We start from the raw sequence: 72,089 nt of genomic DNA, 5'->3' as shown, positions 1-72,089 counted from the left end.
CTGCCTGTCCATCCATTTCTATAGGTTCAGTGGTTCTCAATGGTCAAATAAATTTGTAAAAGGTCACCAAATAACCTCCTTTAAAAGAGTCATCTTTCACATCAGCCAAGAAATTGAGGAAAAACTACTGAAATTTGTCTAACCCAGCTATTTCAAAGTTATATGAGTTCAGATTCTTATTTCAAGAAATAAACTATTCATTACTCATTTCTTAGAACACAGTTTGGGAAATACTCTTCTAGGTAATTCTAAATGTTATGAATAGATCAAGTTAAGCCTTCAGAAAACTTATCTTTAGAGTTCTATTACTGCCCTACATTGAAGAACACTGTCTAAAATTCATTATTTTCTGTAGGGATTTTTTTAAAAGATTTTATTTATTTATTTGATACAGAGAGAGCTCAAGAGAGGCAGCACAAGCAGGGGGAGTAGGAGAGAGAAGCAGGCTTCCCGCTGAGCAGGGACCCTGGGATCATGACCTGAGGTGAAGGCAGACACTTAACTGACTGAGCCATCCAGGCGCCCCTTAGGGATTTTTTTAAAGATGTTGCCAACTTCATCATACAATCTAATCTCCCCTTTTATTAGTGCCCATGAGAGAATGCTCTTCTCAGGCCTCATCACCAGAAAATGCCCTCCTTAGGCAGAACTGGTTTTTATCTTATAAGTAGAAACACACTGAAACTTACTTTATCACCCCCCCCCTTTTTTTTCTGGCTGCTGTGAAGCCCAGAGCCAAAACTGTGACTCACTTTTAGTACAGGATCTTATACTATGTATGCACTTGTTGTTATCTTTTCCCTTGACTTTGTTTCCTTTTTTCCTGCTCTGCCTCAATTTTCTCATTTAGTTTTGTTTTATCCTTTGTACTATATGGACACAAACTGGCTTCAAATCATTTTTCGAACTCTATGTTATATACATTAAGTCCCATCTTCTTACTAGTTTCATATTGATTTTTCCCTACCTGCCCCATTACCCAAAAATATCACTGTATTCACCTTAGTGTAAAAGTATTCATAGTTATGACACCAAGAGAACATACACATTCACAATACAGTCAAATCCGCAAATGCTTAAAACCAGAAAAAAAGTCATTATTGTTCTTTTAGCGGTCTGATAACCAAAACGACTTATTAAACTGTGTTCTCAATGGAAGAATTACCATTTATTGGGTACCAGTAACTGCCAGGCACTTAATATACACCAGTTTCACTTTTTAAAGAATGAAGCGAGGGCATTTGCATATGCACTATCTCTGAAAGGATCAATTAGAAACTGGTAATATTGAAAAAAAAAAGAAACTGGTAATATTGGTCGGCTGGGCGGGGAGAAACTTTGTATATCCCTTTTGTACCTTTATGAATTTTGTGAATGTATCAACTATTCCAAAATATTTGTAAAAATCAAACGGGATAGTAAAGATGGCAGTAATGCTTTACTCTGCTATCACAAACTTTTTTCATCAGCTTTGGATCCCTGAGTATGCACTGAAATGCCCACAGGAGTTTCAAGCAGGCACGCCAGTTTTTAGTGATATAAAGTCCCTTTCTGATTTTCCACTCTTCGGGATGAGGCAATTACTTAACCTAAAAACTGAGATTGTGATAGCCTGAGGACAACAATGAAAAAAAAAAAATCCGAAATAGTTTCCAGTTGGTTTTATTAGTGAAAGAGTGCGGGGAGGAAGCAACGCAGTCCACGCCTCAGCCGGCCGGCCGCACACCGCGTGCACAACTTTGCCCAAGTCGGAGCGCGGCCCACACGCCGCTCCGGGCCCCCGGTGCGCGGCCGGGAGGCCGGACCGGGGTTCGAGCCCCGGCCGCGGCTGGGGCAGGTCCCCGCCCGACCCACCCTCGGCTCGGAGGTGCCCCGGAGGGCCCCGCGGGACCCCGGCCGCCGAGGCCCCGCGGGAGGGTCGCGTGGGGGCGGGGAGCGGGCCTCGTCGCGCGGCCGGCCCGCCGCGGCCCCCTCCCCGACGCCGAGCAGGAAGGTACACTTACCGCGTCGGGCTCCGGAGGCCGCCGGGGGTCAAGGCGGGGCGGGGCGGCCAGGCGTGAGGTGGGGGACAGGCGGGGGGCGGGGGCCAGCGGGCCGGGGGTAGGGATGCTCGGCCCCACGGGCGCCCCCAACCCCTCCCCGGCAGCCTCACCCCGGACGCCGGCCGGCTGGGAGCCGGCCACTCCCCCTCCGTAAGGCTGCACCAGGCCGAGGCGGTACGAACTCGTCGGGCAGCCCTGGAGGGGGCGGGCGAGCTGGCGGGGGTCGGGCCGGCTTGCCAGTCAGTCCCAGTGCGGCCCGAGCGGCTGCCCGCCCCGCCCCCTCCCGCCAGGCCCCGCCCCCTCCGCGCGGGGCCTCGTGCCCCGGGAGACCGCCGCCACCGCGGCAGCAGCCGCCGGGTTGGCGCTTTCTCTCCCCCCCCACAGCGCGGCGCACGCGGACGGCCTGGGCCCGGGAGGGAGTAGGTCGGGGGAGATGGAAGAAGAGGGAGGGGAGGGGAGGGGAGGGGAGGGGAGGGAAGGGGAGGGAACGGCGAGGCGCGGGCTGCAGCTGGGGGAGCTCCTGGGGGAGGGGAGCTCCTTGGGAGAGGGGGTGGTGGACGCCAGCCTGGGCGGGGCTGTGGAGCAGGGGCGGGGCGCGGCGGACCTGACAAAAATTCCGGTTGTTCCCGCCCCCTGAAGCTGGGATGAGGGGAATTCCTGGGGCTGGAAGTTTAGGAAGAGGCCCCTCTTCAGGGCAGGAAGAGAGCGGGCCTGTGGATTTGATTCCTTAGAGAACTGGACTGTAGTGTCCTAGGGCTTTGAGGGAACTCAGCAAGAGTTGCCTCTCTTCTCCATCCCCCACAACCCTTCCCCTTCAACAGTCTGATAATTATTGTGTACCAGGTAGTGGGTTTGTGCCACAGAAATTGTGATCCTCAGCTCTGTGACCATAATCCTTGTTTTCCAATGGCGGGATAATAGGAACGTAACAGAAGTAGGTTCTTTATTCATTCCTATAGCCAACGTACATTAAGCAACAACTGTATGCTAGGTGCTGAGAATAACGAGAACTAATTTATTCAGAGCCTATATGCCAAACACAAATTTTAAGGGCTTTACATATGTTAGCTCATAATCAGTCTTGGGCGAAACAGCTAAGGTCTCTGCCCCCCTTCCCCCCATGGAGCTCATGGTGGAAAAAGGAGGGAAGGAGTTTCCTTAGTTTGTCTCAGTGATACGTAAAAAAAATGTTCACCTGCTTTTGGTTCTCAAAGTAACTGATATGTTCATTATTTGCAGATTCCGTGTTTGCTACTTTGAGCTAGCCGTGTGATGTCCTTGAGGATGAAATGTGGTCATTCTCCCCCACAAAATGACATTTGCTGGGGAGCCTGGGTGGCTCAGTCGTTAAGCGTCTGCCTTCGGCTCAGGTCATGATCCCGGGGTCCTGGGATCGAGCCCCGCATCGGGCTCCCTGCTCGGCCAGGAGCCTGCTTCTCCCTCTCCCACTCCCCCTGCTTGTGTTCCCTCTCTTGCTATCTCTCTCTATGTCAAATAAATAAATAAAATCTTTAAAAAAAAAAATGACATTTGCTTAGGAGATCTTCAGTATGTCTCCACAATAAAAATCCAGTGCTAGCAAGTGGTCCAGAAAACTGATGGATCAAATCATTAACAGAACAACTTAGGCCAATTACCGTAGCTGCCTGCGATGGCTGGGAGATCTCTTTAGGGATCTATTTTGTACCCTCCCGCTTGAGGAAGTGGTTAAGAAAAAGCAACATAATATACAACAATGAAGCATTGACATGGACTGCTAGCTCAAAGGGAAGCGGATGGGCCTACTTACAACTATTAAAATCAGGAAAGACACATCATAGAATCTACCAATCACAAAGCACAGGATATATTTTTTTTATCAGAGCCATGTGGTTGTGACTTCCACCCCACCCAACCCCATCCCCTTTGCAACCACACCTACACGCACAAACAAAAATTACTTCAGTGGCATTGTTTTTAAGTACAGAAGACAGTTGTGTAAACCCTTGGCCTGAATTTTTGGGATTTGGTACTATTTTTCAGCCCTTACTTGATTTTTTTCAGTGTTAATTGTGCACAGTACCAGCAAATGACATTCTTCTCATAGTTATTTTGTCCCCCCTCTCATTTGTTGTTTTGGAATTTTAATTCAGCCTTTCTCTTTTGGGTTTATGGTGAGAAAGATTAGAAAAACATTGCAATCAAATCAGATTACAGTTGCAGTAAAAAAATGAATCCTAATTTAAGACAGGAATTCCTATAAACCCTTTCCTTTTTTTTTCATGTGAAATATATTGTTTGTTTGTCTCAAAATCTGTTCTCTTTGATTTACTCATCTGTATTTTCAGCTTATTTGCTCTACCACCCCGATAAACACAAATTAAAGAAAACATTCCTCATGATCTGGCACCCTGCTGCTGGCCTCAGCACCCACCTTGCTTCTTCTCAGGCTGTTCCCCACACTGGACTCCTGCCAACATACCAAGCACTTACCAGTGAAGCCTTTGCTTGTCCCTCTGTCTGGAAGGCTTTCAGCTAACCACATGCTGCCTCCCTTTTCCTTCATGTCACCTTTCCTGACTATCCTATGTCAACCTGCAAACCGTGCCTCCCCCCCACTCTCCAGCTACTCATTTCTCAGCACATAGCACCACCTGACATATATATCTGTCTCTATTCCCACTAGAATGTGAACTCCATAAGAACAGAATCTTGGGGTGCCTGGGTGGCTCAGTCGCTGGGGGTCTGCCTTCGGCTCGGGTCATGATCCGGGGGTCCTGGGATGGAGCCCCACATTGGGCTCCCTGCTCAGCGGGAAGCCTGCTTCTCCCTCTCCCACTCCCCCTGCTGGGGTTCCCTCTCTCTCTCTGTCAAATAAATAAGTAAAATCTTTAAAAAGAAAAAAAAAAGGAAAAAAGAACAGAATCTTGTCTGTTTGGTTGAATGGTACATCTCTAGTGTCTATTACTTATCAAGTCTGTCACATAGTAGATACTCAACAAATATTTATGAATGAATGAATGGCTTCACATAGGAAAGATAGTGTGCATTCCTTTTTGTAATGGCCAAAGGGTTTTCATGAAATTCACCTTATAACTGAGTCTTAGGACTTAGATGTATTAATAAGGTCGAAAATAAAGCCATTTCACCCTACTTAAAATTAGTATTTGAAATAGCTGTTTTTTAATCTCCTATTCTGGCAATATACCAAGGAACAGAATTTGAAAAAGCATTCACAGCTAAGAATTCATGTTGAGATTTTACAAGTTGGCCCATAAATGGATCCATGGAATCAGAGGGTAATGATGGATCAGTAAAACCTGTCAAAGGCTTAATATGTTTCCCTGAGATGAAACAATATAGCAGTGATCAGAAGTGGAATAATTGAACCTAAATTTGATTACTGATAATTTGATAGATGGTATTAATGCTCCTTTGTCAGTACTCTAATAATTTTAATTGACAATCATGTTGGTGAAGTTAACAATGTTTTAATCTGGTTAAAGTGCGGTTCTGAAAGATAGCAAACAGAACTTAATCGTATTGTGTAGACACCTTTAACAAAGAAATAGTGTGACTTCTGCCCTGATTACCAGTTTGTGCAAGTGTGGAAGGGGGATTAGAGGCTTAAATATCATTAAATACAGTGTCTATGTTCAAAATCTGGATCCCAGGGATGGGATATCTTTTAGAGGATTTAGGATTTCTTTTAAAACTACTGCTGCTGTCCATGTTTTGGCATGAAACAGCCTCCTATTAAAATATGGAGCTTTAATAGTCAGGAGCAGATCATACCTCTGGAAGAAGAACTTCCATGTTGACAGAGGCAGGTGGCCAAGTAAACCCAACTCAAACTTTGTCCCCTTGAAGGTCACCTCAGATTTTCACTCTGGTTTCTCTTGGTTCCCCAGGGTAATTCATTCCCCTTTTAACGTAGATTATACAAAAAAGTGAGGGGTGGGGAGAGAAAGACAGAAAAAGGGAAAAAAAAAAAAAGCTTCCTGGACTTCCTTTACCGGAGCCAAGCCAGTCTAGAATTTTCACCATGAGCTTTACTAGAATCTAAAGGGGAAGGAAAATGAAATTGTTATGGAAAATGTAAGCAACATACATAATTCCATTCATTTGTTAAGTGGCTCTTTTGCAGTTTCCATTCTTCTAGGAACAAGTATCTGTCCTCAAAGGGCAGGTATAAATTTGCAGGCATTCTCCCTAGTTTCCTCCCATCTTGGCTCCCTTTCTTTCTCCACATGTTAGGTCCCTTTTCTGTCTTTCCCGTGGGAGCCATCAAGCCTGTCCCAATCACAGCCAAGGCTAAAAGCCTCACTTGTACTGTTCAAGTCCTACCTGTGGTTCACAGGGATACAGCATGGTCCCGGTCCAATCACAAGACTTGGGGGCTGCCACTGTATATGAGCTCCTTCCTCAGGTGGGAAGGGTCCTGCCAGCCCACTGTCAGGCCACGCCCATCATTCCCCGGAACAGCCCTGGTGCCGGGGACAAGGGGAAGGAATGTGCATTCTCTCATGCACATTTCCATCCACCCATACGTAAATAGCCCTCCTACAATCAATCAGGCCACATTGTCCGACGGAAAAAAAAAGTTTTTGTAAAACAACTTTAAACACTTCCCGTCAGTCCCCTCAACCTTTGTACAAATCACAAACCCGATTCTGTTCATTTGCCAGGACCCCGCTTAACACACTTCAGTGACTCTTCATCGTCTTCAAGGTAAAAGTCAAACATCTTAGCATGGTTATAAGATCCTTCAGAATCTAACTCTTCTCTATCTCCTCAGGCCTGTGCCCATTGCAGTGTCCAGTGTGTGTTATTTCTCCCACAATTATATCTTTAAATATGTTTCCTCCATCTGGACTGCCCTGCCTTTCCAATCCCTGCTTGTTTAGGTCCTTCAAGACTCAACTTAAGGATCACCTCCTCTGGCAGTCTTTATCCTGATCTCTCCAGGCTGAGTGTGTTCCTCCTCTGTATTCACGTAAGACTGCAGGGGAGGAAAAATAATTTTCCCTCTACCCTCCTAAGGTTCTTGGCTGAGACACTCCCTGTAATAAAAGATTAATAATATGTATACCTCCTGTATACATGGGAAATACCCAGGAAAACTGAGTAACTCCCCCACATAGCCCAAGCCACTACCTTAAATACCATCTCCAGCTGAAGACAAGAGATGTTAGGGCCGCATGGGGGGGGGGGGGGCAGTTATGGGAGATTACCAGGCAAAGCACAGTCAACAAAGGTATGGTTGTTTTGCAGGTCTAAGTCCGTTGACTTATCCAGATATAAGAGTCTCTACAGATTTGGCCATCCTCCTCTTCCAGGTACAGAGGAAACACCCTCAAAAATGGAGATTAAGTATCCAACTCTTGGTTTCGGCTCAGGTCCTAATCTCAGGGCCCTGATCTCAGGCTCCTGAGATGGAGCCCTGTATCGGGCTCCACCACTGAGCACAGAGTCTGCTTAAGACTTTCTCCCTCCTCCTCTGTTCTCCCCTCTGTGCTCTCTCTCTCTCTCTTTAAAATAAGGAAGAAAGAAGGAAGAAAGAAAGAAAGAAAGAAAGAAAGAAAGAAAGAAAGAAAGAAAGAAAGAAAGAAAGAAAGAAAGAAAGAAAAGAAAGAAAGAAAGAGAAAGAAAGAAAGAAAGAAAGAAAAATATTTTTTAAAAATAGTATGTAAACGCCTCTTACAAAATGGTATCTTCTACTTGGTTTTCAGTGTGTCTGTTGTTTCTTAAAAATAATCAGCCTAGGGGCGCCTGGGTGGCTCAGTCGGTTAAGTGTCTGCCTTCGGCTCAGGTCATGATCCCAGGGTCCTGCGATTGAGCCCTTTGTCATCAGGTTCCCTGCTCCTCGGGGAGCCTGCTTCTCCCTCTCCTCCCCTCTCTCGCTATCTCTGTCTCTCTTCAAATAATAAATAAAAATCTTAAAAAAATAATCAGCCTAAATTAATCCTTATGTCAAAGGGGCATATTTTTGGGTGATATATTTTGCTCTTCTTCAAAACCCTGTGTACCCCTCTACTGTAGCAGTTACCTGATGGGCTGTGAATACTGGCTCACTTGTTTGTCTCCCTGACTAGTGAATGGTCTATGACTGCAGGTACTCATAAAAATTTGTTGAATGAATGAATGAATGAATGAAAGACAGAAAGACAGAAAGACAGACAGACAGAAAGAAAGAAAAAGAAAGAAAGAAAGAAAGAAAGAAAGAAAGAAAGAAAGAAAGAAAGAAAGAAAGAAAGAAAGAAAGAAAAACGTCCCTTGCCTATGAAGGCTTGAAAAATAACAATTTCTTAGAGATGGCCATTTTTTCCTCTGAGCACTATAACATGTACAAGCAGGACCTTTCCTCTAATTTATTGCATTAGACAGTTTCATGAAACTTTAGAAGGTCCTTAATTTAGGATTCCATAAACTTCAAAGGCAAGGGAATGAACACAAAGTACTTATATTTATTTTTATACATTAAAAAATTCTTTCAGCATTTCAATATACTTTACTTTTAGAAAATAACAGTTTTACTGCTTTTACTTTTCAAAAATAACACTTGCAAGGCTACAAATTGATGTCGCTTTCTTAGGAGTTAAAAAAAAATGTTCCAGGGTGTATCTTCATATTTGATATATGACTTCCTGATTCACCAACAGACAGGAAGCACTCAATCTGGCTTCCATTGTAATGTTCTCAGAGCACAAGTTCATAACCACTAGACAAGGTTTGTCACTGTGCTGAGGGCTTACTTATGGAACATTTATTCAGCAGCACTCACCAGCTGTGATGAAGAGGCCCACAGTGTAGGAGATGCTGTGTTGCTTGTTACGGGGGAGAGAACGAACCAAGATGAATCAGACAGATAAGTAAACTGAAAAGTCCTTATCAATCATTATGCTCCCCCTTCCTCCTCCATTTTGTTCATCTTTTTAAAAGCACACATGCCTCTGTGTTCACACTTATATTCTATATTCAGTGACTATACTTAGCACAGAATTCTTGGGGAAAGATTCTGGCTGAGTAACAAGCAGCGGACCTGAGACCGGAAAATAGTGGGTGAAAAGAAGGTGGCACTCACTATACACATTCGAAGACACTAGGAGTCAATGGTCTAAGCAATACAAAGACGGGAGAAAATAAGCATTTCATTTTCCTCTCCTAAGAAAATCAAGAAATAGTATTACATGAAGAGTCCCCATAAAAAAAGAGACAGAAGAGCACAATTGAAATGTTCTTCATGATGTTAGAATAAAACAACCTTGACTCTTTACAAAATAGAGTCATAGTAATTGCTCTATTAGTATTAGGTCTCATCAGTGCAGCCTGAGATAAAAAGAACTGGCTGCAACAAGAGGGCTCTTCTGAATCTAAGTAATACTATTTCTTGATTTTCTTGGTGGTTGGAGGGGAAGAGAATGACATGCATTCATAATTTGACATTGAAATGCCCTCTTGTTACAGTCAGTTCTTTTTCCCTCCGACTGGACCTATTGGACCTGATACTTTCAGACTCTGAACAATTGATTTTACTCTATTTCCTGGAGAATCAGATTGTTATATTCTAGCATCATGAAGAATGTTTTGATTTGTGCTTTTCTGTCCCTTTATACATGTAATTAACAAGAGAGTGCATTTCAATGTCAAACTGAGCCACCCAGGTGCCCCTGGTTTTCCCTTCCTGCTTCCTTCCCCTCTCTGAGTGTACTGGCTGGGCAGACAAGCCTGCCTCATATTCCTTTTAAGGAGAGTGGCCCCACCAGGTTCTGTCCTGCATAGGCTGATATCTCGGTGCAGTGGGTTTTGTTAGTGAACATACTCTGTTTTCCCTGCCACAGGTGATTGGCAGCGGGGACCGTGTAGGCAAAGCAGCTATGTATGGGCCGGGCACGAGAAGGCCAGACGCCTCTGAGGAGGCCTGCGTGTGGAGGCCCCAGGTAAACTCGGCCCTATCTCCGGAGTTCTAAACACAGCGGTGGCAGATCAAACCAGATACTCCCCAGAGGGGAGGGGAACAAGGAGAAGGCAGCGCAGTAATCCGCAGTCTGTAGTCTGAGCAACGCTGAGCACCTTCTCCGCCTCTCTGAGGGGCAGGCCCTACTTCCCAGGGGGGGGCCTGGCCGCCCTGGCCACTGAAGGGGTGACCTCCTGCGTGCCCTCATGCCCTAGGGTTCTTTGCAACAACAGCCCCACCACAGCCACCGAAAGCAAGCAGGGACGGGACTGGGGTCTCTTCCGAGGCTCTGTGCGAATTTCCAGCTCTGGCCCTGGCTCCCAGCCCCTTTCTCAGTAATCTTCGTTTCTAAAACAGCAAAAAGACCGTGTGGAGTGGAGGGGAGGAAAACGTCACCTTTCTTCCCTTTTGGATGCTTTGGCTGGCCTAATAATTAAATTGACATAAGACAGATTAACAGGAGACAAACAAATTGAGTTTCATACATACCAGAGCTCATAGAAATATGAGGCTCAATGAAGGAACCAGAGCCGGTAGCTTTTGTATCTTTTAGACAAAAAAACAACTATTTGTGAAGACTGGACAAGGGGTTTGGGTTTGGGGTAGCAAATTAATAAATAACAAGGTTTGTTAATATAGCCTTCTTGGCCCTGCATTCCCCATCTCTGGCAATAAGGATGCCTTCTACCCCTTTAGGTGCAAAGAACCTACTTTTCACATGGGGAATTTATTTCGTGTTTTCAGCAGGGCAAAGGAGGGTCCGAGTGTCCTTCTTGCAGTGACGGTTTCTTAAGTAATTTTATTTTATTTTTTTAAAGATTTTATTTATTTATTTGAGAGAGACAGATAGTGACAGAGCTAGCGAGAGAGAGCACAAGCCAGGAGGAGAGGGAGAAGCAGGCTTCCGCTGAGCAGGGAGCCCAAAGACGTGGGGCTTGATCCCAGGACCCTAGGATCATGACCTGAGCCGAAGGCAGACGCCTAACCGACTGAGCTACCCAGGCGCCCCTCTTAAGTAATTTTAACTGAAAATAATTAATATGCCAAAGTGGCATATTTTGGGGTGGCCCGCCTTGACCCCCATCAGGAGAGAAAGAGAGAGAAAATATGTATTGGGTTATAATTTACATATAGTAAAATCCACCCCTGTGAACGTACAGTTCTAGAGTTTTGACTAATGCAAACAGTTGTAAACCACCACATCATCGAGATATAATCCATATATAGAACATTTCCATCACCCTAAAAATTCCCTCAGGCACCTTTGTAGTCAACCCTCCCTCTACCTCCAGCCTCTTGTGGCAACCACTGATGTATTTTCTGTCCCTGTAGTTTCGCCTTTTCCCTAGTGTCATATAAATGGATCGTACAAGACCTTCTTTAACATTCTTATTGAGAGCATCATGTGTCCTGCCCAACTCTCTGTTCGCATATCATATTTTGCCTTTTTTTTTTTTCAGAACAGTTAACATTATCTGAAGATAAACTGTTGTCATTATTTGATTATTGTCTGTCACTGGAATGTGGGTGTGAAGACTTTGCTTCATTTGCTACTTCATCTCCAGGGCTCGGAAGGCTGCCTGACGTTGTGTAGGCGTTCAGTAAATATTTGTAGAATGAACCGCAAAATGAATGAGGACGTTGGAACTTCCCAAATCCCTCTCCAGACTCAGGCCAACTTCCTTAATAAAAGATTATCTCCTCCCACAAAATGTGTTAATCCAGGCATTGCTGTGTTGCCAAAGTAGTTTGTCTGCAAGCAACACAATTAGAAGTCATCTGGCTGACCCAGATTATGAATTGTTTTTTAAATTAACTTTCTGGATGATTAGATTACCTGGAATACAACTCGTCTGAAGTGAGTACAATGGAAATCATGACAGTAACGATTTCACAGGGTGGTCAGGAGGATGAAATGACTCCATGTAAGTGAAGTGTGAGGCGCGATGGTTCTCAAGTGGAAGCTATTTCGCCCCCTGCAGAAACAGCTGGTAATGTCTGGAGATATTTTGTTGTTGTCAAAACTGGGCTAGGGAGTCTCTACTGGCAATTGCTGCGAAACATCCTACAAAGAACAGGACAGCCCCCTACAAACAGAATTATCCAGCCCCAAATGTCAGTAGTGCTCCCCGTGAGAAATCCTGGGTTAGAGCCGTGTCTGACAGAGTAGGGGCTATATTTGTGTTTGTTATTATCCTTATTGTTTTATAAGTGCCCCTTCTTGACAAATGTTCTCACACAGTCTGAGGGTGGGGGGATAGCACAGTGGTTGAAGGCATTAAGTCTGCAGTGAGACTCTCTGGGTTTGAAGCCAGAACTTTTACTTTGTGTTAACAATGTGATTTTGAGCACTTTCCTGACTTTTCAATACCTAATAGCCTTTGCTTGTAAAATCAGAATAACATAGTGGTAACTCCCTCGGAGATTTGCTGGGGGATTGAATAAAAGAATCCATATAAAACATTCAATACTGTGCATGAGCCCACGATAAATGTCCAATAAACATCATTGATCATTGCTATTGTTTTTGTTGACCCCAAAAGATCTCTCTATACAATGTAGTGAAGGGATTAAGGATAGTTTCAATGAGAAAAGAAATAGAGAATGTATTGCTCACATAAAGTATATACAAGTGTATATTTCACATAATAATAGATGACTACATAGAACTTAATCCAAACCATCCTTTTTAAGGCTGTTATTTATTATTGTTTAAAAGTATGTTGCTCTTGCTTCCTTGGGTAGAGCAGCTCCTGGAAATAAAGAATTCTGTCATTTTAAAAATTTGTGTCTAGGGGCGTCCTGGTGGCGCAGTTGGTTAAGTGTCTGAGTCTTGGTTTCAGCTCAGGTTGTGATCTCAGGATCGTGAGATTGAGTTCCTCCCTCCCCTGCTCTCTCTCTCTCTCCCCCCTTTTTTTTAGATTTTATTTATTTGACAGAGAGAGACACAGCGAGAGAGGGAACACAAGCAGGGGGAGTCGGAGAGGGAGAAGCAGGCTCCCACCGAGCAGGGAGCCCGACGACGTGGGGCTCGATCCCAGGACCCTGGGATCATGACCTGAGCCGAAGGCAGACGCTTAACGACTGAGCCACACAGGCGCCCTCTCTCTCTCTCTCTCAAATAAATAAATCTTTAAAAAATTGTATCTAGCACACAATGAACAATTATTAATTAGGGCTTTAGTCTTGATTAGAAGCGTGAATACTTTAGAGTACTTGGAGAACCTGAGTCTATGATATGAAGTATAAGACTTAGGAAAGTTAAACACTAATGTAGCAGCACTCTCTTGTGTTTTAGATGTATTAATTTCTTCCTCCTTCATTGAGGTAGGAGAGAGAAGCCCACAACGGATGGATAATAGCAGATTTGTACTCATGTTCTTAGATTCTCCCTTTAATATCTGTGAAGGTGCTTTGGAAATTATAAAATGAAACTACGGAACTGTGGTCCATTACCATTATTATTAAGAGGGTCGGATGTTTCCATTGTTAAAAAAAAATGACCAGGCTTCTTAGTTTGTTATTATGCATTCCAGGAAGCCAAAATCAGGCTGCAAGTAAATTTTGTATTTAAGAGTAAACTACTTGATAAGCTATAAATTATTAGGTTTAATATTATAAATACAATGAGGAAGAATTGTGTTTCTTAGCATAAAACTTTTAAGTCCATAATCTACCATATTTTATATTCTATCTCAAAGAGGGGAGAAAAAACCCACCCTATACAAAAAGAAATGGAACATGACAACTTGAGGAAAATGTTTGCAACATATATGGCAAGGGATACATATTCCCAGTAGAGAAAAAGGCCTATAAAGCAACAACAAGGATACAAATGCTCCAGTAAGAGACATGAACAGGCAATTCATAAGAAATTCAAATTGCCAGCAAATATGTAAAATGCTTAGACTTACTAGCAATCAAAGAAATGAATATTAAAACAAGTGTTTTTCCTTCCTTTTCAAATTGACAAAAGTTAAGAGAATAAAATGGCCAATGTTAAAGTTTGGTGACATGAGCACTCTCGAGAATACACTCTTGGTTGAGTATATATTGACTCACTTTTTTGGGAGATAGTTGTCTATATGAATGAAGAACTTCAAAAATCTTTACACTGTTTGTCTTAGTAATTCCACTCAATAATCAGACTCACACAAAGATTTATATATATGAATATTCACATTGTAGTGCTACATAAACAAATATTTTTAAATGACGTAATTGGAGTACCATTAAATGAATTACCTAAGGACCATTAAAAATCTAATGAAGTCTTTAGAAATAAGTTATTCTGCAGAGTTTTCATGTTTGGTTGATTGAAAGGTGATGGTACAATTAAAAGAAGAATGAAAGGAAGGAGAACACTGATGTAAGGGGGGGATATTCCTGAAATATCTCAGGGCATATAATATTTCTCATAATTTGCTAAATCAGAGATGACACACTGGTGTCCAGCAAGTGGATTATAGACCAGGTGTGAGATACCGACTCCCCCATATCCTCAGAGCAGTGAGGCAGTGGCCTGGGATTTAAGAACCCTGGTTGGTCTCTTGACATCCACCATTTGTACAGTTCCAGAGAAGCCAGCTGCAGAGAACATGGGTCAGCACATTATGGACAAACAGCCCATAGAGTTCACTAGGGAAGTTGGTCTTCCAGGTGCTCAAGAATAAAACAACCAATCTGAGGCCATATTAGGGAGAGGGGTGGGGAAGGAAGAAGGAGATCTCCAAGAATACTACCACACAGAATACTCACAAATCAATAAAATTTGATATGGACGAGAGAATTAATCCATCAACCAAAGAATTGTTAAAAAAAAAAAAAAAGCATAGATACCAACAAAACTAATTTCAGTAAAATCAAATTAAAATGGAAAAATAAAGAAGTGGTTTAGCTGCCCTTTTAAAGAAAATTGATCAAGGAATTAAACTACCTGAATGGTGTAACATCAAGTTAATATTTTCTTGATCAATTTATTCCCCATTAGTAAAATTATGGTTGGAATATTTGTATTCATAAATAAAAATTAAGGAGTCAAAACAGGGTCACACGGGGAGTAGAAAGTCCACTGTCACTTAGTGACACCTGTAAGATGGGAAAGAATTAAAGGACAGGGTCTCTTACCCCTTTCCACCAGAATCTTTACTGAAGACGCTGCTGGACATATAACCTAACACGTCTCAGTCAAATACGCCGTGCAGGCAATGACTCTCATCAATCCCTCTCTTCCTTAGAATGATCCTTGATGCTGTTCATAAAATAAGTCTAATGTTCGAAGTTCTAGTCCCATTATGACTCTTCTCAGATTCAGTTTCTAAGGTCTCTTAACCCACGATTCCCATCGGTCCATCAAATCCCCACACCTAATCAGAAGACGAGACAGTTAATATGTACTCACAACATATTCACAGCACGACCTCTGTTCCCTGCCTCCTACTCCCCACTCACCCCTTGTTCCCTACAGCCCAGGGTTGGGTGGGATGAATGGAAACAGATGCAGTGATGGAGGTACCATAGGGAATGAGCAGGCAGAAAATGACTGGAGACATTCCCTACCATTTTTTTTTTTTAAACCAGAAAACAAGAACAATGGAATAAAAGTATTTGTTTGCACATATTCTTTCTTCACCATGAACTTCCCCTACTCTTCATTTATATTCTAAGACAAAGTCTTTTACTTCACTGGAATTATCATAATGAAAGATCTTTTTTTTTGAAATGGGAACGGACAGTGTGGATTCGGTAACAATTATCACACTGTTTATAGGCATAAGGATAATGAGTCCCATTCCACTGCTTTATACAAGGTAGTAAAGTAGAATTGAAATTTTGGTTTATCCAAAATTGTACTGTTTACTGTCTTATAGACACACTCTTTTGGTTTATCCAAATTTGTACTGTTTACTGTCTTATAGACACACTCTTTTCTGAACACCAGAATCCGGTTCAGCATGGCATTTAAAAGGGGCCAACAATCATTTAACAAGTAAATGAGTAACTGGACACCACTGACCTTCATCTTGTTGTTTTTGGTGTATATACTGTGGGTTTATATTTACTCCTACAGATTGGAAACGTGGGAAAATAGCTTCAAACTGAGATGAGGACAAGACCCCTTTGCTTCTTGAGATCTTTTTTTTTTTTTAAACTTTCTTGTTTAGAAGATAGTTTGGAAGTGTCTTACTTCTTAGACGGTAGTTTTCATAATGTAAAGTGACTCAAAATGAAGACGTCTCTGTTCAAGGCCTTTTTTTTTTTTTTTTTAAGTCTTACCCAAAAGGAAGTGAGTACGAAGTAAATTGCATAAACTTAAAGTACTGCAGAGATGAAGACCGAAGCAGGAAGAAACATGCCACCGATGTCCTGGTCGGGAACATACTGTGTCATGTGAAGAGACATGACAAAAACAGCCCTCTTTAAATTACTTTTGGCAATACTGATCACATTCATTTTACTTTTGCCTGAATATTTTAAGACACCAAAAGGTGAGTATATCATTATCATTTATCTTTTCTTTTTTCTAATTTTTAAAAATCATGATAGCTAATGGTTACAGGAAAGGTCTTTTTGGATACACGCTGCATGGGCTGAAAGGTCTGTGTCTAAAAAGTTAAGAAAATGAGATTGTAATTTTAATTGACTTTTACAGAGCACAGTAACCTTATTCCCAGTACTTCATTACTGTGGCACACAATCGTGAGATGAAAAATGAAGAGACATATTTAAAATCTGTAGTGTAGATTTTAAACATCGAAGTTTGCATTAATCTTATCACATGATTTTGCTCTCTGAAGTAGTTTCCTTCAAAAACAGTTTTAAGTATGCTTTTAGATTCTGGAAGCATTTTATAAAGCAAGTAATATTTATTATGTTAAAAATGCTTGATTTCCCTCCATCCTAGCCATTTCACACAGATAACTCACTGTTGCCTTTTGAAAAATAAGAGTATTCAAAATATAATTAAAATAAGATGGGTGCAAATTCCAGCAGGTGTGTGTGTGTGTGTGTGTATGTAGATTTGTAACTAGAGTAAAATGGAACAAAATGAACTCTGTGGATAATTCAGGGACTTGTGATATGATTGTTGAAACCTAGGATAAGAAAATAAATAAATGTAAATTTAAACTGTTTTTACATGTCAGTAAAAGATTTGAAAATATATTAATGTGACTGTTCAGATGATAAATGTGCTCCCCAGCATTTAATAAGAAAGGGTAAAAAGAAAATGCTGTATTCTATCATTAAAGTTATATGAATTTGCTTAAAATCAGCAAAAAGCTTATATTTGATGACTTGCTGCAATGATTAGTGTTGCATATACATGACGCTAAGTGGCCAGATAAAAATATTTTGCTAAATAAACACTATGTGCAATTTTGTGAATGACTGAATTTTTCAAATTTTTCTTGGTTTTCTAGCATTATGTTGCTTAGGTTAAAAACCATAACATATATTTTTTAATTCTTGATTCCACATAGTGAAAAATATAAAGAGAATAGTAAGAATTGAAATGGAGATAACATATTTCGATTTTTAAGCTTTTTGTGGTGGAGAGTAAGCTCATTTAATAGTTATCTAAGGTAGGCCATAACGATGGACCTTGCACCTCCAAAAAATTAGGTTCGTCTAATGAAAACCAGGTAATCAGCCTAAAAAAGATTTCATAAACTGTTTGCTAACTATTGGTTAGTGTTTTATGAGAACTAGTAATTGCCAGAGCTGTTAAAAGTTTTTCTTTTTTGAGCAGATACCTTGACAGTAATCAACCATCAATGATTTCCATTTTCTTACTTTCATAACTGATTACATCAGCCCTCAATACTCCCTATATTGCCTCCCCAAACTGAAAATAGCCATTTGTCTTTTCCTGGTCCAAGAACAGCATAGATATTTCCTTGGACTCTTTGGGGGGTGATGGATTTATTTGGGAATTTTGTTTCAAAGAAACCCTCCTTGGGGCCAACAAACAGATGTTTGAAAACCATCATCTTAATCCTGATGTCATTTTGCGGTAGAAGGAATTTTGCACAGAGCCACCATTAATGAAAGGTTGATTATTGGGCAAAATATTTTACACATGCAATAGTGCAATAATAATACTTTATATTTTATAATGGCTTATGGATCACCAGGAACAAGTTCATATAGCCTCACTTTATATAGTCTAATATAGATTCAACTAAGGGCACATAATTGTTTCACTTTTTTCAGTAATTTTTTAAATCGCAATAATAGTTGCCTCATGAAATGTGTTGACTTGTCAACTAGAGTATTTCATAAAATAAAATACCTGGTAAATTATTTAGATGATGAGCTAAGAGTGTTCAAGAAGTGCTAAAATTAACCTTGAGACTTTCCTGTATATCTTACTCTCCTTATCAGTTACTCGTGGTTTTTCATTTTTTCTTATATTCTGTTCTCTTTTATTTCTAAGATAAATATTATAAAATGATTTTTACTTATAAATTACTCACTGATACCATGTCGTTAAGACATCACATTAATTCAGAAGGAATCTTAATGAGGAATAATGTATTCACGAAGTTTAATAGATTTGATTTCAAAATAATAAACCCTCTGAAGGCCTAAGTTAAAAATAGAGAACTGTGTTTGATCCTTTTTCATCAAGAATGTATCTGAGTCTCTGAATAATCATTACTCAGAATATTCAATTATCATAATTACACAGTATAAGCTATCTAGTCTAACTTCACTGAAGAAGAGGAACTTCTTCAATGGTGTTTTGGACTTTTAAGGAGTTTGCCCAGAGCATATGCACTGGCAAGAGCAACTATTTCAATACTTCCAGTTTATTTGAAAGGCAGCTTATCCTGAGATCCAATAGTTAATATAATGATGTGATAGACTTCTGTTGCACATAGATAATGGAGATAGGAAAGGGAACGGATATATTTTGATTCAGAGCTGCTTGCAATTAAGGGAGCCTGGGTTGCCCCCAAACAAGAGACTTCACCAACCTTTTCTTGGACTTGGCAGTGTTTAAGAGAGAGCTGGTTAACTCAAATAAATCTCAGTGATCTTTTATTTACTTATTTATACTTATGAATAACGCCTCCCTGTTCTCACTTTGGCACGTGTACTGAAATTGGAATGAATAGGACCTACCTGGACCAGGAACCTGGGGCTACAAAAACTAAAGGCAATTCTTCCTTCAAGGAGTCTTCAGTCAGGGGGATGCCTGACTGGCAAATAATTAAAGATAGTACTGTAATTACTAAAATAGCAATGTAAAAAGGTGTGACGGAACCTAAAAGTTGCTTCCAGGCCTGTCTGGGGAGGATGTTCCTTCCATTTTTGTTGCAAAGAGAAATCGCTGTCTGTCAGAGTTCTAATGATCAGCTAGTATTTCTCCTTACCTACCTGCAGAAGCACTTTCTAAGAGAAGCAATTATTATTGATTTTCAGATAAAATGTACTCATCTAAATATCTCAGAAATTCTTGAAACCAGAAACCGTACTGAGTTATACAAGTGTCTTACTGATCATTCGTGGTAATGCGAGACAGGAATAGCAGACGTGAAAACACCTGAAACCTAATTTTATCTAGCTGTTCCACTTCCTCACTTACATTTAAGAACCAACCTGACATAAACCGTGTTTACCAGCTTTCATTTCCCCCTTGCATTTCACACTTTCTGTTGGAAATGGTAGTATAACGGGCAGTGAACTTTAAGAAAACAATGGATAAAGCAACTTGACTTATGAACTAGAGGATAAACCCTGAAGCGTATGAGCCTATGTACACCTTACTTCTGTCTGTATGATAAAGAACGGCGTTAGCAAGGGTCACTGCAACTGATTTGCCTGAGAGTGTTATCTTTGTTCTTAAAAATGGGCACTTTATTTCCCTCTTATTGACTGGCTCGTTGATAGAAAGTTAATCAGCGATGTCTACCTCCTCTGGGGCGGCCCTGGGACGCCCCTGTCCCTGGACCAATTGCTTCTGAAAAGCGATTCGGAGGAGCTGGAGGAGGAAGAGGAGACGAGGAGCTAGAGGAGACCCTGCCGGAGAGACTGTGGGCGCTGCCAGAGATGTTCCCACAGAGGGTCCGGTCCGCGGCTGGAGCCACTTTTGATCTCTCCCTCTTTGTGGCTCCAAAAATGTACAGGTTTTCCATGGCAGCCTTGTACGGACTGGGACCACTTCCTTCATGACCCTGGTTCTTCCTGTTCTCTTCGAGACTGAGAAGCTGCCCCTGGAGCCGCAGCGGCAGAAGCTTCTAGGGCCTAACCCAAGGCGCTCAGGAGGAATGCTCAGGAAGCGCGCTACCTTCGCTTCCTGGAAAGATCTAGATCGCCACTGCTCTATGACTGGTCTTGGTGGGACAAGCTTGAAAATTCAATAGTGTTTGAACTGCTGATTATTGGGATTCTTTTTTTTTTTTTTTTTTTTTTAATTTTGGCGGAGAATTCTCCCCAATGTCTCACAGAGACTCCCAACTTGCAACTGTGCCCTCTGCGCTGTCCCATTTCTTCTGTCCTCGCTCTGATACCAGAGTGCCGCAATGCGGACGGTTAGGCCAGCCCTGGCCATCCCACCCCTTTCCCTAAATCGCTCATGACCAGCAGATCTCACAATCCCATTGTGGCACAGGAACTGATGCCACTGGGAAGGATGCACCACTGACCATTTTTGTTTTTAAGCATGGAGATGTTGCACACAATATGAAATCCGTACTGCATTACAGCCGTAGTGTTAAGCAGACGCTGTGAATTGCTATGTTGGAAAGGAGGAAGGGCCGGGCAGCAGTTTCATCCATAGGATGGGGACTTCGAAGGACAGAGCAGGAGCTCATTTCCTCTGTGCATTTTTGGCTATGAGAGACCTGTGTGTCTGTCTAAAAAAGGAAAAAAGTAAGCGCTCACTTTTTTGTATTTAAATATTAAAAACAATTCCAATGGAAAAAAGAAAAAAAAAAAGAAAGTTGATCAGTAATCCCCAATAAGGTCTGGGAAAGAGACTAATGGGTATTAAAGTTTTTTTTAAAAGATTTATTTATTTATTTATTTGAGAGAGGCGAGAGAGCAAGCACGAGTGGAGGGAGGAACAGAGAGAGAGAATTTTAAGCAGACTCCCTGCCTAGTGTGGAGCCTGCCGTGGGGCTCGATTTCATGACCCTGAGATCATGACCTGAGCCAAAATCAAGAGTTGGGTGCTTAACCGACTGAGCCACCCAGGTGCCCCTAAAATTTCTTTAAAACGTAATAAATACTTACACATGTACCAGGTACTATACCAAGTACTTTTACATATAACTCATTTTGATGCATTCAATATTTCAACTCCTTCATGGTGAAACATCATTCTCAAGAGAGACTTTTCCAAAAATATTCAGAGAGAAGGAATAAAACTAGATGGATACATTTACTTTGTTGTAACATTTTATTTCTTATGGAATTTTCTGAATCTTTGTAGATGAGAATGACTACTTATCGACACAATATGTTTACATGTATATTTCATATACTAGGTGTTGGCAAAAAAAAAAAAGATACGGCTGGCTATAATGTTTTCCACTGCTTTGGCAGAACTGGTTTTATTCTCTCCTCTATTAGGTTCGATACCACCAACCCTTGCTTGGGATGCTTTCTATCAGCTTGTCTCATTCCATTGGTAGATAAATGCTCTCTCTGTATATCTTTTTTGTTTTTATAGAAAAAACAGCTTTCTTTAAAACAGTAAGGTGGTAATATATATTACCCCATACTGCTCTGTTTCTTTTCTCCATAGCACTTATACCCTATATAACTTATTTATTGTGTATACTTTTTGTTGTCTGATTTCTCCAAATAGAATATAAGCTCAATGAAAAGGAGGTTCTTGTTTATTTTGGTCATATTTTAAGCACTTAGGACAGAACTTGTCACATTAGGAGGCACTCACTGAGTGTTGACTGAGTGAATTTTCTGAGTCGTATTGTAAAGAAATAAAAGGGAAACATTCTTAAAGGAAGCACTTCTCAGCTGATCTTCACAACCACCTTCTGATTTAGGCTGACCAGGCATCTTACATTTTTGAAACAAAATTTTACTGCACACCTAGAATTTTTAGGGTTCTGGGATTGAGCCCTTCCTCTAGCTCCTTGCTCAGTGGGGCATCTGCTTATCTCTCTGCCCCTCCCCCGCTCGTGCTCTTTCTCTTGCTTTCTCTCTCTCCCCCATCAAATAAATAAATAAAATCTTAAAAAAAAAAAAACAACAAAGTTGTCTTTCCCAAATGTACTATGAATAAATCCATATCCTGTCCAGACTCCCCTGTTCCTTATCTGGTTAACACCATGAATATATCATTCATTTGCAACATGACATATTTTTACCCTTTCCCACTCAATATTACTAGAGAAGCTTCAATTATTGAACCCAAAATATAAATAAAATTATTTGAATTTTTGCTATTGAAATTGATGCTCTGTGAGTCTATGCCAGTTGTTAAAGAGGCAGACCTGTGACCAAAGGAAAACAATGTAAGTTAACGAATATCTCTGTAAATTAGGTAGCCAAGCCATAAGCTTTTTTCTCTCCTGGTAGCTAATATATATTTTCTTAAAGATCTAACCGTATGTTTATTTTTTTATTAACATATAAGGTATTATTTGTTTCAGGGGTACAGGTCTGTGATTCATCAGTCTTACACAATTCACAGCGCTCACCATAGTACATATCCTCCCCAATGTCCATCACCCAGCCACCCCATCCCTCCCACCCCCCTCCACTCCAGCAACCCTCAATTTGTTTCCTGAGATTAAGAGTCTCTTATGGTTTGTCTCCCTCTCTGGTTTCATCTTGTTTCATTTTTCCCTCCCTTCCCCTATGATCCTCTGTCTTGTTTCTCAAATTCCTCATATCAGTGAGGTCATATGATAATTGTCTTTCTCTGATTGACTTATTTCACTTAGCATCATACCCTCTAGTTTCATCCACGTCATTGCAAATGACAAGATTTCATTTTTTTTGATGGCTGCATAATATTCCATTGTGTATATATACCACATCTTTTTTATCCATTCATCTGTTGATGGACATCTTGGCTCTTTCCACAGTTTGGCTATTGTGGACATTGCTGCTATAAACATCAGGGTGCATGTGCCCCTTTGGATCACTACATTTGTATCTTTGGGGTAAATACCCAGTAGTTCAATTGCTGGGTCATAGGGTAGCTATATTTTCAACTTTTTGAGGAACCTCCATACTGTTTTCCAGAGTGGCTGCACCAGCTTGCATTCCCACCAACAGTGTAGGAGGGTTCCCCTTTCTCCGCATGGCTTGTTTAGTACTTAATTAATTACAAATTTGTACCTTTAAACACCATCAATCTTGTCCCCCCATCCTCATCCCCTGATAACAACTGTTTTACTCTTTATTTATGCATTTGATTTTTAATTTTTTTAATTTTTAAGTTTTTATTTAAATTCCAGTTAACATACAGTGTAATATTAGTTTCAGTTGTACAATATAGTGATTCAGCACTTCCATACAACACCTGTGCTCATCACAAGTGCCCTCTTTCAACCCCATCACCTATTTAATACACTCCCCCACCACCTCCCCTCCAGTAACCATCAGTTTGTTCTCCATAGTTAAGAGTCTGTTTCTTGGTTTGCCTCTTTCTCTCCTTTTTCCCCATTATGTTCATTTGTTCTTTTTTTTTTTAAAGATGTATTTATTTATTTATTTGAGAGAGAGAGAGAGAGCATGCTTGGTGGAGAGGGGCAGAGGGAAAGAGAGAATCTCAAGGGGCCTCCCTGTAGAGCTCGGAGCCCCATGCCAGGCTCCATCTCAGGACTCTGAAATCCTGACCTGAGCCAAAATCAAGATTTGGACCCTTCACTGACTGAGTCACCCAAGTGCCCCCATTTGTTTTCTTTCTTAAATTCCACATATGAGTGAAATCATACGGTATTTGTCTTTCTCTAACTGACTTAATTCACTTAGCATAATATTCTATAGCTCCATCCATATCGTTGCAAACGGCAAGATTTCATTCTTTTTTATGGCTGAGTAATAGTCCATTGTGTATATATCCCACCTCTTCTTTATCCATTCATCCATTGATGGACACTTGGGCTGTTTCCATAATTTGGCTATTGTAGATAATGCTGCTATAAACATCAGAATGCATGTATCCCTTTGAATTGGTGCTTTTGTATTATTTGGGGTAATACCCAGTGGTGCAATTGCTGGATCATAGGGTAGTTCTATTATTAACTTTTTGAGGAAACTCCATACTGTTTTCCAGAGTGGCTATACCAGTTTGCATTCCCACCAACAGTATAAGAGTGTTCCCCTTTCTCCACATCCTTGCCAACACCTGTTGTTTCTTGTGTTGATTTTAGTTGTTCTGACAGGTGTGAGATAATATCTCATTGTAGTTTTGATTTGCATTTCCCTGATGATCTGTGATATCGAACATCTTTTCATGTGTCTGTTGGCCCTCTGTATGTCTTTTTTGGAAAAATGTCTATTCCTGTCTTCTGCCCACTTTTTAATTGGATTATTCATTTTTTGGGTGTTGAGTTTCAATTTTGTTAAATGTTTCCTTTACTCTGCAGAAGCTTTTTATTTTGATGAAGTCCCAATAATTTTTTTTTTTTTTTTTTGCTTTTTGTTTCCCTTGCCTCAGGAGACATATCTAGAAAGAAATTGCTATAGCTGATGTCAAAGAGGTTACTGCCTCTAGGACTTTTATGGTCTCATGTCTCACATTTAGGTCTTTAATCCATTTTGTGTATGGTATAAGAAAGTGGTCCAGTTTCATTCTTTTGCATGTTGCTGTCCAGTTTTCCCAACACAATTTGTTGAACAACCTGTCTTTTTCCCATTGGATATTCTAGCCTGCTTTGTCAAAGAGAAATTGACCATATAGGTGTGGGTTCATTTCTGGGTTTTCTATTCTGTTCTACTGATCTATGTGTCTGTTTTTGTGCCAGTACCATACCGTCTTGATCACTACGGCTTTGTAATATACCTTGAAGTCCGGAATTGTGATGCCTCCCACTCTATTTTTCTTTTTCAAGGTTGCTTTGGCTATTTGGGGTCTTTTGTGGTTCCATACAAATTTTAGGATTGTTTGTTCTAGTTCTGTGAAAAATGCTGTTGGTACTTAGATAGGCATTGCATTATGTGTGTAGATTACTTTGGGTAGTATAGACATTTTAACAATATTTGTTCTTCTAATCCGTAAGTATGAAATGTCTTGTGCGTCATTTCTTTGTGTCATCTTCAATTTCTTTCATCAGTGTTTGATAGTTTTCAGAGTACAGGTCTCTCACCTCTTGGGATAGGTTTATTCCTAGGTATCTTACTGGTTTTGGTGCAATAGTAAGTGGAATTGATTCCTTAATTTCTCTTTCTGCTGCTTCATTATTGGTGTATCGAAATCAATAGATTTCTGTATGTTGATTTTATATCCTGTGACTTTACTGAATTTGTTTATCTGTTCTAGCAGTTTTTTGGAGTCTTTCAGGATTTTATATATAGTATTGTGTCATCTGCAAATAGTGGAACTTTTATTTCTTCTTTACTGATTTGGGTGCATTTCATTTCTTTTTCTTGTCTGATTGCTGTGGCTAGGACTTTCAGTACTATGTTAAATAAAAGTGGTGAGAGTGGACATCCTTCTCTTGTTCCTGAACTTAGGGGAAAGCCTCTCGGTTTTTCTCCATAAAGGATGATGTTAGCTGTGGGTTCTTTTTTATATGCCTTTATTATGTTGAGGTATGTTCACTCTAAACCTACTTTGTTGAGGATTTTTTTCATGAATGGATATTGTACTTTGATGCTTTTTCTGCATCTCTTGAAATGATCATATGGTTCTTATCCTTTCTCTTATCGATGTGATGTATCACATTGCTTGATTTGAGAACATTGAACCACTCTTGCAACCCAGGAACAATCCCACTTGATCATGGTGATTTTTTAAAATGTACTGTTGGATTTGATTTGCTAGTGTTTTATTGAGAATTTTTGCATCCACATTCATCAGGGATATTGGCTTGTAGTTCTTTTTTTTAGAGGAGTCTTAATTTGGTTTTGGTATCAGGGTAATGCTGGCCTCATAGAATGAATTTAAATGTTTTCCTTCCTTTTCTATTTTTTGGAATAGTTTGAGAAGAAAGGGTATTAACTCTTCTTAAAATGCTTGGTAGAATTCACCTGTGAAGCCATCTGGCCCTGGACTTTTGTTCATTGGGAGTTTTTTGATTACTGATTCAACTTCTTTGCTGGTTATCAATCTGTTCAAGTTTTCTATTTCTTCCTGTTTCAGTTTTGGTAATTTATATGTTTCTGGGAATTTATCAATTTCTTCCAGGTTGTCCCATTTGTTGGCATATTGTTTCTCATAATATTTTCTTATAATTGTATTTCTGTGGTGTTGTAATTTCTCCTCTCTCATTTGTGATTTTTTTATTTGGGTCCTTTCTCTTTTCTTTTTGATAAGTCTTTCTTTTTGACAAGTCTGGCTTTGATAAGAACAGAACAACAATCTGTTCTATTGTTTTTTTAGTTGCTATATCATTTATCTCTGCCCTAATCTTTAGTATTTCCCTCCTTCTGGTGTTAGGCTTTGTTTGTTGTTCTTTTTCTAGCTCCTTTAGGTCTAAGGTTAAGTTGTTTATTTGAGATTTTTTCTTGTTTCCTAAAGTAGACCTGTATTGCTATATACTTACCTCTTAGGACTGCTTGTGCTGCATCTCAAAGGTTTTGGACCGTTGTATTTTCATTTTTATTTGTTTTCATGTATTTTTAAAATTTCTTCTTTTTTTAAATTTAAATTTTGCTTAATTAACATGCAGTGCAATATTAGTTTCTGGAGTAGAATTCAGTGATTCACTTACATACAACACCCAGTGCTCATCATTAATTTCTTCTTTGATTTCCTGGTTGACCCATTCATTGTTTAGTAGCATGTTGTTTAACCTCCATGTATTTGTGGTCTTCCCAAATGTTTTCTTTTGGTTGACTTCTAGTTTCAAAGTGTTGTGGTCAGAAAAGATGCATGGTATGATTTCAATCCTTTTGTATTTGTTGAGGCCTGTTTTGTGACCTAATATGTCATCTATTCTGGAGAATATTCCATGAGCACTTGAAAATAATGTGTATTCTGCTGTTTTACGATGGAATGTTCTGAATATATCTGTTAAATCCATCTGATCCAGTGTGTCATTTAAAGTCATTTTTTCCTTGTTGGTTTTCTATTTAGATGATCTGTCCATTGATGTAAGTGGGGTGTTAAAGTCCCCTACTATTACTGTATTATTATTGATTATTCCTTTATGTTTGTTATTAACTATTTTATATATTTGGATGCTCCCATGTTGCATGCATATTTACAGTTGTTAGATCTTTTTCTTGGATTGTCCCCTTCATTACAATATAGTGCTGTTCTTTACTCTTGTTACAAGTCTTTGTTTTTAAGTCCAGTTTGTCCAATATAAGTACTGTTACTCCAGCTTCCTTTTGACATACATTTGCATCCATCCCCCTCACTTTTAATCTGCAGGTGTCTTTAGTTCTAAAATGAGTCTCTTGTAGGCAGCATATAGATGTCTTGTTTTTTTGGTTTTTTTTTTTTACCCATTCTGACACCCTATGTCTTTTGATTGGAGTGTTTGACATCTACTTGCATGATAAATGTTTCTCCATCCCCCTCACTTTCAATCTGCAGGTGTCTTTAGTTCTAAAATGAGTCTCTTGTAGGCAGCATATAGATGGGTCTTGTTTTTTTTTTTTAATTTTTAATTCTACCAGAATGTTCAATCAATGACACATATGGTGTCCATACATCTTATTTTGGGCTTTTAAAAAAAACTGCCTGAATAAAGCATCCCATAGAATTTTTACCCCCCTTGATCATATATATTTTTTTAATTGAAATTATTATTTTGAGATAATTTTAGATTCACACAGAATTGTAAGAAGTAATACAGAGATATCCCTTATACTTTTTTTTTTTTTTAGTTTTTTGATGTAGTGTTCCATGATTCATTGTTTGTATATAACACCCAGTGCTCCATGCAACACGTGCCCTCCTTAATACCCAGCACTGGGCTAACCCATCCCCTCACCCCCTTCCCTGGTCTTGTATTTTTTTTTATCCATTCTGACACCGTATGTCTTTTGATTGGAGCATTTAGTCCATTTACATTCAAAGTAATTATTGATAGATATGTATTTATTGCCATTTTATTACTTGTTTTGTGGTTGATTCTGGAGATTTTCTCTGATCCTTTCTTGTCACTTTTGGGCTCTCCTTTGTACTCAAAGAGTCCTCTTCAATATTTCTTGCAGGGCTGGTTTAGTGGTCACAAACCCCTTTAGTTTTTTTCTGTCTGGGAAACTCTCATCTCTCCTTTTTATTCTGAATGATAGCTTTGCTGGATAGAGTATTCTTGGTTGCAGGTTTTTCCCATTCAGCACTTTGAGTATATCATGTCACCCTCTTCTGGCTTGCCAAGTTTCTGTTGAGAAATCTCCAGCTAGCCTTATGGGTCTTCTCTTGTAAATTAAGGACTCCTTCTGTCTTGCTGCTTTTAAGATTGTTTCTTTATCACTATATTTTGCAAATTTAATTATAATATGTCTTGGCGTTGGCCTGCTTTTTTTGGTTTTTAAAAAAGATTTTATTTATTGGTTTGAGAGAGAGAGAGAGAGACCATGCACAAGTGGGGGTGGGGAGGGGCCAGTGGGAGAGGGAAAGCAGACTCACAGGGCTCAATCCCAGGACCCTGAGATCATGACCTGAGCCAAAGGCAGATGCTTGCTTAATCAACTAAGTCACCCAGGCACCCCCCTTTTGTTGATTTTGATGGGAGTTCTCTGTGCCCCTGGATCTGGATGTCTGTTTCCTTCCCCAGATTAGGAAAGTTTTCAGCTATTATTTTCTCCAATAAATTTTCTGCCCCCTTTTCTCTCTCTTTTTCTTTTGCGACTCCTATAATATGAATGTTATTATGTTTGATGGAGTCACTGAGTTCCCTAAGTCTATTCTCATGTTGCACAATTCTTTCTCTCTTTTGTTTAGCTCCATTACTTTCCACTGTTTTGCTTCTAGGTCACTAATTCATTCCTCTGCCTCCTCCAGCCTGCTGTTCATTGCATCAAGCCTGTTTCCAATCTTGTTTATTGCACTCTTCATCTCTGATTGATTCTTTCTTAACTCTTTTATCTCTGTGGTAAGGGTCTTACTGATGTCTTCTAATTTTTTTCTCAAGCCCAGTGAATATACTTAGGATTGTTGCTTTAAATTCTCCATCAGGCATGTTACTTATATCTGATTCACTTAGTTCTCTGGCTGTGGCCTTATCTTGTTTTCATTTGGGATAAATTCCTCTGTGTTGGCATTTTGTCTAAGTTTCTGCCTTCTGTGTGTTTTAAAAGCCAGTATGTTTCCTGCTCCTGGAAGTAATGGCTATATGAAGAAGAGGTCATGTAGTGTCCAGGGCTTGATCCTTCAGGGAATGTCTCTGATGTGCACTGCATGTGCCCTGCTATTGTGTTTCAGTTGCTCTATTCTGCAGGCTAGTCATCTGCAGAGGCTCTCCTTGCCTGCTGTGTCATATGTTTGGTCCTTGGCCTGAATGTGGCAAATTTTAACTAGGTGTGCTCTGATCTGCTTGTGAAATGAGACCTGATATCACTTCCACCAGAACTGAGACCCTGCAGAACTCTCAGGTCAGGAGATGTGGTGTGAGTAGGAATTTGTGCTGGTCTTCTCAGTGAGGGGCTTGCTGAGCTGGGACTGAGGCAAGCTTGACTGAGAAGGGCAGCCTAGCTGGAGAGCAGGTGTGCGGGGCTTGGTGTCAGCAAGTTAGGCAGCTAGTGTCAGTGCTGTGCTGCCTCCTGCTGGTGGCTCTGTGTCTATCCTGAGGGGCGGGGAAGGGAAATTGCGCCAGCCAGCTCCTTTGTTCCCTGAGAGGAGTCTTCATGAGCACTGCCTCTCAGGGACATGCTCTGAGAAGAGCAAATAATCTCCCCACTGTGTGCCTCAGGTGCTCTTCAGACTGCTATTTCCATGCCATCTGCTCCCCCCACCCCCAGGTTGTTTGCCTGCCTTCTCTCCAGGAGCAGGGCAGTGTCCTCCAGGTTCTGTCTCAGCCAAGCCTACTGACCTTTCAAACTCCAGGCTTTAAGCCCTCCTGGTTGCAAGAACTCACGGAATTCAGCCCCTCTCATTTTCCAAGCCCAGCACTTTGGGGAATCATTCTCCTTGTACATTCCCCTGTGTGCCTCTCTCTCTCTCTTGCCCTTCTCTATGACCATGGCTTCTTCCCCTCCACAGCACCCGTGATCCATTTCTCCCCTAAGCCATGTCTCTGCCTCTTCTCTCCCTTTAGTTGTGGAGTTTGTTCTGTCAGTCTTCAGGTTGATTTCTGGGGTAATAGGATGATTTGATAGTTATCTAGTTGTGTTCATGGGATGAGACAAGCCTAGAGTCCTCCTACTCTGCCATCATCTTCCCTTTCTTCCATTGGACTTTTTTAGATTTCACATATAAATGATATCATACAGTAATTGTCTTTCTCTGTCTATCTTATCTCACTTAGTATAATGTGCTCAAGTGCATTCATGTTGTTACAAATAGCAGGATATTCTCCTTTCTCATAAGTAAATAATATTCCATTGTATATGTAACACATCTTCTTTATTCATTCACCCATTGATGGGCACTTGGGTTGTTTCCATATCTTGGCTATTGTGAATAATACTGTGATAAACATGGGAATGCAGATATCTCTGTGAGCTCCTGTTTTCATTTCCTTTGGATATCTACCCAGAAGTGGAATTGTTGAATGATATGGTCTATTTTTAATTTTTGAGGGTCCTTCACAGGGGATAGACTAATTCACATACCAACAGTATATAAGGGTTCCTTTTTTTTTTTTTAACCACACCGAGAAATTTAATTTAAAGTGGTTTTGAGATAATGTGCTATTAGACACCAAGCAGAGGTAAACACCAATCCTCTCTGGAGGAAAACATCTTCAAATCAGATCTCAAATAATTTCCCAAACAAAATTCTAAGGAACATGAGCTGCTATCAAAAATCATAAAACACGAAGACTTAATAGACAAGAGTCAACAGAGACAAAAAAGCAGAATCAGATCTTTAAAGAATCCAGATTGGGTTATGAGATATATAATATAAAGTAAGTATTTAGTTTGTTTCAATAAAAATGGTATCAAAAAGTGTGAGTAAGAAACAAGACTATTAAAAATAATCAGGCAGATTTATGGATCACTATATTATACACCTGAAACTAATATAACACTGTATGTTAACTATACTGGAATTTAAAATTAAATTAAACTTAATTTAATTTAATTTAGTTTAAAAAATATAATCACATAGGGGCACCTGGATGGCTCAGTCGGTTAAGTGTCTGCCTTTGGCTTAGGTCATGATCCCAGGGTCCTGGGGTTGAGCCCTGCATTGGGCACCCTGCTCAGCTGGGAGCCTACTTCTCCCTTTCCCTCTGCCTGCTGTCCCCCCACCCCCGCTTGTGCTCTCTCCCCCTCTCTCTGTCAAATAAATAAATAAAATCTTTTAAAAAAATGTAATCAGGTAGATTTGAAAAAGAATCAACTCAAAATTCTAATTATGAAAATATAATAACATGAAGTAGAAACACAAGGAATGGAATAAACGAATCAGACACAATTGAATAGTGAATTAATGAATGGGAATATAGATCTGAATAAATTAAAGAGAATACAGCACAGAGAGCCAGAGAAAGAGAAAATACGTAACAGAGGTTAAGAGACATAGAGAACAAAGGGAGAGATCTCTAACTAAAGCTACCAAAGGAGAGAAGAGATAGAATGGGGAAAAGGCAATGTTTGAATCCTCAGATTCAGGAAACCTAACAAGTCTCAAAGAGAATAAATACAAAATTCCACAGAACATGAAAACTAAAGAGCTCTTAAAAATAGCCATAGATAAAGACTGATTGTCTTCAAAGGAACAAGAATTAGCCTGGCAGCTCATTTCTTGAAAGAAACAATGAAATCCAGAGGCCAGTGGAATAATGTCTGCAAAGTACTGAGGTAAAATTAATGTCAAGCTGGAATTGATGAGTTGTACATTTTCGCATGAGTGAAAACAGAGAGTTTACAATCAGCAGATTTTCAGTGAAGGAATTTATAGAGAATTAACTTCAGAAGAAAAACTATGATCTTAGAAGGGAGGCCAGAGATGCAAGAAATGGCAGGGAAAAGACCCTTAATAATTATAAGCATGTGGATTTATCTAAATAAATCTTGAAAAGATTAACTGCATAAAACAAAAATAACTACTCAATTGTGTGTCAATGATAAAACAAGATAGAGCTAAAATGCTGTACAAAAATAGCATTCCCTTCAGAAGCAGTAGGTGAGAATCCATTTTGTTGTCTTTTCCAGCTTCTGGAAGCTGCCTGCATGCCCCAATTTGTCTTCCTTCCATCTTCAAAGCCAGCAATGGCCTGTTGAGTCTTTGTCACGTTGTGTTACCTGACACAGATTCTTTTGCCTCCCTCTTCCACATTTGTGATTATATTAGGCCCTTGGATAATCTAGGATAATTTCCCTATTAAAAAAAAAATTTTTTTTAAGATTTATTTATTTATTTTAGAGAGAGGAGCGGGGGACAGAGGGAGAAGGAAAGAGAATCCTTAAGCAGACTCCCCAATGAGTGTGGAGTCCGACATGGGGCTGGACCCCAGGACCCTGAGATCATGACCTGAGCCAAAATCAAGAGTGGGACACTTAACCAACTGAGCCACCCAGGCGCCCTGATAATTTCCCTATTTTAAGATAAGTGCACCAGCTTACCTTCATTCCATTTTCTGCATTAATTTCTCTTTGGCATGTAATGTAACATATTCACAGGTTCTGGGAATTAGAATGTGGCCATTATTCTGTCTATTAAAACTGAATAATCAAAAAATGAAAAATGAGCAGGCACTAGTAAGTAATGTTAGGACTGGAAAAGGACAAAGTGGAAATTTAAAATGTAATAAGAGATTATTATGACTAACTTTAAGTCAATAAATTTAAAACATTAAGGACATATTTATAGAAAAATATAATTTACCCAAACCTACTTAGGAAGAAATGGAAAACTGAAGAGTTGTATAACAATTAAAGAAATTGAGCCAATGGTTTAATATTCCCTGAAAGAAACACTAGGTTTCAATAATTTTACATGCATGTTCTGCCAAACTTTCAAGAAAGAGATTAAATAGATAAATGCAATTTTATAATAAGCCTTTTCAGAAGATAGAAACAGGGGAATATTGGGACACCTGGGTGGCTCATTCGGTTAGGCGTCTGCCTTTGGCTCAGGTCATGATCCCAGAGTCCTGGGAGACTGCTTCTCTCCTTCTTCCCCGCTCATGCTTTCTGTTGCTATCTCTGTTGCTATCTTCGTCTCTCTCTTTTCAAATAAATAAATAAAATCCTTAAAAAAAAAAAAGAAATGGGAATATTTTCCAATTTATTTTTTAAGGCTAGTTTATCTTGGTACCCAAACCTAACAAAGATGGAACAAAAAAGAAAAACTTACAGGCCAATCTCATTTATAAACAGATAGAAAAATTGGGGCGGTACCTGGGTGGCTCAGTCAGTTAAGTGTCCAACTCTTGATTTCAGCTCAGTGCTTGATCTCAGGGTCGTGAATCCAAGGCCTTAGCAAAGTAGGAATAGAAGAGAACTTCCTTAAAGTGACACAAGTCCTCCAAAAATGATTATATGAAATATTATTCTCAATGATGAGACACTGTAAGTATTCTTAAGATTGAGAGCAAGCAAGGATAACCTCTCTCAACATGTTTATTCATTGTGGTCCTGGGGGTCCTGGCAGTGCAATAAGAAAAGTAAAAGAAATGGGACACCTGGGTGGCTCAGTCAGTTAGGTGTCTGACTCTTGGTTCTGGCTTAGGTCATGACCTCAGGGTTGTGAGATCAAACCCCACTTCAGGCTCTGCACTCAGTGGGAAGTCTGTTCACGATTCTTTCCCCTCCCACTCCCTCCCCCTCTGTTTCTCCCTCTGCTTGCACACATGTATGCTCTTTCTCTCTCTCAAATAAATAAAATCTTAAAAAAAAGTACAAGAAATTACTGTATAAGGATTGGAAATCAAGAAATAAAGTTGTTATTATTTACAGTTGCTATGCATATCTACATAGAAAGCCTGAAAGATTTATAAGAAATAAAAGTTAATAAGGAAGTTTATAAAGTGACAAAGAATAAAATTGATATTCAAAAGTTAATTGTATTTCCATATATCACTAACAAACTGAAAACATATTCCTTAAAAGATCCTGTTGGCACTAGCAACAAAAAGTAAGGTACCTAGGAGGAAATCTAACAAAAGATATATGAGACCATCATGGAGAGAATTTGGAAATTTCGTTGAAAGATATCAAAGAAGGCCCATATAGATAGAGAAAGAAAGGAAGAAAAAAGTAAGAGGAGGAACTCAGTATTTTATCTTTCTTCTCCAGGGGATTTCAAGATTCAAGTCAGAGTCATAACTAGGTTCTTCACTGAACTTAACAAGCTGATTCTAAAATTTACTGGAAAGAGTAAAGGGCCAAGAATAGCTAAGACACTCCTAAAGGAGATGAACAAGTGAGGGGACTTTTCCTATCAGATATAAAGACTTTTACAAAGCAAAAGCAATTAAGTCAGTATAATATCTTTGCCAAGATAGAAAAATGGACTGATAGAACGAAATTGAGATCCCAGAAACACACTCATAGATCTATGGATACTTGATATATGGCAGAAGCATCTTTCTAGGTAGTGAGGAAAACATAAACTACCCAATAAATGCTAGTGCAATTGATTATCACGTGTGGAAAAATTAATGTGGCTTCCTACCCCACACTGTACTCAATTCCGGATAGATGAAGAACATACATGGGGGCGTCTGTGTGCCCAGTCAGTTAGTTAAGCATCTGACTCTTGATTTTGGCTCAGGTCATGATCTCAGGGTCATGAGATGGAGCCCTGTATCGGGCTCTGGGCTGGGTGTGGAGCCTGCTTAAGATTCTCTCTCTCCCTCTGCCCCTCACCACTCACGTTCTCTCTCTCTCTTAAAAAAAAAAAAGAACATAAATGTAAAAGGCAAAACTTTAAAACTTTTAGAAGATCTTTTTAACTTTAAGGGAGACAGATTTCTTAAATGAGGCACAAAGCACAAATTGTGAAGAAACGATTGATAGCTTTGCTGCATTCAAATTAAGAGCTTCTTTTAACTAAGAGATCATAAAGAAAATGAATTGATAAGGTATAATCTATGAGAAGATATCTTAATAAAATAATTAAAGAATTTCTTGGGACACCTGGGTGACTCAGTTGGTTAAGTGCCTGACTCTCGGTTTCGGCTCAGGTCATGATCTCAGTGTTGTGAGCTTGATCAAGCCCTGTGTCAGCTTCTGTGCTCAGCCCTGGAGTCTGGTTGAGATTCTCTGCTTTTCCGTTTCCCTCTGCCCCTCCCCATTCCTGTACACACAGGCGTGCTCTCTCTCTCTAATAAATAAATAAAATGTTTTTTAAAAAATTAAGAAAATAAAGAACTTCTTAAAATTTTAAACAGAAAAATTAAAGAACTCCTAAACAGTAATAAGAAAAAGACAAACAGGGGCGCCTGGGTGGCTCAGTTGGTTAAGCGGCAGGTCATGATCTCAGGACCCTGGGATCGAGCTCCGCATCTGATCTCTGCTCAGTGGGGAGTCTGCTTCTCTGTCTCCCTCTGTGCTGCCTCTCCCTCTCTCACTATCAAATAAATAAAATCTTTAAAAAAAAAATGAAAGAAAAAGACAACCTAATAGAAAAAATGGAAAAGTAGAAAAAAAAAAGAAAATACATTTTTAAACCATGATAAGATTCTATTTAACACTCACTGAATTGGCAAAACTTGAAAAGCCTTGGCCAAGATGTATGTCATTGGGAACTTTTATACATCACATGTAAGAGTATTAATTGGTACAATCACTTCATATAATGATTTGACATTTTCTTGAAAAATCAAAGATGGGGGCGCCTGGGTGGCTCAGATGGTTAGGCATCTGTCTTTGGCTCAAGTCATGATCCCAGGGTCCTGGGATCAGGCCCCGCCTCAGGCTCCCTGCTTGGCAGAAAGCCTGCTTCTCCCTCTCCCGCTCCCCCTGCTTGTGTTCCTGCTCTCGCTCTCTCTGTCTGTCAAATAAATAAATAAAATCTTTAAAAAAAATCAAAGATGCACATACTGAATACCCAGCAATTTTACTCAGTATGTATACTAGAGAAATTTCTGTATTTTTGTACTAGCAGATATGTTTATGAATATTCATAGTAGCATTATTCAAAAATACAATTTATTGAGATAAAATTTACATATAATAAAATACTCTCATTTTAAGTATATAGTTCAAAGTTTGACAAATGTTTACACAAATGTGACTAGATAACCACAATCAAGATATAAAATTTTCCAACACCCCGAAAGGTCCCTCTTTCTCTTCTGTATAAGGACCCTTCTCCCACTATCAATATACTTTTCTGGGGCACCTGGGTGGCTCAGTCGTTAAGCATCTGCCTTCGGCTCAGGTCATGATCCCAGGGCCCTGGGATCGAGCCCCGCATCGGGCTCCCTGCTCCGCAGGAAGCCTGCTTCTCCCTCTCCCACTCCCCCTGCTTATGTTCCCCCTCTCTCTGTGTCTCTCTCTGTCAAATAAATAAAATCTTTAAAAAATATATATACTTTTCTATTTTCTAGGATTTCATATAAATGGAATAATGAACTATGTAATCATTTGTATCTGGCTTCTTTCCCTTGACATAATGCACTTGAGATTCATTTTGTACATGTTGTTTGGATCAGTATTTTCTTGCTTTTTATAGCTGAGTAGTATTCTGTTATATAGATATGTCAGGAATTGCTTTAATATTCACTAGTTTTGGGCTTTTGGATTGTTTCCAGGTCTTGGCTATTACAAATAAAAAAGCTGCCATGAAAATACATGTACAGGTATTTCGATTTTTCTTGTGTAAATTCCTAGGAGTAGAATTATTGGGTTATATACTAAGTGTATATTTAACACATAAGAAATATAAATCTGTTTCCCAAAGTGGTTGCACTATTTTACGTTCCCACCAGCAATGTATGCGGGCTATGGTTCATAGCAGCATTATTCATAACAGCAAAAATAGAAACAACCCAAATGTTTACTGTCAGAAGAATGAATAAATTGTGGTTTATTCATTCAAAAGAATACCACAGACAATTAAATTAACCATAGCTATATGCAGCAACATGACTAAAACATATTTAAAAAGGCTACTCGTAGATGAATACATAAAGTATATTACCTGTATATATATACATGTCTAAAGTATGCTAAATGAAACAATGTTATTTAGAAATATATACATTTTGGAAAGACTTTAAGATAAAGCAAAGGAGTGATAAACACAAAATTCATGATGGTGGTTAACCTCTGGGAAAGGGTATGTAGGGATGGGAAGGGATAAGGTGCTTGCAGATATTGGTAATATTGGTATTGGTAATATTGATATCATTAATTTGCACAATAGATACATGGTGTTTATCTTTATTATTCTTTAACTGGCACCAACATTTTACATACGCTTATATATGATAAAGTTTTATAACAGAAGTTAAAAAAGAAAATAAAGATAGTTGATGTTTCTTTAGTCTTACTCTCTGGTTTTCTTAAAAAAAAAAAAAAGATTGACTTGAGCATTTGTCCTATACTGTAATATATTTTCCTAATTCAATTTAGTATTCTATATACTTATGCTGAGAGATTGCAGTTATAGTACGGGAATAATTCTGGAATGCATTTCTATCTGTGGGAGTAAGAATTTAGATGTCTGACTCCCAACAATATTAATAGCAGTAATTAAATTCATATATCCTTGTTTATGGAGATGAGAATATAGCTCACCTGATAACAAAAATGATTGAATAGAATTCATTATTTCTTAAAATTATACCAGGGAAGGATATATCTTCTATTTATTTCCTTTCCAATTGAATTATTTAAAACTAAGGTTTAAAAACCATCATAAAATGACCTCACAGTCAAATATAAAGGATATATCATTAATTCTAGAAAGCCTAGATGGTCACTTATTGGATAAGAGGACTGTAATATAGACAGTAAAAATATCCCTCTATTTCCCTATCTTGGTTGTATCATAGGATTACAGGTTCAAGAAATGGAAAATTTTGTAAGATCAAAAATGCCAGTGAGTAAAATGGAAACATGGCAAGAAATGTTTTTGTGTGTTTTGGTAGTATAAAAAAACCATAGGTTATAGAGTTCCATCAGATGGTAAATTTCTATGTCCTTCCTGAGACATTATTACCAAAGACAGTTGTTTTAAAAATTAGTTATAATTTGATCACAACTTCGTCTATAAATATATTAAGACATAAAATTGTGGGTTTGAGTAAAATACCATCTTCTCCCCAAAAAAACCTTTATAGCAACTCAAGTATGAAATGTGTTTATCGCTGGAAATCACATGTGAATTATTACAGAAATAACTTCAGATGTAGAGGGCTGGTAATAAGCTTCTAATTTTATTAAATAAAAATATAATCATCAGCAATGAGACACTTATGGAATTACTATTAAAGTACAAATTCCACACATAAAAAATTCTTTAATATCAATCAATTGCCTGGTTTTCTCTTAAGATTGAACTAAGTTCTATGACTAAGAGTAATCGTAAGAACTAAAGTGATTCTTTCATTGTGCTCCACATTATTTAGAAAAATTACAAAATTTATTTTGCCCTATATGATTACACAAGAAATGGTAAAGAAAGCCACATAAAGGTACAATTGAGCATGTAAGTTATTTTCTCATACTAGCAAATGATTGTCAGATTAGGGACACCTGAGAGAAAGGTTACCTATTCCTTAAATGATATTACTGCTAAATAGGGATTCTCGATTTTTATAGAGTGAGCTTTAATTACTTGTATGAATTGAACCACAGATAATCCTACCCTAAATGAAGGGTATGGGATTTGAATTATTAATTTTCACTTTGGAATGTAGGTTCAAATATTTTTAAAAAGATTTATTTATTTATTTGACAGAGAGAGAGCATGAGAGTGAGTGGGGGGAGGGGCAGAAGGAGGGAATCTTCAAGCAGACTCTGCACTGAGTGTGGAACCCAATGCAGGGCTCAATCCCCCCACCTGAGCAGAAACCACGAGTCAGTCGCTTAACTGACTGAGCCACCCAGGCATCCCTACAGGTTTGAATTTTAAATAATATACATTTGTACACATTTCAAAAGTGTTCTCATATGTACTATACCCCTTGATGTTACTATAACCGTATGAGGTTAGCAGGATCTAGAGTTACTATCTCTATTTTGCTGATGAGAAAACAAGACTTACAGAGATAAAATAAATTGTCCAAGTATCTTGCCTGATGACAGATATAGTACTAGAGTCCTTATCTTTTATTTTGAATGTAGTGTTCTTATCTTTTATTTTGAATGTAGTTTTTTATTTTGTAGTTTTATTTTGTAGTTCCTTATCTTTTATTTTGAATGTAGTGTTCTTATCTTTTATTTTGAATGTAGTGTTCTTCCTTTTGTATCATCATTTCCATACCTGATGTTTGTCTTCAGACAGTAAAAATTATGATGTCATCCAGTTAAATTTCATCTTTGGATGAAAGGTAGATTGAATGATGGCTACCAAAGATATCCTGTGCTAAAGCCTGGAACTTGCACATGTTACCTTACAAGGAAAAAAGGTCTCTACAGGTGGGGTTAACTTCAGGATCTTGAGATGGGGAAATACTTCTGCATTACCCAGGTGGAACCTAAATCCAATCACAAGTGTCCTATATAAGATGGTTATAAGAGAGAGGCAGAAAGAGATGACACAGACAGAAGAGTAGAAGACAGAGACACAGTGGAGAAGGCAATGTAACCGGAAAGTCAGAGATTGGAGTGATGTGGCCACAAGCCAAGGAATACCAACAGCCAGCAAAAGTTGGAAGAGAGGCAAGGAACAGAGTCTTCTCGAGCCTTCCAAGGGATGGTGGTCATGCAAACATCTAGATTTCAGACCAGCTAAATTAGTGTTGAACTTTGGCCTCTAGAGCTTTCTCAGGAGAGAATGGTTAAAATGTTAGGGTTTCCAAGAACATCTTTAGTTCTCTTCTCTGAGAATTAATAGGGAATGTTTATAAATCTTTAAAAGAAATATTTAAATGAAGTAGATGTTGTTAATTCATATAAAAACAATCTTGTCACTGACAAGCTGAAATATACTGTATCCACCTAAGAAAAACTGAGAGCTTATTGTGTATTTATTGGAATGACAAAACCTCAGAATATAATAGTAAATAATTTTTTTTTCCTTTATAGGAAATATATTGGAGCTATCATGTCTGGAAGTGTGTTTGCAACCTAATTTCAACTATTCACTCCGCTCTTTAAATTTTTCTTTCGTGACTTTTCTGAAACCAGTAAGAGAAACTCAGACTATTATGGGCATCTTTCTAAATCACTCCAACTTTCAAAACTTCACCAGGATTTGCCAAGGCATCACAAGTGAATTGAAAATGTGCTCCTCATGTTTAGCTTGCGAGTCCAAAAAAAGTCTGGATTTTATTTCTCAGGAACAAACATCAAAAGGTAAATGTGAAGTGATAATAAAGTTTATCAAGAATAAATTACCTTAGTCTGTTAAAAAAGTAATAATATATTCCAGTTTAAAATCCAATGGTATCAAAACCCTCAGCAAGTGTGGCTTTTGATGAGTGATTTGTAGGGCTTTGGGATACTACTTATTCTTGGTTTACTTTATCAAAAACAAAATATCTACTTTTAAAGATTTTTTTTTTTTTTTAATTTATTTGACAGGGAGAAAGACAGCCAGAGAGGGAACACAAGCAGGGGGAGTGGGAGAGGGAGAAGCAGGCTTCCCAAGGAGCAGGGAGCCTGATGTGGGGCTCGATCCCAGGACCCTGGGATCATGACCTGAGCCGAAGGCAGACGCTTAACGACTGAGCCACCCAGGCGCCCCCAAAATATCTACTTTTAAAATACATCATATGCCACCATAATTTATGTACATTCGATGGTTAAAAGAGTATTTAGCATGCTCTCTTCAAAGGTCTTGAATTTTTAAAAATTAAAAAAGTAAAATCAAACTTGGATTTTTTAAGAAATCATTGAATCTTTGACACATTTGTATCTTCTCCTGCCTAACATGTATCCACTGTATTTGAATTGCCTTTTTACTCGTCTAAATGTCCGCTCAATGTTGGGGACTTTGTCTTTGTTCACCATATTTCTAGATCCTTGCATAATGCCTGACATCAGGCGCTCAATATATATTTCTTTAATGAGTAAACAAATGAAAGAATAACTATGTATTATGTGTAATGTGTAACTGAATCCTGCATCTATTTTGAGATCAATATATATTATTTAATTAAATCAAATCAACTTGCATGATTGAGAAATTAAATAACTCATTTGTAGTCAGAAAATATACTAGTGGCCTCAGGCCCAAGCATCAAATTTATTATTTATACCTATTCGGTGAGATTGCTTCCTGTATCGCGCCATATTGGCATCTTTCCCCATTCTTTCAGAATGGGAATGAGATTTCTTGGCATTGACTTTGGATGAAGTATAAAAGATCTATCTTTTTCTGGGTTCTTACTCAAGTAGTGCTGTTGCTGTTGCAGGGTTCTGGGTCAAATTCACCAGAAAGCAAGTTGGGGAAATACCTTTATGGTGATAGAGACCGAGGAAGTGTTTTAAGGCTTGGTAACTCCAGATGCTATTTCTCTGCCTCCTGGAGATGTAGGACAGTGCTTTGATAAGTTATGTCTGTGTAACATACTACCTTGAAACTCAATGGCTTAAAACAATGGCAATCATTTTATTCTTTTTCTTCCTTCCTTGTGTTCTTTCTTCCCCCCCATCCCGCTCCTCCTCCTCCTTCTTCTTCCTCTCTGGTTGGCCAGGACTTCAGAATGGGCATAATGGGGGCATTTCTGGCTTGGAGCATTATAACCTGTCGCACAAATCATCAGGGAAATGTCTATATTTCTTTGAGATTCTATTTCAACCCTACTATTATCTGGTATTCACAATCTTAAAAAAATGTAAGCACTTTAATCATTATTTTTAGTGCAGTGAACTTCTTATTTTGACTTTTTCTTTGTAGAGGAAGGATGGTATTTAGTTTTGAGTGGTGTGTGTTTTCTTACTATGTATTACTATTTTGCAAATAACATTTTCTTAATCTCTTTCTAGTTCTTATCATGAAAGGATCAATGGAAGTGAAGGCAAATGATTTTCGTTCACCTTGTCAACACTTTAACTTCACTATAGCTCCTATAGCTGATCCCTTGGAAGAATATAACATTACTTGTAATCTAAAAACCCGCATGAGAAGGCCAGCCATCACGGAGGAAGATTCACCCAAGGAAAAGTCTATGAACCATACTTGTAGGACTATGGAATACCTGAATAATTGTACACATATCTCCTTGCACCTAGAAATGGATGTCAAAAGTAAGTATTTAAGGAAGTTAGACGAAAAAGAGAATTGGATACAAAGTTAAATAAAGGCTAACACATTAACTTCATTAAAAGTTAAATATTTGAAAAATTTTTTGTTGCAATAATATGACTGGAAAGAATGCTAGTCCTTTTATCTGCTCATTCCTGAGGCCTAGCTGGACTCAGAAGCAGAGGAGGCATCTGTGGGATGTGATTTGAGGGACACTAGAAAGACCTCAGAGTAACTTCGGACATGCCTGTTAGCTGTGCTTGAAGCAACGCTACCACCCCTGGGTATTAAAGGGTGAAATTTATTTTTAAATATAATATCCACGTACATTGTGATGGGCTATTAAAATCATATTTTGAATTGATTTATATCTTCTCCTAGAGTCAAGAACCAGGACTGAATACAATGGGATTTTTGATATAAAGCCATGGAGATAGGCAGGGTGCAGAGGAGGCACTTTGGGTCACAGGGTAGCTCTGAGGGAACGGTAGGCATCCGAAGGATCAAAATCACATCTCTCTTACTTCTAAAGCTTATTAGCTTCCGCGACACCCTCTTTGGAATTACCACAATTGATCCTTTCTACTAAGCGATGTGCCCCACTTTACCTAGAAAGTCTATTTTGGAAGAGTATTTTATGATATAACCACTTAATACATGCTACTGTTTGCCAACCAATGTGCTAGCATTAGGGACCCAAAAATAGATGAATGTAAAACAACTGAGCATGTGCATCTGGTGTAACAGGTGCAATGGTAGAGTCAGTTGCTGGGCTTTGTGATCTTCCAGACATATGGAAACCTTTCTTATTGCCTTAGAATTTTTTTTTTTTAAGCTTTACTTTTTTTAGAGGTAATTATTTAAAAAATATTATAATTTCAAGCAAATATGACCAAATAATATGTATGCATTTTTACAGTAAAATAGAAAGCTTCAAAGGAATTTCTCTTGTGAGTCAGTCTTCAGGGCCCCACGGTCTCTGCAATTAAGGGTTATTTCAAGGTGTGTGTATGTGTGTCGGGTATGGGAGAGGATCTGAGAAGATCTGAACAGAGAGGTCAATTCCCTCGGGCTCAGGAGTGAGTTGGAAGGTAGACTTTGGAAGGATGGCATAGAGAAGGTGACAGTGATGAAGTCTGGAAGATATAGCGGGTTGGATTATAAATATTAAGATCATATTTATTTCCATGCATCCATCTAATTGCTTTTTATGTTTTCTAAAACATAAAGGAAAAAGAAGCATTTCCAGAATTATGATTTTCAGAGAATTTTTTGTGTCATGAAAAAAAATCCATACATGCTAGTCAAAGTGTAATAGTAGTTAAAACTTCCTTGGGCCCATAATTCAGAAAGATCACAGTGACACACAAATATATAGTCTTGTATTCTAGAAAAATTATATCCATTTGCCATGTATAGAAGTTTTAAAATTTCTTTATATTTCACTCTGCTGGGCAGAGACTAATTTGATCTCCCTTAAAAGCCCTATCCACCAGGGGATGAAAGTAAATTTAGTCCAATCTGGTACATTTACTCTGGAACAGTAATTTAAATTGTCTCTTCAGATTTTTTTTTTCAGATTCCTGTCTGTTCTCCCTTGCTCCTCTCCAAGATGACTGCCGGGATGGGGGGTAGGTGGGCAGCATGGGCTGTGGGGACACACACTCTTCTGCATTTGCACTGGTGCTTGGGTGGGTGTTCTGGCTGCCCTGACCCCAGCTGTGCACATTCTGCTATTGCTATATAAAGTTGGTGAGTGCATGGTTCTCTTTTCATAGCTTGATCATCAGTGCCCAATGACACCTTGGTCATTGGGCCCACTGTGGCTCTTGCTGGCACTCTAAGTCTTCTATTCCAGTTAACGAACTGCATACTTTTAATTTGCTGAGCGAGGAATGCAAGTTTGCAGCTGAATAGCATGGGATGATTTTGGGAAGGCTGAGTGCTGCAATCCCAGTCAACTTTTACCTTTTCTGCATTCTGCCTCTTTTCTAAGTAAATGTTGGATGGCTATATAATGTACATCTGCACATGGGGGTGGGTCCCTGTGAAAGGGGTACCCAGATGATGAACCTCACAAGGGCAATAATCCAAGGGTATAAGCAAGTTATATATCCTGCTAACTTTGAGAAAGTGCTGTGTTTTGTGTACAAGGAAGAGGGTACATAGGGTGGCTTGGGAAGACAGTAGACAGTTATGTCTTGGACATGATGAGGTCACCTTCCATTATGTCACTGATTCCTAGGTCTGCTGGCCACTGTATCTTTATGGGAGCAAAGGAGATGGTGCTAAACTATTGCTGGATGGGGACTATCCTTCCCATGTGCCTCACTGTCATTTGAATGAACAAGTTTTTACCTAGGGTTACTGTATGTTTAATTAATGTGTGCACCTGATCTGATCCTTGCAGTGAGAGTCTGTGCAGAAAGGGGTTCTGATTATTCATCTGCATTGGCCTTTTATATGCCTCAGTCCAACCTTTTCTCTTTGTATGTCTTTTTTCTTTCCTCTCCATCTTCCTTACACTCACTATCTCTTTGTCCATGTGAGGGCATAATTTTTGACTGTGTGGCCCAGGGCCACCGTTGTTATTTACAAATGGCCCCGATTTTGGGACTCAGCTTGTTGTAATCTTAGCTAAGTGATAGCAACCACAAGGAAACTAACACCTACATGACCTGTAAGTAAAATTAATCCTAGAATCTTGGGATCAAAGGGATCCCTGGAAGCTCCCTGGTCAAATTTCTTCATTTAATACACTCACTTAACATATCAGGGAAGAAATCAGGAGGGCAAACGACCCTATAACAGGGATGATTATATACCGAGCTTTTCAGTTAAGGCCAAAATATGTAGTAGAACACAACCACATCACCATATGGCCTCTCTCTGTTGCATCATTTTATTGTATTTTTATAGTATTTTTTTCTTTGCAGATTTCACTTGTTCCATGAAGATCACTTGGTATGTTTTAGTTCTAGTCATTTTTATATTTTTTCTCGTCCTCACTGTCCACAAAATACTTGAAAGCCACAGAAGAATGTGGAAATGGCGGAGTAAGTATTGAGGAATAAATCCATTGCTTGGGACAATCCAGTTAGGATCTTCTCTATAGATGTACATTCTTTTTAAAGTTCAATTTATCATTTATTGAGCCCCTACTGTGTGTAAGTGGCAGTTCTAGGTAACCCGGGGAATATAAATATAAGTGAGACACAGTGTTAGCATTCAAGGAGGTTCATGTGTTTTTGTCTACTTGGACAAGCGAGTAGCAGGGGAGGCTGGGCAAGGAGCTGAAGGCGGCTGGAGGTTGAGCAGAGGCTTAGTGCAAGTGAAGGGAGAAGAGAGGTGGAAGAATAGGGTGGTGACCCAGAATTTCAGAGTGGGAGATCATGAACAGAGTGGCTCTAAGTGATGAGTGGGAGTAGGGGTCAATCTTTAATAGGTGTAAGGGTGTCAGTAGATTTTTGGCGGGGCAGAGCTATAATGTATAATTGGAAATCAGGCAATGGGGGTGATATTAAAAATATTTAGTATGACCCAGGCGTCCACCTATCAGGATGGACATTGACTTATGGCCCTAGTGGTGTGTACCCACACATACACCAACCCTTCTGGTGTGTAACCCATGCATATACTGGCTGAATATCAAACCTGAGGAAGAGGGGGGAGGGGTAGAGGGCGAGGGAGAGAGAGAATCTTGAGCAGGTTCCATGCCCAACACAGAGCCCCACACGGGGCTCCATCTCATGACCCTGAGATCATGACCTGAGCCAAAATCAAGAGTCGGACGCTTAACCGACTAAGCCACACAAACGCCCCTGTTGCAGGTATTTCTAAGAGCAGTTTCATATCAAGTCTTGCCATTGATACCTTAGTATATAAGGCTAATATATAATAACATCATCAATATTATATATTTGTAGAATAGCCATTTTCAGAGCATTTTCACAAGGTTTTTTTTTAAAATTAGATTCTCCAAGTACTTAAACAGGGTGTGTACTATTATTTTCACTTATAGATGGGAAAAACCCCTGAGCTGTAGAGAGATTAAGTGGTTTTTCCAAAGTTATACAGCTAACAAAAGGTCAGAGTCAAGACCTAGGGTCTTTCTAGTTTTAAAAATTGTATCAGTTTAAATAAAAATGTTATTTGCAAATATTGCACATTTTTGAGTTTCTTCATCCACTTTTCCATATAACTGCATATGAGGAAAGAGAGACAGAAGCCAGTTAGAAAAAACCATCTAGAAAGCAACAGTGGAGAGTGAACATTTTATGAACATCCACCCAAATGACAGGCTTAGTGGCTTTTGAAGGCTTGCCTTACAAATCCAAGCGTGTAAAGTAATGAAACATGTCACACCATTTAGGACATTAAATATTATTAAATATTAAATATGCATTAAATATTCTGTATATGTCTATGTATATTAATGTAAGCAATATAATATTCTATACATAAGAGCTGGTGCTTTTCATTAGAGGAGACGGCATGATAACATTTAGGGTAGTGGAGAAACCACTTGTTTTAGAAAGATCCTGTGTTTGCTCGTGGAAAATAACATGAGGAAAGCCCTTAATGTCTTGTTACTCCTGGCCCTGTTGTAGATGGCCCATTTTCCTTGGTAATCCTTCGAATCAACATGGGGAATATATATTAAGAATGTGCTTGTTTATCATTTAAATATTTAATTTCTTTTCTTGGAATAGGTCATAAATACAAACCTACCTCTGACCTCTTAAGAGGACAGGATTCCGAGAAACTGCGAACATTGAATGTGCAGGTTATTTCAGGTGAGTTTTGTGACGTGCCAACAGAGCACGGCTTTGAGAATCCCAGTCCCTCACCGTTTCACTATAGACCCAAGATCAAATGATCTGAGCTCATTTAAATTAGCCTTGTATCTGGAAGAAAGGAGCTGTGGGCAAATGAAATCTAGTTTAATATGTCTTATTATCAGGGGACAGTTACGATCAAAAGTAGCTCCTTAAATAATGGAAAGTTTGCCTAATTGGCAAGAAGAAATTCATGTGAGTAGGCAGAGGAGAGAAAGCAATAAGGAAGAAGCCTCAGATTTATTTTTAAATGAGACAAGATACCATTATTCCTCAGAATTGCAAGAAGTAATTGCAGAGTGGGCATGGCTTTTTTGCTGGAGCTTTCACTTAGCAAAGAGTGTCATTGTGTAACGAGAACTTCTAATAGCCCCAATTAAAAAGTCCCCGTCCTCTCCCGAGAAACAGAAATGGAAGAAGGGAACCCTAATTAGAGCAGCTAAGGGAGCTGTTGGCACAGACGCTGTGGTTCGATCTCCTAATTGCAAAGCCTCCTTCTGAATTCAAGCTGTCAAATCATATTAAAAAGGAAGAGAGGGAGATTGGGACGCGGGCAAAGTGCTCTTCTTCATCAGGAAGATGTCATCTCCTCGACTCCGTGCAAACTGCGGCCTGAGGAGTGATGTTTCTACAGCTCCTTGCGTCCAGCTGGTGAGCAGGCTCCTTCAGACTTTGTGAGACGTCAGATAAGGAGGCTTCAGGTCTGGTGTTTAAACGGTTTTCAAAAATGCAAGGACAGTGAACCAAGCCCGAGGCGCCCCCCACAACTGCATCGTAGCCACATGCAGATCTGCACACCGTTTCACTGGGAACTCTGCTCCCGAGGCTTTTCTTATCTATTTAAATTAGCAGGGGCTCAGACCCCTAGCTTGAGGAAAAATGGGATTGCGTGCACCTGAAGGACTCAGTTTTAAAAAAATTCAGACTTTCTGTTCTCCACGTATTCACCGATGGCTAATAATAAGCAGTAGCTGAGTGATCATTTGATACCTGCTAAATGTGGGGAACGTTGATGGAAGTTTTGTGTGGTCAGTGACAGTTTTGTTTGATTAATGGCATTAAAATCAGAAGGTTGTTTCCAATGCCCAAATTCATCTTTATAGGGAGAAAACGGCATTTCCCCTGTTCTCCCCTCTTAGGCGGGCCCCAGGCCTGACATCCATGCACCAGGAATGCTTTAGCCTAGTTCTGCTGAGCTTTTTCAGTGGCCTCGGGAATCCTGGTCCTTGCTCTTTTCAAGACATAATTTTGAGCACTGCAGCTTTGTCTGAGAAAAAGTCGATAGTCCCCCTGTCAACTCATATAATCGGGGGCATCACAAATTTAAAGTACTAGCTAACCACAAGACTAACCTCACAAGTTGTATTTATGAGCCTTTGATTTTCATTCACCAGAGGAAACGGTCTCAGCCATTAACCTAGATGCAATTTTCCCCCCTCCTATTATAAGTTGCTCTTTCTGAGAGAGAAATGGGAAGGAAATAATGTCTCCCTTGAGTGCCATTTTTAAGGCCCCTCTTTGTCATGATGGGTTATAGTCCGCAGTGAGAACGTAAGGAGAAAACGCGCCAGCATGGTTCTCTGGCGGAGCAGTAACACGAGTAGAAAACACGGTTCAAAGGGAGCAGCGACTACAGTCCCATTCAGCGAAGCAGCTTGCCGTTGTCTCAAGCTGTACGTTCCAGAATGTCCCTCCGGTTGTTCATGTATTACAAAGGAAGTGTTGTTACACACGTACACATGGAGATAGACAGGCTCACACTCTCAAAAGGACGAGAGAGAAATAAAGCGAGATGACCCAGACCCTGGCCCCACGTCCCAGAGCACAGCGAACATGGGCGGAGTAAGGCATCTCCTCCCTGCAGAAAGCCGTGTCGCAAAGAATCAAATCCCAAGCTCTGACAGGCCTCCTGTATTTTCTTCCTTGCTTTGAGAAGCGCGCTGGCTTCTGTTGCCTGTCTTGGCATGAATCTACTTTACATTTTACTCAGTCGACTGTTATCTTCACACAGGTGAGATTCTCTTATTCAGCTTTGGATCCTTGTGCCCAGCATAATTTTTGGCACGTAGTTTGTGCACAATAAAAGCTTGTTAAATCACACAAAGCCTAAGGGGAAATGAGGATAGAGTCAAAAAGAGCAGATGAGGAAGGAATTTATCTTGGGGTTTGGGAAAGATGAAAACAAAGAGCCACAGAGTGATCACAGGGAACATAATCTGACTTCGTTAAAGAATATATAACTCTATAGAGTTGCCAAGGACGTCAAAGAATCATGGAATACATTGACCATCTTGAAGAAGAGATTTGGAGAACTATGCAAAAGTCAATTTGAAATGTATCCCTGGAAACAGTGTTTAAAGGGTTGGTCATGTTGGGAGACCAAAGTCAGGGGCAGGAGCAGTGGGCTAGGACCCCAATCACTGGACACAAACAATAGCGATCAACTTGGCTGGCTTGGCCGAAAGGAAACCTATTGGAAAACCGGTAGGTAACCCGTAGAAACACCAGGAATGTTAAGCATTCAGAGGTTGGAAAATGAACAGGAGTTAAAGGAGGCCAGGCAGCCAAGAGTATAGCCAAAGTCACCATGGGAATGGTCTGGTGGTGTCACCACCACTGGACATTCCTCTGAGCTTCCAGAGCTACACCCTTTGACCATCCAGCTTTGTATCACTGTCCAAGATGGCGAGCCCCAAGGAAGGGTATCTGGCTGACTGAGGGCAGGCCACAGATTGGTACTCTGGGTGCCAGGAAGCAGGGAGAGGGAATTTCTACCCCTCTGGCTTCCTGCATCTTTGAGAGCACCCCCGGGATGGCCTCATGTTGGAGAGCCAATAACTAAATATCTAGGACAGCAAGTATCCAGGATTAGAGCTTCCACGGACTCCTGCTGCATGGGTCAGTGAGGGGGCTCCTTTCATCTCTCCCCTCTATGTCCACTGAACATGGTGAAATCTTGAAAACTTGAAATTCTTCACCTTCAACTACTCAACCAAAATCTGTTGAACCCTGACTCAGGATCAGGCATTATGCTAAGCATTGATAAGACTGGCCCGGACCAGCGCGGTCTCTGCTTTCACGGAGCTGATGCCCCAGTTAAGGAGATTCTCACCCCGCTCCCCACCCCCGTTGCCTTAGAAGAAGGGAAACCTAATTAAACTATACACATTCATTAAGCGACTTTCATAGACAACATTTTATCTCATTTCACAAGAATCTCGCTTTTTTCCTGATGCGAAAACCTGGAACTAAGAGAGTTTAAGTAATTGACCCACAGCCCGTTCCTGGCCGAGTCGGGTTCAAACTCAGTTCTGTCCGGCGGGCTTTTCTGGCACAGAGCTTACGGGCTCTGGTGAACTGGGGAATCTCGTCGTGCTGGCTCAAGCCACAGATCAAAACTCACCTTGTTCTTTTACAGTTAACACTGGAAACCGAGATGAAACCTTTTCTGTCCTCTGTAGAAGCTTGTGTGTGACAGTGTGAGTCACCCTCAGAGTGACATTCAGCATTAGTGAAATATTTTTTTGCAGTTAATGTGGGTAGGTTCTTAGGGACCGTGAAGCAAAGAAAATGGATTTTTATTGCGAAAGAGAATTACTAAATGCCAAAAGGAAGTGGATGACCCAGTAATTTGTATTACCCCAAAATATAACTAATGGCAATGTAAAATTATAATTTGCAACATGTTTACGGCCAGCATAATAAAGACTAAGCCGGTTTCAATTTTCAGCAGGAGAGAAAATAAATTGCTCGTGCCAGATGTCCCACAACCAGGCAAAATAACATGGAAATTTAATTTTTACTTGCTTAACTATAATATTTATGACTCTGAGAGTACAGACTTGGGTTCATAAAACAGTAAAGGTTGGAGCCATCTGCTTGATTACAGAACAGAGCAGAATGCAGAGGGTGACTTTTTTTTTTTTAAAGATTTTTAATTTATTTATTTGACAGAGAGAAAGAGACAGTGAGAGAGGGAACACAAGCAGAGGGAGTGGGAGAGGGAGAGGCAGGCTTCCCGCTGAGCAGGGAGCCCGATGCGGGGCTCAATCCCAGGACCCCGGGATCATGACCTGAGCCGAAGGCAGACGCTTAACGACTGAGCCACCCAGGAGCCCCTGCAGAGGGTGATTCTTGATGCAGGAAGAATTTCTTAAGTGTGAAGAAGAATCTATAGGCAGAACAGGATGATTTATTCTAACTCATCCATTGAATGCCTTTACGTGATAGCCTTTCGTGCTAGGTGCTGGAAGACCTGATGTGCTAGGTCTGGAAGACCTGATGTGCTAGGTCTGGAAGACCTGATGATAAAACATATACAGATCAACATCTTCTCCAGTCTTTGTGCAGATTCTCCCCACATGGAACATCCTGCCTCCCTTACCCCTCCCTGCAGACCTGCCCTCCTCCCACCCTGCCTTTGTCTAGTTCACCCCAAGCCTTGCTTCTGATCTTAGCTTGACTGACCCTTCCTCAGGGAAGTGATATTGGACCTCCTAGACTAGGTCAATTCCCCTTCTCACACATCCTCATAACACCACACAGCTCTCTCTGTGCCAATTGTCACTACTGTTATATATTATATATGTGTGTTATTATTGGATTGACGTGGCTCCCATGAGCCACTGAGCCCCTGGAGATCAGGGACTCTGCCTGATAATATTCATCACTGCATCCCCAGCTCATAGCACAGTGTAGATGAGGGCACAGAGTACGTACCTAATAAATATTTGTGAAGTAAATACAACTCTACATGGACTATGCAGAAAGAATGCCTGCTGCTGTCTTACAAAGACCCTTCAAAACCGTTCCCCCCCCTAAATTATAACTTTTAAACTCTTCATCAGCTTCATTCCTTGGAGTGCTAAGGATAGCCGCAGTGTGAATGAGCTGGGAGCTGAGACAACGGCTCAGAATACTGGCAGCTGTCTGTTCTCTTTAGTTGTTAATTCTAGGTAATTTTGTAGTCATGTACTTTCCCACCCTCATCTGATTTTCACACTGGCCAGATTTGGAACAGCTGAATGGTTTTAGGATCACTGTTAACGATAACAGATGGAGCTCTGAACGTAGTAGAAAGTTGGCTCCTTGAATAATGGAAATCTATTTTAAGCTACCATAATTGGTTCTATTAGCCCTAAAAAGCCACTAGCTATCTTGGGCTTGCACAAAAGGGCCCAGGTTTTTATGTGATGCAAAGGTCAGAATGATGCATAGCAATGTTGAAGTTCTGCATTCCTAGGGCAATAAGAAGAAATAGGGTCTACGGCCATCCCACCCTGAACGTGACCGATCTCGTCTGGTCTCGGAAGCTAAGCAGGGTCGGGCCTGGTTAGTACTTGGATGGGAGAAGAAATAGGACTGGAAGGGTTTTTTGGAGGCAGATTAGAGAATTGAGTAAGAATCACCAAACCATTTGAAAACATCCGCATCCACCTTGACTGCAGTAATCTGTGAAGATTAACACGAATTCCTTCATTTCTGGAGAAGCTCTTATAAGGAGAGCAAGTACTTTGTGGGCAACAGTGTAGACATTATTGCTATTGTCACCGCGGAATCATGGCTGAATCTCCCAAAGTACAGGGAGGGGAAGGAAGCGCTGAGATCCCCATTTCCAAGGTCAGCCATCCATAGCCCACCCCTGCTGAGCGCATATTTGGGTCCTACCCAATTTCGAGCTGACCCCTCAAGTGGGCTTAAAAAGGCGCTTGGAAAAATACTCTGTTTTGCACTTGGTAGTGCGGAAAGTACATCAAAATACACCTTAATTACCTCATTTACTCTTACCTTTAGTTTCTTCCTTATAACTTCAAGGCAGTCACACGGGCTTTGCTGAAGTCATGAGGAAGTTCAGGCATCACTACACACTGCTGAACCTTTAAGGAGAAGGCGTGGGGCGAGGCCAGGGCCCTGCCGGGGGGGCTGCCTGGCTGCTCCACCCGCAAGGCAACACAGGGGCCTCACGTTGGTGGATACACCTGGCCCGAAGCCTTCCTTCCGGCCTGCGGGCTCAGCCTCCTGCAATGGCGGCCCACCAAAAAAGATCCACTGTGTGATCCAGCTCACAAAACAGGTTGATAAGAGCAGAAGGCAATACAGTTGAGAGAAAATATGGGCCAAAACACTTCTGACAACTAACATGTGTGCCCTCTCTGCTTAGACAAAACCATGTGGGAAGTTGAATCACCGCCAAGGCTTGTTTGGGAGGTCTTAAAGGTAGAGTCCTTTGCCAACACAGCTTGAATTAAGGCCTTCCTCCCCATTTTAGGGGTAGCCTGATTGGCTCATTTAACACAGCACTTTTCACACTTAATAGGCTTTGGCCTGGGAATGATTTCTGAAGATAACTTTGCACGTTTCTGTTGTGATTATGAGTTGATTTTATAGACCAACTCTCAGAGGACAATCTTATTTTTCTTATCCCCAACTTCCTAGGTGGCACCCCAGAGTTGACTTCTTGCCCTGCTTGTACCCACACATTTTTATTAAGGAAAATGAGGCACAAAGAAGTTAGATGGCATTCTTTCAGTCATTCAACACATATTTTTACCAATCATGTGTCATGCTCCAAGGTTGGTTCTGGGGAATATAGTGCATAAAATACAGTCTTTGTGGGGCGCCTGGGTGACTCAGTTGGTTAAGCGTCTGCCTTTGGCTCAGGTCATGATCCCAGGGTCCTGGGATCGAGCCCCGCATCGGGCTTCCTGCTCCGTGGGAAGCGTGCTTCTCCCTCTCCCACTCCCCCTGCTTGTGTTCCCTCTCTCGCTGTGTCTTTCTCTGTCAAATAAATAAATAAAATCTTAAAAAAAAAAACACACACACACAGTCTTTGTACACGAGGAGACAGACGAATAAGCAATTACAACAAAATTGGGTAAATTCACTATTGGGATTATATATAGTATGGGTATCTAGCCCTGTTTACCACTCCTTGTTCTGTTTTTGTTTCTAGCTATTTTGACTTTTCAATTTCATAACCAAGTAGAGCTGAGCAAGTAGTTTTGGAAATACAAATATAAAAAATTGATGGGGCAAATTCTCTAAGCAGCCAAGAGATCCTGGCCAGGATGAGGAGGTTTTAGATGTACCTTCGCTGTGGGAGATGCACCTTGTCTTTGACATGAAAATCATCAGGAACAAAGTGAAGAAAACACCTTGCAAGTTTCCATGACTCAGTGGGAATCAAGAATTACTTTGGAAGGATGAATTGAGGTTAGATGCCAGATGTCATAGATATAAAACACTTCTGAAAAATGATAGAATCTAGAAAAAAAAAAAAAAAGAAGAAGAAAAAGAAAAAGAAATATCAGAGGGCAACCTGGACGATGTCATGGGCATTGTGACAGGGGTTTATTCAAGAACATACGGCATGGAGTTTTATTTTTAATCAAAGTTTCTACTGCTGGAAATTTATTTTGTTCTCTAGATTCAGCCAGGTCAAAACTCATCCTGAGGTTCTTTTTAATTTTTTAGGCTCTTCTGAGGTTCTTGAAAAAAAGTCAAAGAAATGTTTGGTTCAGACCTTTGACAAATTCATGAATAGACTTCTGTGAAATTTTAAAATATTCCTGGCTGCTTCTGCTGCCTTAACTAGTGTTGGTGAATTAATATTATTTGAAAGAAATTCTATTTCCCAGTGTAAAACTAGAAAAATATCCCACCTATCTTAGCTATTCTGAAGAAGGCATTAAAATGACATATATCCTACCTTTTTATCAATTTTTCAGAAGTTTTCCTATTAGTATATAAGTTACATGTCCTTGGAAACTAGGAGAAACAGAATATAATGCACCACTAGAGAGTTATTTTGGACTAACCATCACTTTGATAGATAATAGCTTTCTGTAGTAAATTATGGTTATACCATATTATACAACATCAGCAAACCAAATGAATAAGCAAATGATGAGCAGTTTAGCTTTCCAAGCAAAAGAGCTCTGTTAATTTTCTTTGGTAATTATTTAATTTCATGAACAGGTTCTTCTGGTATTTTAACTTTAAAAAAACTGTCTCCAAATCTCAAATTCTGGACATGATAAGATACTTTGTCAAAGATTGTCTAAGCAATTATCTGCCTGGTAAGTTCATTCTGAAGGCTTAATGTGCATCAGAATCAACTTGGATGTCTGTAAAATTTCAGGCTCCTGGACCATTTTGAAGGGAGATTATAATTCAGTAGATTTGGGACAGGGTTCTAGAACCTGCATTTTAAATTCAGCTTCTTGTGGTTTGCAGGCCAAGGGTCCGTTGATCACTTTGTTTTCTATTGTTGTGTGACAAATTACCACAAATTTAGTGGCTTAAAACAACACACCTTTGTTATTTCAGTTTCTGTGGGTCAGAAATCTGGGCATAGCTTTGCTGGATCTCAGGGTCTCACAAGGATAAAATCAAGATGCAAGCTGGCCTATGTTCTTATATGGAGGCTCTACTCCTAAACTCATTCAGGTTGTTGGCAGAATTCATTTCTTTGAGGTTGTATACTAAGGTCCCTGGGTTCTCACCGCCTGCCTGCCAGAAACTGCCTCAGGACCTAGAGGCCACCTGCAGACTCCTGCTACCTGGCCTTTCTAGAGACAGTTCACAACTTGGCAGTTTGCTTCTTGAAGTCCCACAAGATATCCTCACTAACTTCCGGGAGGGCCCAGTCTTTTTTGTAAAGGCTTTTACCTCATTAGGTCAGGCACACCCAGAGTGGTCTCTCTTTTCAATAACTCAATACACCTGCAAAAATCTCATCTTTGCCATATAATGTAATCCAATCACAGGAGGGGAATCCCATTCATGGTCCTGCTCATGCTCAAGGGGTGGGGATTACAAGGGGCATTCCACCAGGGCGTGGGAAGCTGGGGGGCTGTCTTAGAGTTCTGCCTACCACACCCACCCTCTGAGAAGCACAGATTTAGAAAGACAAAATCACAGCTTCCTAGGAACTTTCAGTGTGAGACAAATAGGGATGAGGGAACTAGCCCCGTAGATGTGGTTTGTACTTAGTGACAATAAGGTAAAAATAAAGGATGCTAAGGGGATCCAGTGCAATGGGTCTGTGAGGAGGAGAGCAAGGAGATGAGAGCTTTGTGTCCAGGTAAAAACTGGTCTCATTTTCTCACCTTTGTCCTAACCAGTCAGGAAAGCTTTGTCACTTACCGTTTAGAAGGCCAAATTCTCTGTAAGAAGAAATTCTAGCTTTGGTGGTTATTTTAGCATTTCCATAGGAAAGGAAGGGTCTTCAATGTCTGTGGAAATGGTCCCCAAAAGGCCTCTATTCCTGCTCCTTAAAGAGCACTTGCTACTTTTTAACATCTCTAATTAAGATCGATAATTTTCTGGAAAAATTGACAAAACCTGATACCAGAAGAAATAGGAAACCTAAACAAAACAATTATCATAGAAGAAATAGAAAATTTGTCAGTTATCCCTGAAAAAGTAACAGAAAGAACAGTTCACAGGGGAATTTTTACCAGTCTCTAAAACATTGATATTTCCAATTGTATTTAAACTGTTATTGACCATAGAAAAGAAGGAAAGAAGGATGTTTCCTAATTCTATTGTGAAATAAACATTAATAACATATAAAGCTAAGAAAGACTGTGTCTAAAATGAAATCATTGAGCAATCTTACTCATGTATATCTATGCAAAAATTCTGAATAAATATTAGCAAAAGAATCCACTAGTATCACAGTATAAAAATATATATGTATATATACATACATATACACACTCCTACTATGACCAAGAGGAGCTTATTCCAAGAATATAGGAACAGTTCTCCATTAGGAGATATCTATTAATGTCACTCATATTAATAGATCAAAGGGAAAATTTGGTTATCTCTATACATCCTAAAAATGCACTTGACAAACTATAATGCCCATCCTTCATAAAACTCCCAATAAAAATAAGATAAATAGGTACTTCCTTAACATGATAACATATATCTGTCTCAAACAAAACCCCAGAATCATACTTACTAGGGAGACACTAAAAGCATGTCTGTAAAGCCAGGAATTTTCAAGAATGTCCACTGTTGCCACTTTACCTACCATTGTCCTGAAAGTACTGGTCAACACAATTAGGTAAGAGACAAAGATATCTGGTTGACAAATTGGAAAGGGAGGGGCGCCTGGGTGGCCCAGTCGTTAAGCGTCTGCCTTTGGCTCAGGTCATGATCCCAGGGTCCTGGGATCGAGCCCAGCATCGGGCTCCCTGCTCGGCAGGAAGCCTGCTTCTCCCTCTCCCTCTCCCACTCTTTATTTTTTTTTTAAGATTTTATTTATTTATTTGAAAGACAGAGAACGAGAGAGAGGGGGGAGGGTCAGAGGGAGAAACAGACTCCCTGCCGAGCAGGGAGCCCGATGCGGGACTCGATCCAGGGACTCCAGGATCATGACCTGAGCCGAAGGCAGTCGCTTAACCAACTGAGCCACCCAGGCGCCCCCTCTCCCACTCTTTAAAAAAATAAATAAATAAATTGGAAAGGGAAAATGATCACTTTGTGTACCTGGGAAATTTAAGAAAATTCTCTAAAAAAATTCTTTAAAAATAAAATTCAGTAAGAGACAAGGTATGAAATTAAGACAAAAAATCAATAGCATTCATATCTTTATATATTTTTTTAAGATTTTATTTATTTATTTGACAGAGAGAGAGAGAGACAGCTAGAGAGGGAACACAAGCAGGGGGAGTGGGAGAGGGAGAAGCAGGCATCCCACTGAGCCAGGAGCTGGATGCAGGGCTCCATCCCAGGACCCTGGGACTATGACCCGAGCCAAAGGCAGACGCTTAACAGACTGAGCCACCCAGGTGCCCCAGCATTCATACCTTTTTTTTTTAAATAATTTAAAAATATTTTATTTGAGGGTTTTAATAATTTCAATATTTAAGATTTTCCTTAATATTTAATTATTCTTTTTCTTATAATAGTTAAATGCAAAGAGAATATAGTGATCTTTTTTTATTAACATATACTGTATTATTTGTTTCAGGGGTACAGGTCTGTGATTCATCAGTCTTACACAATTCACAGCGCTCACCATAGTACTTACCCTCCCCAATCTCCATCACCCAGCCACCCCATCCCTCCCACCCCCCTCCACTCCAGCAATCCTCAGTTTGTTTCCTGAGATGAGAGTCTCTTAACCCCAGCATTCATATCTTTAAATAACAACCAGTTAGAAGATACTGCTGCATTTAAAATAACCATAAAAAGATAAAATAACTAGGAATAAAATTAATATAAAGAACTACACAAGATCTTTCTGAAGAAAACTTCATAAAAATTCATAAAAATGACTTGAACAACAACAAAATGGTATATCATGTTCTTGAATAGAAAGATGAATATATAAAGTTATCAGTTCTTCCTAAATCATGAACAAGGTCATTTTAATATCCTGATGAAAAATAAGCTGTCACTAATAGCCGGAAAAAATTGACATAGAAGAAGAAAGAGGAGAGGTATCCGTTCCACCATGGTACTGGTACTTAAGTAGATGAAAATATCTAATGAGGGGCACCTGGGTGGTGCAGTCAGTTAAGCGTCTAACTCTTGATTTTGGCTCAGGTCGTGAAAATTAGAAAGTTTAGGACTTGAGTAAATGATGAGAGTGGCATATCTAATCAGTAGGAAAGAGAAGGATTATTGAATGAATGGTATTGGGACAACTGAATAATCATCTAGGAAAGAAGATTACCTTAATCCAGAGTTCACACTAATACTAAGGTAAATTTCAAGTGAGTCAATAATTTTAATGTAAACGTGAAAGCATAAAAGTAATAGAAGAAACAACGGTAGAATTAATTTATAACCACAAAGTAGGGCTTTCTATCCATGACACAAAATTCAGTTAAAAGGCTGATAAATTTGACTACGTGAAAAAGAATGTACACAGTAAAAACCATTAGGGAAAAGTTGTTTGCAATTCATCACATATGATAAGCAACATTTCCTAGTGAATAAGGAAGTTCTAATAATTGATGGAGAGAAGATCATAACCCAGTAGACAAATGGGTAAAGGATATAAATGGACTGTTTATAGAAATGGAAATACAAATGGCTCTTAAACATATGAAAGCTTGTTTAGTCTCATTCACAATAAATTCTCCCAAAAGAAATTTTTCTTTTGATGTCTACTATGTTCCAGTAATATTGGCCGTCTGGGTATAGGAGACACAGCAATGAGCCAAACAGAGATCTCTGGTCTCACTGAGCTTACGTTCAGGTGGAAATGCAAATTACGGCTACACTGAAGTGCCGTTTTCATCTACCAGACTGGTAAAAACCCAGAAGTTTGCCATCACACTCTGTAGCGAGGGGCAATAGGCCTCTGCACTCTCGTACTTTGCTAAGGTAAACAGGGAGGCTAAAGTGGTACAACTTCTGTGATATGAAATTTGGCAATAACTATCACAGTTACACATGCATAAGCCCTTTGAGCCAGCAATTCTATTTCTAGGGATTTCTCCTATGGATTACTTACATAGGAGAGAAATAACGTATGTGCAATGTTTATTGCTAGTGTGTTTGCAATATGAGATTAGACAAAATCTAATAGGAGGGTGTTTGAAGACAGGATGATACATCCATACTATGGAATACCAGGAAATTGTAAAAAAGAATGAGGGAGCATTTACGGGGAAAGATCTCTTAGACCATTAAATATACATACATATATATGTATAGTATGCTACCAATTGTGTAAAGAAAGACAAAAATAACATATGTACATATAAGCGTATAAATCTATCTGTCTATCATCTATATTTCTATCCACAAAAATCTAAAAACCTTGTTTGTGGCAAAGGAAGGAGAGAAGGGAAAGAATTATGTGATGTGGTAGAAAGCAGTTGTCTGTAGGAAATGGGGTAAGAGGGAGACATTTTGCTGAATATCCCTTCATAGTTTATAAAATTTTAATCATGTGAATGTATCTTTTATTCAGAAAATTAAGTCCAAAAAATAAGTCTTTCTTATTAAATTTTTTTCTAATTAAAAGAATATAACTCTGAGGGACGGTTTGACAGTATTTCTCTTTTGGTAATCTATGCCAGTGTTTAATCATCTTCATGAATAAGAAGCATGATATTCTTTTTTTTAATGCATGTAGAAATTTTTAAAAATTAGAAAAAATTTTGATAAGCATCATAATCTTGATTACACTTAAATCTTCCTTTTTGATTTGTCTTCTTAAGAAGCAGCTACTCAAACTTCTCTTTAAATTATAGGTCACCTCATTTCCATTCATGTCCAAGGCTTTGTATAAAAAGTAGAGACATCTGTGAAGCAAAAACCACATGTATTATGTAAAACTCAAGTTTCAATATAAAAACTAGAAAAGTAAGGCCCCAGATCCCAGTGGAATGAAAGAGACACCATATGCCATGGGCCTGAAATTTCATCTCCTACCTTGAAGTCAGCTGCAGATAATATTAGAAGGATTTGATGTCACATAGTCCTAGAAAAGGAGGACAGATTAGAATTCATCTGATTTGGAACTTGGCTTCTTGGTAAAATTCTCCCTGAAATCAAAGATGGTATTAATAAAAATTCTTAGGGATCTATTTTAACAAAATGCAAAGAAGAAAATATTTGCAGTCAGTTTCCATACTAAAGTTCTTTTCTTTCTAGTTGGCATTGCATGTAAAAAATGTTTTTCTCTACTTTGCTCCTGTAACTATGCATCAGGCCTAGAGCTCAGGAAGTGGGGGGAGAGGAGAAATGAAAGAAACAGAATTAAGAGAAATGGGTTAACGGTGTCACAGTTGTAGGCAGGAAATTTAGGGAGTGATGGAAACTGCCAATATCCTTGCTAGATGGAGGGCATCGTTCTCTTAGCACATTGGAAAATGTTATCTGTTTTTGCATTGCTTTTGACTAAACACAGACTAGAACAGTTCTCCTTCTTAAAAAATAGAGACCAAGCAGAGGCTGCCCTTGACTCAGGTCCAGAAAGTGCTTCCCCCAATACCGGAACTAGAAGTTACTTCCACGGTGCATCCGCAAGATCAGTGTACACGGTGAGTGATGATTCGGCTTTAGTGATGATTTACCTTTGTTCATTATAAACCTGAAAGATCCAAGGAGGTACAATTTACCCCAACCTTCATTTCTATCTGGGAGTAGGAGACAAAAAGTGATGAACTTGCAAAAGCAGTTCATATGAATTAGATGACATGAAATAAAATCACTATTTCTTCCAAGGTCTAAGAAGGACCAAAAAACTAATCTCTTAGTCTGTTAAACAGCATGTGCCCCTGAGATGTCAGCTCAGCCCTTGGCTGTTTCCTCGGGTTGGGTCATACATAATCCCAGCAGACCAATCGTTGTTTCAGTCGGAACATGAGAGGAGAGAGAATGTGAATTTATAAGCAGAACAACCACTGACCCTCAATTACTGAAATTAAGAACTTCCCTCAATGTAACATCTGATGATCTAATTAATGTGCATTGATTTTCATGTACTTAAATCCCAAACTGTGGTCAGAAGTGTCTTAGAAATATTTTTCATTCATTCAACACATATTTATTAAGTAGCTATTATGTTAAGGCACTATAGATAGCTATTGTAGGGGGTATAAAAATTAGAGAAGAGGGGAGACACTAGCATTTATCAGTATCCTTTTATTGTGCTTCATGGTGATAGGCTAGATCATTTACTTGTCTTTATTTTTTTTTTCAGTTTCAGGTGTAGAATTTAGTGATTCAAAACTTACATACAATACCTGGTGCTCATCACAAGTGCCCTCCTTAATCCCCTTCACGATTTCCCCCATCCCCCCAACCCACCTCCCCTCTGGCCACCAACTTTGTTCTCTAAAGTTAAGAGTCTCTTTCTTGGTTTGCCTCTCTTTTCTCCCCCCATATTTGTTTGTTCTGTTTCTTAAATTCCACATATGAGTGAAATCATATGGTATTTGTCTTTCTCGGAAAGACAAAATATGTCTTTGACTTATTTCGCTTAACAATACTCTCTAACTCCATCCGTGCCATGCAAATGGCAAGATTTCATTCTTTTTTTTTTTTTATGGCTGAGTAATATTCCAGTGTGTGTATACCACTTCATGATACATGATACCTAGGTAGTTATCAGTCAAGATTCTAGCAGGAAACTAATAGTATACTCAAATGGAATCATTTGAGGTGAGTTTAATAAAAGGTCTATTAAGTCAGGTTGTGGAAAAATCCAAAAGGAGAGTGCAGCACCCTCAAACTAGTAACAGTGGGGCTCTGCTACTGTCCCTAAGACTAAAGGGGCAAGGAGCCCAGAGAGACAGAGACAAAGGCACGCAGGCAGACAGACACACACACGCACACACATGCACGCGCACGCGCGCGCGCACACACACACACACACACACACACTGATGGACTATGTTGGGAGGGCTACCTGATAGGGACTGTGACTTTTAGTCAAGTGACAACAGCCTGTGATTGCCCTGAAGAGAGAGAATATTTCACTTTGGCTGTTCTCTTTCCCCGATGTGCCAGTACTTACCATTGGTCAAACCCAAGCAGAGCGAGGACACTGGAGCTGGATTGAGGCAGTTCATACAGATTGGCCTCCCAAGGTACCAAGCAGGGTGGGGAAAAAGATGGAGTGCAGATCTAGAGAGGCAAAGGGATCAAGCGTAGGTGGCTCAATATGTCAAACTGGAAACTAAGTGCTAAGGATATATTTGTGTTCAGGACTAGAGAGAAGCAGGTCTTAGTGTTTGGGTCTTAGTGGAATCAGAGTCTGCTATTGGCTCAGAAATTGCTAGGTAGACTAATGTAATCATAGAGTTGTTTTAATGAAATATTGTGCTCGATACCTCTCATTCTGGTCCTCCTCATTCTGGGATGCTTGACCTTGCATATGAAGAGATCCCCTTTGTTCATTCACCTAATGTTTTTTGAGCACTTACTGTATGTCCAGAATTCTGCTACTCATTGGCAAAATAACATGCAGTCAGTGGAGAAATCAGATTGAGGAATCTTAATTCCAATAGAGAGCCAATAACATGATAGAGGTATTCACAGGGGACTCAGGGAGCATAACGGAGAGACCCCCTCATTCAGAGGAAACGCTGCCTAGCATTTAGTAGGTGTTCAATAAGTATATGTTGAGTGGATGATTAAATCCCAACTTCTACGTCTCTTTAAAAGAAATTTGCATGAACACTTACACTTTCATTTTATAGAAAAGGAAATTAACCCAAACATACTGTAGTGACAGAAGCTCGAGGAGACCCTATGTTTCCTGGGTCCTAGGCTGAGAAGTTTGTAACCACTAACCACAGAGTCTTCCTAGGTTTATAACGGAGGCTCTATTGCCTAACACAGGATTGGAAAGGGCTCTTAATCAGTGATATTGGGGAGCACCTGGGTGGCTCAGTTGGCTAAGCATCTGCCTTTGGCTCAGGTCAAGATCCCGGGCTCCTGGGATGAAGCCTGGCATCAGGCTCCCTGCTGAGTGGGGAGTCAGCTTCTTCCTCTGCCCCTCCCCCCACTCATGTTCATTCTCTTATGCTCTCTCTCTCACAAAAAAATAAAATCTTAAAAAAAGTGATATTGGGAAGTTTTTTGGTATTCTTATAACACACAGTTTTAATAAATGATTTAAAAAAATTATTCTCCACTAATTCTTTTCAGGTAATACTTAACATTTTTGTGGTAATAATATTTGTCTTTTTTTTCTTCAATCTTCAGGGTATCCGTCTGAATTCCTCTGGACCATTTGGACTGAACCCTTTTGAAGAATACTCATAACTTCATTTTGGGAATGAGTTAACTAGTAAATATGTGGGTCCAGCTGAGGATTCACAATAGGAAACAGTAGGAATGCTGACTGGTTGATGAAAACTGGCTCAAGAGCATTCATTTGACCCATGAGATCAAAGAAATGCGAGTTTTTTCAGGAAGCCATCATGAGTCATGGAAAACAAGCTGATGGAACCCATGGAAACAACAAGGGAATGCTCACTGTCTTTGCTTATCTGTCATTATACAGCTTACAGTGGCCCCAAGATTTTGATTTTGAAAGGAACTAAAACCAGGGTCAAGGATGAAAATCTTTTCTCTCATTCGCCCACATTGCAGATTCTAATTTGATGGGTTTTCCTATACAGATGGATTTTTTCTATTTGGCAAATTACTTAAGAGGGCCTGGGTTGTTCGTTTATACATTTGTTTGGATTTATAAATGTTGCCTCCTTTTGGCACTGAGGATGTTTTAAAAAATTTCAAAGATACCAAAATAAAATGAATTTAAGTGAAATACTAAATGAAACGAGTATTTAAATCTAATAGCAAAATGTTTCTTCTGATTCTTCTTGGTGTTTGTATTTTTCAGAGCTATCACTGATGTCAAGAGTAATTATAGTTATTAATTACAATAAAAGCACATATAGACAAGAGGGCATCTCTCAACATTGAAAAATATAAAAATATCTTTCCAGAGTTAAGGTGGAATTTAATCTCCTGGCATCATTATAAGGTTACACTTGCTTGTCTGAGCAGATTTCTAGAGTTTAACTGCAGGGTCAGATTTACTATTAAGCAACCTAACCGGAATGAATGATTCAGCACAAAGAGGTTTTTTCCTGGTACTCTTTTTCTTTTCTTTCTTTTTGCTAGATCACAAACTGAGATTCTAACCATAACATTTAGGGATTGAAGATTTGGCAAATGGAATTCTAATAGTCTCACTTTTTATTGTCTCTGTGCACTTGATTAATAGGTGAGTCAGGCTCACGTCTGGGATTATTCAGCAGGAGTTTAGGGGTATCACACTCCATGAGGGATGGATATTATACAATTTCTGAGAGGCCAAATTATTGTTTCCTTGCACATTGCCTATTATGTTCAGACAAATGACTTGAAAATCAGTGGGAACTTGGCTTACAAAAGGCATAAATTAAGCTTCAAATTCTGTTAAATTGTGGCAGCTCTCTGGAAGCTAATTTCACTTATTTATTGAAATAATAGACTTTAATAGATAGTGCGAAGCATTCGAACATTGTAGATGGCCTGCTGTCTGCCTACAAAGAGTCTATAATGTGGTAGAGGAGACAGGGCATGCATACTACTAATTATAATGCTAGACACAATAGGGTAAGATAAATGTCACGTACAGGCTTCACGCTTCTTTCTGAGAATTCACAGGCCAGTGAATCATATCTGGTTCGGGGTAAGCAGGGTAAGCTTTTCAAGTAAGTGGGTGTAAGCTGCGCTGAAGATGGTTTTTCTTGACCTTTCAGAAGAGGTCAAACTTCCCAAGTATACACTTTCTCAGCCCCCATAGCCCTTTTCATATCTGTTATTTATACTTATTTTTATGGTTATTAATTAATTCTGTTGCCCTTTCTAGACTGATTCTGCTCACCATAATATTCCTGGCAGCTGGTATGATGCTTGGTTCGCAGAAGCTTCTTAATACATATTTGTTGGAACAAAACCATTTACTGAGCCCCTGTACATCAGGCACATGCCCTATAGAGTTTCACTTCTTCCTTATAAGGACTCCTGGAGACAGCTGTCATTGTCCCTGAGAACCTCACCAATTTGCCTATGGTCTCAGGAGTGATATGTGGATTCAGTCCTAGGTTGACGTGTCTCAAATATACTTTTGTACCTACTCTATGTTTAATAAAACCAAATTTTACAAAAGACAAATATCATATGAATTGCATTTTCCTTTCTTCCTCTTTCAGTAGATAGCTTCTCTCTTTTGCTCTCCCAACTATATTTCTTTCCCTTCGTGTAAAACATGGTAGAATAAAGACTTGGGCTCAATTTTTTGTCAATTTATTCTCATAATTTGACTTTGATTGCTTCCTTCCCTGTTTCTTTTTGATTTTACTTCTCTTTTCTGTCTACATCTTTCATAATCATCTCTAACTATTGGTGCTATTCTGATGGGTGGTGATCTTAGGACAATGAGTGGAAGGAAGGTCTTATATTTTTAAAATCTAAATAACGTATGTTATCAATTAACCTAGAGGTGTGACAACCAAATCTTTGGCTGGGTTTAGAAACCCCTCTGTGAACTGGAAATCATGTACTTTAGTAAAGACAAAGTAGTCTAGACGTTTCTGTGATTTGAAGGACAAGATGAAGTGTACATGCATGGGAAGGGGAAAATCAGAACATTTTGGTAAAAATATACTTCACAAAATCCTCTGGATGAGTTATTTTCCTTCCTGAGAGTTAAGGCTGTTCCCAGAGGGAAATATGGATTTAACATGGCTGCTTACTGGAAGAAAATCATTTTGTGGGCTATCAGTTGAGATACTTTCATCTGTAAATAATAACAGACCCAAGTCAAAATGCCTTAAATGATAAGATGTATTGTCTTACCTAACAGGAATTCTGAAGAGAATGCTTCCAGAATTGGTGAATTCAAGACCTCCTACCAAATGCACCCAGGTTTTCCCCCGACTTTCCTCTCTGCCATCATCTGACTTTTGTCTTCAGGGGTTCCCTCTTGTGGTTCCAAGAAGAGATGAAATGGTGGTGCCAGAGCGCCAGCAATCATCACGTGCTCAGCCCACAATGTCCTTTTTAAGAGTACAGAAACCTTTATAAGAAGCCTTCCCAGATTTCTCCTCATGTCAGAGCATCTAGAATTGGATCATGGATGTGCTCTTAAACCAACCAATGATAGGAAGGTATGGGACCATCGTGACAAATTTAGAAGTATCCAGATTTGCCTGGTTCTTAAGGAGGGGAGAGGAACTGACCATCAGAATCAAAACAGGGCTCTGCAAATATGGAAGAGGAGGAAGACTGGCAGGTGCCTCTGGGCACGTGCCTCCTCAATTCCAAGGAGATGTGCAGAGAGAAACTGGCTGAAAATAAAACCAAGGCTTGGTTTCTCCCCCAGAACAATCTCCTGTAACGTGCTAAGGCTATTCTTCAGGCATGTGTTGTTGCCCAAACTTTCACGAAGAGTGTACGCAAAGTTGTCATGGTGTCATAATCTCCCTGCAAAGTTTTATTTATTTTCAGATGGACTGTAAAAATAGCCCATCTGTTTTCACACGGAAGAGTGATATCAGTGTGTGATATTACAAGAGCAGGCACAACATCCGTAGTGAAGAGCCACATAGTAGTCATGATCTTTCTTTCATACCTTATGCCAATTTCCTCTTAGGGAAATTACCTCTCACCCATGGAATGATGTCTTGATGGGACCGTAAATCAAAGTTTCTTGCCCATCAGCCAAGGGGTGACATGTGGCCAGAGCTAAACCAATTTGACCCTCCATGTCAGGACTTTGATTTACAGGTACAATGACATATGGGTGGAAAAAAACCGACTTGGGCTTATTCATTCCAGCAGCAGAGTTGAGTCATTCCAGCTTTTAGACGCCCCAGTACACCCCGAACTCCCACCAAACTGCCTTGGTTCTGAGACTGGTTCTCCAGCCTTCCCTTTGATTCTGTGAGCTCCCAATAATATCTTTGCAAAAGATCCTTTTCCTGCTTAACTTTCCAGACTTGGCTTCTGTTGCCTGCTGAATATAACATCTAACATCTACTTTATTTCATAAAGTCAGGATGTCTGAGCCGTAAGAAATCTTAGAGATCATCTGGTTAATGCCCTCATTTTCCAGGTGAGGAAACCAAAGCCCCGGAGGTTGAGGGTTTCAGCCAAGTTCATTTCGCAGACTGTCTGTGACAGAACTGAGATTAAGACAAGGTCTTCTTTGCCCGGGATCCTGGAGTCTGCTTTTTATTTTAATTCCTTTTTAGTACAAACTACAGCCTCCTTCTCTGTCTTTTCTCTCTCTCTCTCTGCAATGCTTAATAGAAAATAGTGGCCTAAAAATCTTCATTCTCTCCTCCCCCAACTGCCAATTTGCTTTGTACTGTTTAAAAACTTGTTTCAGAGATAGTCCTTTCTGGGATTTGGCATCTGGTAACTACAGGCATCAGTTTATATCCTTATATGGAGCCCTGATTCTTCCCAGCTATCTTTAAATGTTTATTTTCCCCTTACATGAAAATAATGTTGGGAAAGGAAGTGGTTTGCTCTGGGGAAGTGTATGGGCTGGGGTTCTCAAAGTGATTACTTACCACTAACAAGTCTGACTTCTAGCTGTGTGCATTTGGGGAGAGCCTTCCTTCCTGCACATTAAAAGATATATATCCGCTCTAACTTTTTCAGTTGTTTAGGGCAGTCATAGCTCGTACAATCACTGCCTAAAGGGCCAAATGTTGGGGTAGGAGTTGGGGAGGGGATTAATAATAATACAGTAGTCTCCCCTTATCTGTGGGGGATATGTTCCAAGACCCTCAGTGGCTGCCTGAAACGGTGGATAGTACCAACCCCTATGTATATTATGTTCTTTCCTACACATATATACCTCAAGTTTAATTTCTAAACGAGGCACAGTAGGAGATTAACAACAATAACTAATCATTGAGAACAATTATTAACAATATACTATAACAAAAGTTATGAGAACATGGTGTCTCTGTTGAAAAAACTCACCGTACTGTACTCACCTTTCTTCTTGTAATGGTGTGAGATGATAAAATGCCTCCTTGATGAGATGAAGTGATGTGAACGACTTAGGCCTTGTGATGGAGCCTTAGGTTACCTTTGGCCGTGGGCCGATTCATTGGGAGGATCGTCTGTCTCCAGACCACCGGTAACTGATCCCAAGGCAAGTGAAACCCTGGATAAGGGGGAACAGCTGTAGCAGTAATTATGTGCCTGCCGCTATTGTAAGCACCTAGCAGGGATTAGTTGATGGGTTTGTCTCATAACTAGCTGTCTCATAACTCACAGCTGTACATTCTAGCCCCCTTTTGGAGAGTTCCAATGCAGAGTAACAGACTAAAACGTTTTCCATGTCCCTGTAGTTAAAAAAAATGTAAAGAAAAAGGTTTACTGACGGTTAAATACAGTTCTCAGGAAAATCTTTTCCTTTTTCCTTCCCAATTATCCCTAAAAACCAGTATTGAATCAAGAGGTAAGGACTATTATCCATCACCCCAATTTACAGGTGAAAAAATTAAGGCAAAGAGAGGTTAAGTAACTTACTCAAGATCATGCAGCTATTAAGTGGCAGAGTTGAGGGGACCTGCGGTGGGTTAAGTCTCTGACTCTTTTAGGCTCAGGTGGTGATCTCAGGGTCCTGGGATTGAGCCCTGCCTCGGGCTTCACACTCAGCGTGGAATCTGCTAGAGATTCTCTCTCCCTCTCCCTCCCACTCGTGCTCTCACTCTCTCAAATAAATAAATAAATAAATCTTTAAAAAAAGTGGCAGAGTTGAGATTTGAACCCAGGTAGTTTAGGTTTCAAACTCCATGCTCTTAACCCTCTACTCTGTTGCATCTTAATCATCTCTTTACGTAGGGAAGAGTAGTTTCTTTTCCTTAGGAAAAAAAGTTGTCCGATACAGACCAATGCCTTTCATAAACACTTCTTTTTTTTTTTTTTTTTAAGATTTTATTTATTTATCTGACAGAGAGAGACACAGCGAGAAAGGGAACACAAGCAGGGGGAGTGCGAGAGGGAGAAGCAGGCTTCCTGCTGAGCAGGGAGTCCGATGAGGGGCTCGATCCCAGGACCCTGGGATCATGACCTGAGCTGAAGGCAGACACTTAACGACTGAGCCACCCAGGCACTCCTCATAAACGCTTCTAAGAGGGGTTCTGTATCATGAATCTCTGTGTTTCGACAATGCTTGCAGGGTACACTACACACAATACTCCACCACAAGAACTGCTCTGGTGCAAATGCTTCTCTTGTGTCTACCCATGTATCAAAGTACCTCCACAGAACTGCATTATTTGGTGGTGGTGAGAGGAATTGCACAGAAAGAAGCTTTTGGCTCCAGATGCTCATAAAATAGGCTCAACAAATAATTGTCTCATCAATTACTTAAAAAGAGTTAAAATCTTTTCACTCATTTCACGATCACCTATGGTGAGAGATAGTAATGACAATGCAAAAACACCCAAATATTGATGAAGAAAGGCTGTGAATCGAGTACCTGGAATGTCCCTTTCTGCATACTGGGTTCAAAGCACATTTTTCGACTTGAAATTTGCTACACAGACACAGGAAATCATCATCTCTATTCCCCTCCCTATTTTGGCAAATGGACAATATAAGTTTTATTTTTAAACAGTGTATCATAACAAAGTTCCACTATGTCAAAACAAACCAACGGTGCTTAATAATTACACCATAGTGAGATTTTTTTTCTTATTTTATTCTTTATTCAGAGGGAAAAATTCAGTAGGAAAAAAAGTTATTTTATAAACTTTCTATTTTATTCTAGCTATTTAAATAACAGACTAATACTAGAAGAAAAGTTCTCCATTATTCAGTAATTGTTGCTTTTTTTACAGAACAATTAGATTAATGTGAGCAATAAGAATCTTTTTCAATGGCATGTTTTAGTGCCAGAAATTCCATCAGAGACAGAAATCACATAGGCCATATTCTAGACAATGTGCTCATTTAAATGGGATGGATAGTGGTGGAGGAGCAATAGGGAGGTCAGACAAGGAGGTGAGAGGACAGTATCCTGCCTCTCTTGGGAACCAGTTGTACGAGCTCTGGGACCCAGGTTGGCCTCCTGGTGTCCCAAACAAACCAGTGTTTGAGACTCCATCTTTCCTTCCTGTTTAATTAATACCACCACAATATTTGAGCAGCGTGGAACCTCCCCCACCATCTCAGCACTCAGACTTAATTTTTATTAGTTTTTTCAATGGAATTTACTTGGAGTACATTACCCATTAAAGCTTTGGATGGGCTCCCTTTTGATTATTAACATATTGCTGACGTGGAGGTCTTTTAGTTATTCATCCATTTGTTAATATAACAGCTACCTTATTCCAGGCACAGTCCCATAGCTGAGACAGGTAATGGAGACAATTATAATGCAGCCTGGAAAGGGCTGGGCTGGGGCTTAACTCCTTGAGGAACCGGTTTCATCCATCTTTGAAAATCCAGTACCAAGCCAGATGCCTGGAAATTACCAGAAATTACCCAATAAGTGTTTGTGGACTTAATGAATAGAGTGCTATGGGAACCCAGACAAGGGACACCTAAATGAAGGAGGAAGACAAAAGTGAGGGAAGACATCCTGGAGGAGGGGACGCAATCTGAGTCTTAAAGGGTAAGTTGGCTAGGGTAGAAGGAACACATATAAAGGCACTTGGGCAAAGGTGTACAGAAAAGGGGGCCCTACTTCAAGATCTATGTGTCTTTCAAACACACATACATATGCATACACCCACACGTGGGCTGACATGAGGGAGACAGAAGTATGCTCTCTTTGCAAATAGTAATAACTATGCTATTCTCTATTTCAAGGACATTGCAGTAATTAATATGTGAAAGAGATGGGCTTTGTTAAGCTTGAGAATGTCAGAGTTCTGCAGGGGAAATTGACAATACTGTGATCTATTGTGATATTTTTCACACTATATAATTTGAGCTTGTAACTGCTTAACCAATTAAAGATTAAGCATGCAGGCCTTAAATGCTACCGCACAACTGAAAGAATGATTTACTACAGCAAAGGATATTGGAATAGAGGGAAGGCAGATTGCAATCAGAGGAGCACCACTGCAGGGTGCTGTTAACCGGTGCTCTGGAACGAGGCTTCCCTGTTCAACCTGGAGAAAAGTTGCACCGTAAATCATCATTTTAGCGAGTTCCAGTACACAATAACTAACTAAAAGGTTTGG

At 39.7% G+C, this 72,089-nt stretch overlaps 2 protein-coding genes across 2 annotated transcripts in view; one reads left to right on the top strand and one right to left on the bottom strand.

The window, feature by feature from the left end:
- KLHL5 (kelch like family member 5) overlaps positions 1 to 2,313 on the bottom strand; it is an 84,599-nt gene extending 82,286 nt beyond the window's left edge. The window contains exon 1 of the mRNA XM_032400206.1: positions 2,004 to 2,313. The gene's annotated coding sequence lies outside the window, so the exon portion shown is untranslated. The remainder of the gene's footprint in view (positions 1 to 2,003) is intronic.
- Positions 2,314 to 16,273: 13,960 nt separating this feature from the next.
- Positions 16,274 to 64,119, top strand: TMEM156 (transmembrane protein 156). Its single transcript, XM_032397708.1, has 7 exons — positions 16,274 to 16,466; positions 40,390 to 40,659; positions 42,295 to 42,555; positions 45,490 to 45,609; positions 47,266 to 47,349; positions 61,307 to 61,409; positions 64,081 to 64,119. The coding sequence occupies exons 1-7, from the start codon at positions 16,379 to 16,381 to the stop codon at positions 64,091 to 64,093; spliced, it is 939 nt and encodes a 312-aa protein (XP_032253599.1). The 5' UTR covers positions 16,274 to 16,378; the 3' UTR covers positions 64,094 to 64,119.
- Positions 64,120 to 72,089: the final 7,970 nt, after the last annotated feature.

This window comes from Phoca vitulina, unplaced genomic scaffold (genome assembly GCF_004348235.1).
Source record: "Phoca vitulina isolate PV1807 unplaced genomic scaffold, GSC_HSeal_1.0 scaffold3, whole genome shotgun sequence".
Lineage (NCBI taxonomy): Eukaryota > Metazoa > Chordata > Mammalia > Carnivora > Phocidae > Phoca > Phoca vitulina.
The sequence above is the reverse complement of the archived record's forward strand: the minus strand, read 5'-3'. Positions and strand labels throughout refer to the sequence as shown.

What these genes read in the sequence shown, in the direction of transcription:
- TMEM156 (XM_032397708.1), top strand. Translation starts at nt 16,379, where the DNA reads ATGACAAAAACAGCCCTCTTTAAATTACTTTTGGCAATACTGATCACA. An exon ending in CCTAGAAATGGATGTCAAAA is followed by an intron (nt 42,556 to 45,489) that starts GTAAGTATTTAA and finishes TTTTCTTTGCAG; the next exon opens with ATTTCACTTGTTCCATGAAG. An exon ending in GAATGTGCAGGTTATTTCAG is followed by an intron (nt 47,350 to 61,306) that starts GTGAGTTTTGTG and finishes CTTAAAAAATAG; the next exon opens with AGACCAAGCAGAGGCTGCCC.